The following is a 72,089-nucleotide window of genomic DNA, read 5'->3' as shown; positions in this document are numbered from 1 at the left end:
CGATTTTTCTCATCCTTTTCCAATGATGCTGAAATTATGACCGGTAGGCGACGCTCCTCGTCTAGAAATGCGTACTCGAGATGTGGCGGGAGTTCTTTCAACTCCAAAGGCGTCGGATCATCAACCGAAGGCTCTGCTTCCCCTTTTTTCACATGGTCAATTTCAAGAAATCTCTCCGAACTCTGGGAACCATCGTCACCAATCTGATAGACTGGCTGCTCGAAATCGTGGCCCTCCTGCGTAATGCCAATCAGGTCCCCACACGACAGACGTGTGTCCGAATCAATCTCGTCAATAGTACCTTGAAAATGAGAGCACACACATGCATCGACAATGTCGACGTAATAAAGCTTGTCATCGTGACATTGCGGATGCTGCATCGATCTTTTGATATCGAATGTCACGTGCTCATCATTCACTCGGAGCGTGATTTGGCCAGCTGCCACATCAACAATCGTCCTCGCTGTATTGAGGAAAGGACGTCCAAGTATCAAAGGTACCCTTGAATCTTCATCCATGTCAAGGATAACAAAGTCCACGGGGAAAACAAATTTATCGATTTTTACAAGCATGTTTTCCACAAATCCGCGCGGATACTTTATTGAGCGATCTGCCAACCGAATGCTCATCCTAGTGGGTGACGGCTCACCCAGATCCAGTTTAGTAAAAACCTTATACGGCATAAGGTTAATACTTGCTCCCAAGTCAGCCAATGCATGGCTAACAGACATGTTTCCAATCAAACACGGGAGCGTGAAACTACCAGGATCTTCCATTTTCGTGGGCAGACGGTTTTGCAGAACGGCGGAACAAGTTTCATTCATCACCACACATGATATATCCTCGAGCTTCTGTTTATTCGAGAGGATATCCTTAAGGAATTTCGCATACTTTGGCATCTGGGCCAAGGCTTCAACAAACGGTATATTGATGTGTAGTTGCTTAAACAACTCAAGGAACTTACCGTATTGTTCTTCGTTCTTCTGCTTCTTCAGCCTGCCTGGATAAGGTACTGGAGGAGTGTAATCTTTGACCGGCTCCTGGACTTGTGCTGTACTTGCTGGGCGCAGCCTGGCTTGCACCTCGTCCGGTGTGTCAGTCTGGACCGCTTTAGTGATCGGTGCTGAGTCCGATATGACGGGTCCGGTAGTTTTTCCACTCCTGGTCATCACAGCATTTACATCCCTCTGTCCGCCCGGGTTTGGTTCTGTATTACCCGGAAGACCGCCTGGGGGTCTTTTGGACATCATCTGTGACAGCTGACCAACCTGATTCTCGATATTCTGAATCGAGGCCTTCTGACTCCTCATTTCTCCCTCGTTAGCTAGAAAACGATCCTCGCTTTGTTGGTATCGTTTTTCAGAGCTAGAGAGGAGCTGAGCCATCATATCCTCCAGCTTGGAATTGGACTGAGGGGCCTGTTGCTGGGAGCTACTCCCAGTACCCTGATTCTGGTACGAATATGGACGCTGCTGGTAGGGTTGGTTGTACTGCTGGTACTGCTGACCCTGCTGAGGCGCTGGAGCACGCTGAGTGAACCCCAATGGGTTCTGATTTCCTGCATTCGCTCGCCACCCAAAATTTGGGTGATTTCTCCATCCGGGATTATAGGTGTTGCTGTACGGGTTGTTCTGCGGCCTCACTTGATTACTCACAAAATCTACCTCTTCATGGCCCTCATATACGACTCCCTGAAAACATGCCCCAGGCTCGTGTGACACTCCGCACTGGTCACATCCCGAGCCAGCATGCGCAATCATCTGGGACTTGTCGAATCTCGATGTAAGAGCCGAGAGTTGTGCAGTAATGGCCGTGTAGTCGTCTACAGCATGAACTCCTGAGCGAGATGATGTTGATGTTGCCCGACCTCTATCTCCATCCCGACGCGAGCTGGATTTCAACGCAGCTTTTTCGATAATATCATACGCTTCAGTCGGCGTCTTAGTTCCAAGATCGCCGCCCGCGTTCACGTCTAATCGCTCCTGCGTGTTATAGCTGAGCCCCTGATAGAACGTCAAAACCAGCTGTCGCTTGGAGAAGCCGTGATGTGGCACATCAATCAACAGATCCTTAAATCTCTCCCAAGCCGCATGCAACGACTCGCCCTCGTCTTGGCGGAAGGAAACAATCCGGTTCCGTAGTTTGTTCGTTTTCTCAGGTGGAAAATATTTCTGCATAAACTGCTCCGCCAACTGATTCCAGGTCCTGATGGACCCGGCAGGAAGTGACATAAGCCAAGCTCTAGCTTTGTCACGCAACGAAAATGGAAACAACCTCAACCGAATTGCATCCTCTGAAACACCAGTCATCCTAAATGTCGAACAAATAGCAAGAAAAGCAGCGATATGCCTCCCGGGATCCTCATGCTCACGTCCGTCGAACTGCACCGAATTCTGCAACATGTTAATAACACTAGATTTAATTTCAAAATTAGGTGTATCTATAGTGGGCTGAAGGATACTCGGCTCCAGGCCTGCCCTTCCGGGCTGATTTGTTTCATTCAATGGTCGGTCGTCGTCCGCCATGACGACTCTCTCCTCGTCCTCTAAGCTTTCGTCTTCAGAGATAATCACCGGCTCGTCAATTGCATTTGCAATGCGTTGTGCAACGACGAGTGACCTTTCGCGCAGCCTCCTACTTCTTCTAAGATTATGCGCTGGTTCGTCAGTCGGCTCAGCAATAGCGGGTGCGGGAGTTGAGGACATCAACCTGCAAACGAAAAACTGACACAATGAATATTTTATTAATAAAATAATGCTGTTTTTTTTTTTTTTTTTTTGTTGAATAAAAGCATAATATGTATAAATATAGGCTGTAAAATTTATAAAAATCCGAAAATGGGCCGAAATTTTTATAAAAATTAAAGCAACGGAAATAATCGAATCGGCTAGTACAAGAATGATTTTTAAGAGCCGAAAACTCAAAGAATAAATGAATAAATAAATCCGGATTTGAACAAATAAATAGAATAAAAATTTACAAGTGTACAAAACAATCACAAAAATGAATAAATTGAATTGAAAGCAAGAATTATTAACAAATAAATCAACAAATAAATAATCACGAAAAATATACACAAATATTAACAAGTATATACACCGATAACACAATGACTCGGGTCGTTCCTAAAACTCGCCATTCCCCGGCAACGGCGCCAAAAACTTGGTACGTGCGCGACTATACATATTTTTACAATGAATTTACACACGAATTGGTTTTAAATTTATAAAAGTGATTATTACTTTTACATCAAAACACACACGAAAGAGGCAAGTGTACCCCGTCATATATGTAGTAAAGTATCGGTAAGAACCAAGTATCGATCCACGGAAATGGGCGGAGAAATAATACTAGACCTTTGTCACTAAATTACCGGTAAAAACATAATTTGTTTTGGTTTTTAATTAAACTAAAGTAAGAATAAATAAATACTTATAAAACATAGTAAATTATATATAAATAGCCTTGCTTAATACACAACCACAGCATGTCAACTAAGTCAGTTTTGGCATTTAGAAGCATTCGGTCAATTTTCCATTTCGAGACAATTAGTATCCCTTTCGGGAATCCTAACATGACAATCATTCGGAAAGTTAAAACGATAAACACACTTTAACCACCTAAAATTGTTCTTTAACGTGCAATTGATAAATGTCTATGAAAATCTCCTAAAAATAAGTTAGTCATCCGTTAGGAGTTTTCTAACCTCACTTAATCAAGGAAAGCAACACCGATAAACACAATGCAACCACCGAGACAAGCATAAACTAGATTAAATCACAACCGAGTTCATTTTACAAATCTTACACATAAATTCACCAAGATAGCAATTTTGGCCGAAACTACTAACTAGGCTAACAAATCATGGCAAGAATCCGTAACAACACCATCTAACCCGTTAGAGTCCTTCCGTGAAGGCAAGCTTTCTTGATTAACAATAATTACATTTTATTAAACCACTAACCCGTTAGAGTATCATGGTGTCCACATTTTAACCAAGTTAAACTAGTTAACCAAATTAAAAGTTTACTAACACATGATTAAATAAGCTTCATTTTGCAACTATCTTACCTAACCAAGCACCAATCATCCAACACAATTACTTATAATCAAGAAATCAATATCAATAACAAGGTTGCAAACTAATCATCAAAGATAATCATAGAAAATACTTCAAAATGTCATTACAAGCATAGATTAACATACTAATCAAGCAAGGGATTGTTGTGTTTTTGCCCAAAGGCTTACATTAATACATAATAATCAGTCTAAATGCTTGAAATATAACAAAATTATGGAAAGATTTGAGAAACCAAACCATAAACAAGCATAAGAATGAGAATCTGGATAGTAAATGAGCAAAACCGGGCAATGTGGCTTGAATCCGAGTGAAAGCAGCAGCCTTCGGAGCCTCAAAATCGCCTGCAGAGCTCCCAAAATGTCCAGAGTTACGGATAAAATGGTTCTGTTCTGTTTATATGCAATTTCGGTGTCGCACGGCCGTTCTCCAGATCGCACGGTCGTGCACTTTAAGCATTATTGGTGGTGGTCCACCATACCGCATGACGTCACAGATCGTTGACTGGTCTTCGGCCACGCACGGGCGTTCTCCCGATCGCACGGGCGTTCCTTTCCGAGGTCTGGGTTGCACGCGCTGTTCCTTGGCCGTTCCGTTCCGAGGTTATATTTGATCTCGGAACCGCACGACCGTTCTTCACATGGAACGACCGTGCTGTTTCGGGTTTGCCTTCAGTGCCTTGCACGGTGAGTTGCACGCCTGGTTCACTGTCGGGTCTTCTTCGGTTGTCGGATATGCACGGGCGTGCATATGGCCGCATGACCGTGCCAAACGCCCAGGTCAGTCTTTTTCCGCAGAATCTTCGCAGCTTCGTCGTTTTGTCCGGAAAGTCCTCGTTTTTGCTATCATCTCGTCTGGTATGCTGTTTTAGGCCTGTAAACAAAAATTTAGATAATTAAGTATCCGAATGACGGTTTTACGGCCGAAAACGCATAAAATGGGGGTAAAACGGGGGACTAAAATATGTGTAAATTAGCGAATATCAAATCTCCCCACACTTGAACCTTGCTTGTCCTCAAGCAAGCAGAACTAAAAAGCAATAAAAGACGGAAAGAAACAAGTACGATAATTTACACATTATTTTATTGAAAACTACTATAAACGGTTAGCCGGTTTGTCGAAAGACATCATCAAAAGACTCAAACCCAACAAGCATATGCAATTAACAAGCGACAACCAAAAAAGCCGTGACTTCACATTTAATTGACTCACATGCTAATCTTCACACGACTCACAATGTTCACACACTCGGTTTTATTTATGAAACATACATAAAATGTGTATGTGTAAACACTCAACGCCTAGTCAATGAAACATGCAATATCATAAGCTTGTCATAAGATCTCGTCTCCACCAACTAACATGCAAATAAGTGTAAATCAAGAGGTCTTTACGGGTTGTAACGTTAGGCTTGGGCGAAGGGTATGGAAGTAGACATTTAAAGTGGCGAAAATGGTTAAAACTCGGTTTTAGCGTTTAACTAGCAAGAACATAATACAACTATACATACAAACGCCTTAAAAAGGCGACTAAAGCGCAATCGAGCTTATCAACGAAATTTTAACATTTAAGCATTCAAAATTGCTCGATTTCTATCAACTTCACCCTATTTTAGGGTGTTTTATTTTCTGGGTTGTGTTTTTTTTATATATATATAAATAACTATACAATAAACCGAAACAAATGCTAGTTAAACGATTATTTTGTCCGAGTTTCAACACTAAAAAGGGTTTAAAAACATACAAAGGCTAAATTTGGCTAAGTGGACGATAATGTGGGTAAACAAAAGTAAACGGGAAGGCTCGACATGGTTAATCCTAAAGGGTAATATAAGGTGAACGGGAAGCACAACACAAAGAACAAGGTTTACAACAAAGGAGTAATCTAAGTGCCTCTATCACTTTTACACAAATTCACAAGTTCATGGTTTTAACAAGCATACTAGTGACAAGTTCTATATTACACATAACATCCGGCTCACTCCTATATCCGAAATGAACAAATATATAACAATAGGCTCAAATATGCTCACGTAACGGATGGAATGGGTAAAAGTGTGAAAACTATCATGTAAGTCTTTCTTTGTTTGTCACGCTTTCCGGTTTCCTTTTTTCAAAAATATTTTGCTTGTCGAGTTTTTATCAAGTCCGATGCTTTCTAAAACACAATCAACCGGTTTATTTACTAAAATATATACAAAATACAGGTATTTTTGAATGATTTTTCTGATTTTCTGTTTTTTTTTAGATATATGAGGACAAACAAAGTTAACAAAGTTAACCCCCTCCCCACACTTGAACTTCGCATTGTCCCCACGCACGGGCGTTCTCCCGATCGCACGGGCGTTCCTTTCCGAGGTCTGGGTTGCACGCGCTGTTCCTTGGCCGTTCCGTTCCGAGGTTATATTTGATCTCGGAACCGCACGACCGTTCTTCACATGGAACGACCGTGCTGTTTCGGGTTTGCCTTCAGTGCCTTGCACGGTGAGTTGCACGCCTGGTTCACTGCCGGGTCTTCTTCGGTTGTCGGATATGCACGGGCGTGCATATGGCCGCATGACCGTGCCAAACGCCCAGGTCAGTCTTTTTCCGCAGAATCTTCGCAGCTTCGTCGTTTTGTCCGGAAAGTCCTCGTTTTTGCTATCATCTCGTCTGGTATGCTGTTTTAGGCCTGTAAACAAAAATGTAGATAATTAAGTATCCGAATGACGGTTTTACGGCCGAAAACGCATAAAATGGGGGTAAAACGGGGGACTAAAATATGTGTAAATTAGCGAATATCAACGAACAAGTAAGATTGAAGCAAGAGGCAAAATATATAGAAGAATGGAAGATAATAACAACCGATATCAACACGTATCCGGAAAAGACCGTCACATTTTGCGTAAACTAAAAGAAAAGATCTCCAAAAAAATGGAATTCTTAGGTTTTTAAAATTTTTTGCAATCTTGTATTTTTTTAGTTAAGGTTTTCTTTTAAGTTATGTAGTGTTTTTTAAGTTATGTAATGTTTTTATTTTATAAGTTATGTAATTTAAAAAAATGTTGAATTTTTATAAAAAAAAATCAAAAATAAATAAATAAATAAATAAAGGGTGGAGGGCCATCTTCCACACCGTTGGTTCATCCTTGAGAGATCATCCTCCTTGCGTAGTAACATGGCGGGTGATGTAGAGGACCATCCTCAAAGGATTGATCTCCTCTAAGCGTGTAACCAGTGGCGGACCCAGGAATATTTTTTTGGGGGTACGGATGAAGGGTTCAACCATGTTTTCAAGAGGTGCGATCAGGGTTTTTGTCTAAAAAATACACTAAAAACTTTTTTTCAAGGAGTGCGCCCGCCCACCCACCCGTCAAGGTAGGTCCGCCCGTGCCTGTAACCGAACCAAACGAACACGAACATAGGCATGTTCGTGTTCGTGTTCGTTCATTTAACTTTAACCGAACACGAACATGAACACGAACATATAATCGAACACATTTTCTTGTTCGTGTTCGTTCATTAAGAAATCGGGCATGTTCGTGTTCGTTTATGTTTGTTCGTTTAAAGCCTAAATGAACAGTTCACGAACATAAACGAACACAAATGAACGTAATTGAACAAATATAAACAAACACAATTTAACATTAGTGAACACAAACAAACAAATCTAATATAATAGTTTTTTATATCCGAAAACACATCTAAATTAAGGTTTATAGATACTCAAATTAAGTAGTTTTTTTATATAAATATTAAGTAACTGATCAGTTACGATCTAAGAAAAATTTTAAAATTGCATTTTTTATTATTAGAAAACTCAATTACTTATTAGTTATATTTATATAAGTAGTTAGAAAACCTAACATTTATATAAACATAACTATTTATGTATTTACTAAAATTTAAACGAACATAACCGGACGTAAATAAACGAACATACACAAACGTTATCAAACATAAATGAACAGTATAAACTAACGTTCACGAACATAAATGAACGAACACAAGGAGTGTTCATGTTCATTTATTTAATTAAACGAACACAATTTTTTGTTCATGTTCGTTTGTTTATTAAGTAAACGAACATAAATGAGCTTACCGCCGAACAAGTTTACAAACAATTCATAAACGTTTGGTTCGTTTAAAGGCCTAGTCTCCTCCACACCCTATAGTGTTATAAAGTTCCTTTGTTTAAATTCGTATAAAATAATCTTTAACATTGCGAATCAAATGCCCTCTGCAAATTTACTTTCTGGTTTGTGCTTTGAAATCGGACCAAAAGGTTGCGTCCACTCAACTAAAAAATAAAAGGTTGAGATATTTTTAGAGAAAAGTAACGCAGAAGAAAGATGAAATGAAAATAAATTATATAGCAGAAAACTCCAATATTGCACAATAGTTAAGCGTATAATTATTAATTATAAAAAGGCACTTATCACTAATTCTTATTGACATAACTATATGAGCCACATAACTTACATTTATTTACTTAATTTTAAAGAGTTAAGTTCCATTTGCGTTCCCGTGTTTTATCAAATTATGTCATTTCAGACCAAATTCAAAAGACATTCTCGAAACGTGTCATTTCAGTTCAAAAAACTAATACCAATTAAAATTTTATACTTAATGAAGGGTAAAATTGTCATTTCCCCTAGAAAAATGGGTCGACAGAGTTTACTGGGAAATGACAATTTTACCCTTCATTAAACAAAAGCTTTTAACTGGGGTTAGTTTTTTGGACTGAAATGACACGTTTTGAGAATGTCAATGATTGTTGGGGTCCTACACGTTTTAATTGTTGGGAAATATTGTGTTAGTATGATAGAATTTATAAAATTTATAGGGAATAGATATGATTTGAGTAAAAATAGTAGGATATATATAGTGTGAAATTTTTAAAAAGAAAGTTATTTTTTTATAATATTACTGTTGTCAACGGTAAAGTGAATGGGGGCCACCAAAATCGAGCTGTTGGCGCTCGTTACCAGGCTAGCGGAGGATCAATGGCGCCCCCTCCCCCTTGCGCTTGAGAAATGAGGGAGGGCCGCTAAAAGGCGTTAACAAAGGTGATGTGGCCAAGAGCGGTATACCACACCTCCTGACCTTAGTAGTGATGGTGTACACTCACATCCCTATGTTAAAACATGATTCTAGAACTAACATATACCTTTGTTTCAATTCTTATATTATCAAAATCCTCAAACTATAACACACCCTAGTTTAGTTATTAAAGTGAGGCCACAAACTATCAACGTTATAACTAAACTAAGACTTATAGACAAATCTCACCTAAGGGTGGGCAGTATGATGTGCGGGAAGTGAGTGTTTGAGTGGGTGTCACTGATCGGTGACCACACCATCATGATTGAGTTAGGGTGTTTGAGTAGGAGAGAGGGTGAGAAATCGGTGAATAGTCACCGAAGGTGGAGAAGAGTGATGGAGGAGAGAGAGAGAGGAGAGAGGAGAGAAGAACCAATCAAAAAATATATAACTCAAACACCCTAGAGTGATTAACCATACATAGTGATTGAGTGCAAAATGGGGAGTGGAATAAGGAGTTGACATGGCATAATATTATTGGGTAAAGAATTACTCAATCCCCCTATAGCGATTAATCATACCCCCACCCTAAGACTTGTGGAGAGATCTCAATTGGTCGAACTCTCCTCAATGGTTCAATTTCAAACCCTTAAAGAGACCAATGATAACCAACACGTTGAAATCATTTCTGACTATCAGATGGCAGTATCATCGACCTTGACTCAAAAACACATCACGAACATAAATGATGTCTAATAAAGAAAGACAAATGCGAAAATTCAACTATGTATTAAATGCTAGTGATCATCAAGCAAAGCCGCACATCAACAAGAACTTTCTGGATAACAAGAATATGAAGCTAAATTTTTTTCGGTATATGTTAACGCTTAACTGTAAAAAAATTCTTTTTTCTTTGTTATAATAGTTGTAATATATATTTGTAGAGATTATTTAAATATTGAAATTTACAGAAAAAAATTATATGTTAAATTTAAAAAAAAAAAAAAAAACAAAACTTAGATTTTATCTGACTATATAAAATTTTAAAATATCTAGAACAGACTTTAAAACAATAATTTGTCCTCTCCCACGAATGCCATGTTACTTCCTGCCACCTTTTGACTCTGATTTTGGAGAGGATCCTGTCATTGTCTATCGCATCTTTTGCTGCATGTTATTTCATATATACTAGACCCGCACGCGTTGTGGCGCGTGTACTTCGTAAATATCAAACGGATTATTCTAAGAAAACGCACCCGACTAACTCGAATTTATAACGTCAAGCCAAAAACTATTATACGCGACCCGACTAACTCGAATATGTGATGTGTTAACCATATGAAAACGCACGTTTTGACATATTCGATTGAAGTCAATGTATCCTATAGTTGCCTTGCGATTGGATTAAAGCGTAACGTAAACCGAATTTATATCGTACAACCATAACGTATTATACGCGACCCGACTAACTCGAATTTATAACGTCAAGCCAAAAACTCTAGAGGGGTCAAAGTGGCATTTACAAAGTTCATAAAAAGTTAAGTGGTTAAAAATTGCATTTCCTAAACTTAAGGGCTAAGAAAGGGTAAAGATAAAATTTGATAAAGTTTTGGGGTAAGAAAGAAACTATAACAAAGTTGGAGCTGAAAAGGAAACTACCACAAAGTTGGGGTGTCAAAAGCAAACTATTTGTAAAATGGAGTAGTAGTTTAGGGACTAAATTTGAAGGTACCAAAGTCAAGGGGCTAAAATTGCAACATCATGAAAGTATGGGAGATGGAGAGGCAAAGCCGGTGAGGTTTCCACCGACTTTGTCTTTTGACGGGTGGAAACATATAGAAAGACAAAACACGATTCGTAAAACACAGTGCGTAAAAGAGAATTACAAAAAAGTGTAAAACATCAAGGTAGACACAAAGTGTAAAACACAATGCCTAAGACATTTTCGTAAAACACAATGCATTGGCATTTGCAAAAGTAGGAGTTGTAGTCTAGGGGTTACAATTGCATTTTTTTTAAAGTTGGGCAGGTGTAACAATAGAGTAATAGTACATGGGGCAAAAAACAAATTCTAAAAAAGATAAAGTCTAAAAGTATATGGGTGGTGGCGAAAATGTATAAAAGATGAGGGGGTGTTGGTGGAAATGTAAAAGAAGAGGGTTGGTGTGTAGCTATGTAAGAGCTAAGGAGGTGATGGTTGAAAACCAAAGTAAAGGGTTAGTCCTGACAAAGTTTGAAAGATGAGGTTGTGGTTTTGAAAATTCAAAGTAGAAGTTTTAGGGACGAAATTTGCCATTTTATGGAACTTTAAAAATTATAAAGTCAAAGGGCTAAGATGCAATATTAAAAAGAATAGGGGGGCAAGGAGGAAAGCCGGTGGGAAACCCATCGACTTTCTCCTTTAAGATTGTATAGAACTAGTGGCATATCCAGTGGGAACTCGATTTGTGCCGGTTCAGTTCTTTACGTTATCGGCACTCGTTATAGTAACTCAAAGAAAAAAATCCCAAAATGTCTAAAAAGATATTAGCACATATTTTACAGTGATCTAAAACCATAATGACATATATCAATACCGGTTCTAGTAATACTAATATCGATACCGTTGTTGCTCGGTCGAAATCAGTTCGTTCGTCTTGGTAGCAATACTCGCATAAATTAAGATACCAAAAAAAGAGTTCTATTCTAGATACAAATTTATACCAGAATGCCTAGCAAAATATTACGCACGTCGTGTGTTTAGATTCTTTTTTTAAAGTTAACGAACACAAACTATTAAGAAAACTAAATTAAATAAAATTTAAATAGATTAAAGACGTATATTACAAACCGACACTAGTTCCGATAATATTGATACCGAGAGTGTCGACATAAAAATATTATATTTTTTTAATTATGTAATTTTTAGTTAATTTTACATTAATACTAAGCTAATGAAAATTTCAAATATGATAAATAAACTGGAAATAGATATCGTGGTAAATGTAAGATTAATTTATATAAACATAAACATGGGTTAAGTAAATAGTAAAAAAACATTAGTGTTAAAAAAGAAAGAAAAGAAAAATTATATTTTTCAAATATGAATTACTGAAGGCTTGTGTTAAAAACCTAAAACTTAAAACTCCCTTGTAGCTAATATGAAAATTTCTCACCGCACATTCAGGCGGGGAATCCACATACAAACTAAATGATAAAGATCGTTATGACGTGTAAAAAACTAAAATTGAAAATAAAATGTAACAAATGGAAGAAAAAATGGTGACATAGTACCTACGGCGTGGTGTTGCGACCTGAACAAAAGAACGGAAAAAATGGTGGTGATGGCATGGTTTTGAGCTGTTTCCAAAAGTTATATCACGTATTTAGTTTTTTTTTTTTTTTTGTAAAAATAAACTAACGAATGAAAGTTATAAAAGAAAAATAAAATTATAAAACTATTGGGTTAAAGGCGTAATTTATTATAATGTATAGGGCTAATTCGTAACTTTAAAAAAGAAGAAAAAAAAGAGTAAATTACAAGTTTTGTCCTTTATGTTTACATCAAATTTCAGGTGTTGTCCTTTAAACCAAAACTTGACAGACGGTGTCCTTTATGTTTTCAAAATGTTGCACGTCTTGTCCTTTAGGCCAAACTCAGTTAGATTTTTTGGTTAAATCTGGTCACTCAAGGGCAATTTAGTCTTTCTACCCCATTTATTTAATATTATCTAAAAATAAAACAAAAAAAAATTAAATTATTATTATTATTATTATTATTATTATTATTATTATTATTATTATTATATATAGAGTAAATTACTGACAACCATCACCCCCACCCTTCATCACCATCACCACCACCCTCCACCGCCGCTACCACCACCACCGCCACCACCACCACCACCAGTTTATCTCGTTTATAAACAAAACCCCCAAATTAAAACATCATCCAATCTTCAACCATTGTTCATTAACAAAACCCCCCAAATCACCACCATGAAAATCAAAAATCCCAATTCTAATAAATCAACAGACGAATGTCGAGATCTAATCAAACAGCTTGTTACAAGAATATCATCAAACACATAAAAGCCACTGTTATGACCGTGAACCGAAGTTCCCACCACCGTCTCAACAAAATCTCCACCTGCTGTCACCGTCTTCCCACCTCGACCACTGCCATTCTCCATCGTCATCATCCTCTCAGTCAACATTATCATCGTCACCACGTCGCCGGAATTTCATCTCCGGTGACTGGTTTTAGAGAGGGAAAGAGAGAGGAAATGATAAAGGGGCTAGGGTTCTATTACCTGAAGGTGTGACTGCCATCCATCCGTCGGATCACCACCATCACTGTCACATCGGATCACCACCATCACCGTCGTCGAACTAACCCACCACCACATCCACCCCTTCACCTTCATCCATCATCACGAGCGCACCTAACCCACCACCACAACCACCCCCACACCTTCACCCACCACCAAATCACCCACCGCCGCCCCTAACCCACCACCACCACAACCACCCTTCACGACCGTCATCCATTCAGATTATTTTAGAGAGAAAGAGAAGAGAAGAGAGAGAGGGACCTTCATTGTCCTCGCAACTTCAGATTGTGTTAGAGAGAGAGAGAGAGAGGAATCGTAAGTTTAGAGAGAGAGAGGGACTTTCAGTTTGAGAGAGGAAGATAGATTATATTTGTTTTATTTTTCATTTTATTGCAAAGTAGTCCCTAAACCACAAGTTGTTTTATATAACAGTCCCTGAAAAGGTGAAATGACAATAATACCCTCATGTGCAAGGCACATGACCAGATTTAACCAAAAAATCTAACTGGGTTTGGCCTAAAGGACATAACGTGCAAGATTTTGCAACATTAAGGACAAAACTTGTCAACTTTTGCGCTAAAGGACAGCGTTTGTAATTTGGTGTAAACATAAAGGACAAAACTTGTAATTTACTCAAAAAGAAATGTAGCCACTAAAAGTGTAAGAACCAAAACTTTGGTAGTCAAAATATGAAACAAAACAAAAAGCACTTAAGGGGTAAATGATGAAACTAAGAAAGACTTGTGGTAAAAACATAAAAGTAAAAAATGTACTGTAGTTTTCATGATGTTATTTAATATTGGTGTTGAGTCGTTTCCAAAAAAAAATGTTATATCATGTATTTAGTTTTTTTTTTTTTTTTTTTTTTTTTTTGTAAAAACAAATTAACGAATGAAAGTCATGAAAGAAAAATAAAACTATAAAACTATCGAGTTAAAGACGTAATTTATTATAATGTATTGGGCTAATTTGAAACTTTAAAAAAGAAGAAAAAAAATGTAGCCGCTAAATAAAAGTGTAAGAACCAAAACCTTAGTAGTCAAAATATAAAACAAAACAAAAACATTTTAAGGGGTAAATGATGAAACTAATAAAGAGTTGTGGTAAAAACATAAAAGTAAAAAAATGTGTTGTAGTTTTCATGATGTTATTTAATATATATAATAATAATTTAACTCAAAGTTTTATCTAAATAAAATGTTAAATTTAGAGAAAATTTTGAAATTAACCAGAACGTATTAAAATATTATACATTTATATTGTCATATATCAAAATAATTATCCGTGTTAAATATGAGACACGTAAATATTTGATTATGCATTAGTAGCCTCATGACCTTTCAATGTGAATGTCATGGATTCGAGTCTTGTCTGGAGCAAAATTACTTTAGGTTGAGCTACGGTGGTAAATTTTCTCTGAAATGGTGGCTGATCGGGCCATTAGCGCCATCTAGGTTCGCGAGTGTGGTGGCCTTTTGCCATTAGGTTTACCCGGGTGATCAAGCTTTTGTTAATCGTTCAAAAAAAAAAAAATACATACACTAATCTATACATATCTCGTATCATATTAGCTTAAGTCATTATTCATCGAAAAAAGTCTGGTAAGTTAGTAAAACTTGATACATGAATCTTACTCAAATATGTCTAAATGATTGAGTATAGATATAAGACACTAAAAGATATTGTTTGTATAATTTTCTCATATATGCATCTTTTTAACACCTATCATATAGTGTGAACAAAAATAGAAAAAAAAATCATGAATTTATGTCACGCATTCACTTTTTGTGTATGGACATTGGAATTAAGTATAGCCATCTACCATTTGTGTTTTTTATGTAAGATATTATTTATTTACTGTTACAGGCTGTCATTGGGACATTAGTACATTTATATTACTATTAAGAGTGGGCCCAGTAGGTGGACAAATGTGCCTCTGCTCCAAGATAGTAGTTAAATCTAATTCTGTGTAAATAAATGCAAAGACCCCATTTCATATGACACCCATAATGGGTGGTGGTCTGGTGTGAGTATTCAATCAATTCATCCCATCTTAAGATCTCTTCCTATCAACTTCACACCGCAAACATCTACAATCAAGATTCTCATATAATCATGCCATGTGCATGCTACTATCCCATTTATACTTTGATTGCCATAGTATGGTTAAAGGCTTTTAACAAGGGTATGTTCATGTGTTACAAGTGTATGGTGTTCAAATCAATATAATATAAAGTGCGCATTTGAGAGAAAAACAGTTCTAAGTCACATCATCGACCAATAATAGTGTTAGGAAGATATTGATGAGTGATGGAAATCACCATTACAAAATGGAAGTTGAGTTTTAGGAGGCTTGAGAGTTGAGTCTTTGTCTTGACTTGGGTCTAGGAACAAGTGAGCGCGTGTGGGTTAGGTATTTAAGCGGAATATACAAAACTTGGCGTATTCTCTCATGAATTAGATGATACATACGTTGGATGATGTATAGACAAGGGTTAAAATCCTAAGATCTATCTGACTAAGAGCATCCACAACAATAAACCAGGTCTAAAATCCAGACTGCCTAGTCAGCGTACCACATCATCTAAACCATCACCATTTCAAACCCACAAAAACAAACTATTCCAAACCTCCACAAACAACACACCCAAAGGTTTGTGAGTGGGTGGTCCCCACAATTGCCATATCACACCACCACAATGCTCGTCCGCTCAAGCAGACCAACACCCACTGGACCGCCTCCTCCAATGGTGTGGTCCGTTGCACTCTTCTTCCACTCTGCAAACCAAGTGGCATACTCACTTGTTGATGTTCTAACTACATATATTCACATCGTTAGAATTTTCTGCTCGCAAGGTTTCCATCGGCAACACCTTATAATCAAGATTAGAATAAGGGTAGAGCTTGTATGAAAATTTCCTATAAACTATTTTCAATATTTAATTTTAATTAGTTTATTATTTTTTTTTTTCACAAATAGAACAATATCATTCCACACGAAAAGGGCAATTACAAAGCAATGGCAGGTAGTCGGGCAACAAGTTGCGCCGCCACCCCCTTTTGAATAGACAAACCAATTCTACTAAATACAAAGTTTGAAATCTTTAGCGACGAAGAATTACTATTAACGACTTTTTGAACCCGATTCAAAAGTCGCACAGCGTCAGGAGCAAGACCACCAAAGGTACCAAACGCAAACGGGACAAACACATGTTGATTCTCCAGGCAGGCTTTCTCATGTTTTGCCACTTTGCTCGCCTCTGCCTTGAGCACCGCTTGCCCTACGACAAAGCCCTTGTCCTTGAGCCCGACAAGGGGGAGACTCCAGTTAGATCTACACAAGCGTGTTTCCCCCTTCCCATCCAAACACAAGGACGTCCGCCGGGCGTAAAGTGGACCTCCCCTCTAAGGGGTCAGTCAGGAAATTTACTGGAGCCTCCTTTTTGGCAGAGATCCCGGCCCGCTTAAGAACATCACATAACACATCTCTCACCCAATCATGCCGATATTTAAACCCTGGTAGCTCTTTACAGTGGATCGCGTGCTCGCCGAAAGAATCCAAACACGCTTTGCGGCATACCGAACATGGCTCGTCAACTGGGAACAAAGGAATCATCAGTCGGTATCTAAGGATAGCACGGTATTCCACAGCCGACATGTGTTGCCCCAAGCCTTCAATAGGTACGACAGACAGAAAATCCTAAGCATGTGAGGCACGTAGACATTCAAACACAGCTCTTTGCCGAGGGGATAAAACAAACTTCTCTTCAAACCTCTTGACAATTTCGCCATATAAGGCATTCGCCAGAATTTTCTGGGATTTAGGAGGGACGGTGTCTTTAATGTAGAAACCGCCAATATCAAGGTCGAGAAGAGAACTATGCAAAAGGTCCAACGCACTCCTGTAATCGGAGTCTAAAACATCCCCACCACATTCTCGGAGTATGTGGTCTTGTAAACCCCAAGATTGGGCCCTTGAAGCCACGAAAGCATATAAAGAGGCATCCTCGGCCGTACAAATCCCTAAGCCTCCGAACCGGGTCGGGAGAGAAGCCAACCTCCACTGGAGATCTCCAAAAAAGGCACCCCCACAAACAACAATATCCTCTAATGCTCCCCGGAGGCCTTCATAAAAAACAGAGACAGCTCCCCCGACCAAAGAAGGTTGACACGTTCGAAGACCAAACAGTAATTTAGCAACACCCATACAAGAACGAAGCAAGAGGAGCTCGCTCTGAGGGTCCCGTAGGCGTTTAAGGCACCTCATCAGCTCGACTGCACAGTTCGCTCTTTTAATAGCCATACTACTAATAAACTCTGCATCACGACTAACGACACCCCTCAGGAGTTTCACACCCAACACCGGCCTCCCAATCCTCCGAGGGAATAAGCCCTCCTAAACCTTTACACCATTGCAGATTGGCCAGAAAACTTCAGTTTTCTTTATATTAAGTTGAAGCCCTAAGGAAGGACCTCAGCTCTGATGACATCTAAAGCATTAGCCACTTAGGTGGCATCTCCAATAAGTGTTCCGTCATCTAGGTACCAGGCGTGAAATAAAAGTTTGCAGCGATCCCTTATTCGGTGAACAAGGGGGTGTAGAACAAGGGCAAAAAGAAGGGGCCCCAAGGGGTCCCCCTGCTGAACACCAGTAGTAGACCAAATAAACTCATCCCCTACATATAATCTAGCTGGTTGACCATATAAAAAATCGACCCACGTAGAAATAGAAGGACACCTTTTCCTTACCTCGTATAGTAGGGCTGTCCTGTCAACCAAATTAAAAGCGTTCGAAAAATCAACAGTAAGCATAGCAAGAGACCCATCTTGGCGGTACTGATTAAGGAACCTGTTCGTACTATGAAGAACGGCCTCTGCCCCACACGGAATCCCTACCCCAAACTGGAAATCGCCAAGGTATTTGGCCATCTCCTTCCCAACACCTTTCATGGCCACCTTGGAGATCACCCTCCTTCAAATCGACCCAACAGTGATAGGCCTAATTCCATTATCCTGTTTGAGAGAGCAGAAGCAACAAACTCCGCCAGACTCCTCGGGCACCTCCCCCCCAAGCACAAATTAACCATAGCCGAAGTAGCCCTAAACAGGCTATCAGCACTTGAAAGTCGAAATAGAACAAGATAAAGTGATAAACATATATTATACAAGTCCTAGTGTCCTACTATACAAAAATATGGGTATTTATTAACAATACGTTACAACCTTAATTATGTGAAAGACAGCTTGTAATCAAGTTACCAATAATATAACTTAGGACAATGATCGACCTCATTGATTGATCAGATTTGGACACATCATATGCAATTATCTAAATATATTGAATCCCCTTCATTTACTTATCAAATTGAGCCGTATATATTTTAATTTGTTATTTAGTATTTCTGTGTTTAATTTGTTATTTAGTTCATTTAACTAAAGCAAGTCAGCTGATTTGAAATCCAAACGATATGGTTAATGCCTAATGGTTTACCAGTTTAGCAGGTTCGGTTTGATATTTGAAAGTGAAACTGATCTTGTAAACAAGACTGACGTTTAACTTTTATTATATATATATTTTTTTCATTTTTGAAATATGAAGTTAGGTATAATCATAGACCATCTTTATAATTTAAGAAACAAAGTATAAAATGGATTATACCGGTAAAAAAACCGAACCATTAAACCAATAAAATCAGTCGTCCAACAACCAACTCAACTTAACCGTTTTGGTTTCTCTTACATAATAGTATTCAAAAGTTCAATCTAGTTGTAAAAACTGACCTAACCAAACCGAATTGAACCAAACCAAACCAACCCGTAAAACAATTATTTATAACCAAGTAACCGACATGCACTTTCCTATTACCATGTGTCTTGGCTCTCACTTTCCTTCTCCCTTCGCTCTACATGATTACAATCCTCAAAAACAATCTCCATCTTGGTCTTATCCTACCCACGTTGACTTGCTTACCGTTAATCACACATGGCACGTGAGGGTCAAAACCGTCATTTCACCTCTCAACCATTACCCCTATATCAACCCATTTCCCCCCCTACACTCTCTTCACCCCCACTCTATAGCCTAAACCAAATAGTTACCATTTTGAGTTTTGACACATCAAAACTAAACAAACAAAACACATATTGAAAGTGCCTAGAGCAAAAATGGGTACCTTTTTGTGGTGCATTACAACGGTTCTAGCGTTCACCGTGAGCCTGACGGTGAACGCTTGCCCGCCGTCTGATCTCGCAGCGTTACTGGCCTTCAAGGCCGCGTTACACGAACCTTATTTAGGCATATTCAATTCGTGGACGGGTAACGACTGTTGTAACAAATGGTACGGCATTACTTGCGACCCGACTACCAAACGGGTCGCCGATATAGCGCTCCGTGGAGAGTCCGAAGACCCGATTTTTCAAAAAGCTAAACGAACCGGTTACATGACCGGTTCAATCTCTCCAGCTATATGCAACTTGGATAGGCTAGCCAATATAATTATTGCCGATTGGAAGGGCATTTCCGGTATTGTACCTTCGTGTGTAACGTCTCTGACGTTCCTCCGTCATCTTGATCTCACTGGAAATCAAATTTCCGGCCAAATTCCGGCGGATATTGGGAAACTCAGTCAACTAACGGTTTTGAATCTGGCGGATAACAAAATCACCGGACCGATTCCGAGATCGATTGGGAATCTAACGTCATTGATGCATTTGGATCTTCGAAACAACATGATATCAGGTAGGGGTGGTTATGAGCTTTTATCGGAACCGAAACCGAAACCAATATGTTCGGTTAGATTTTTTTAACTATTCGGTTTCGGTTAATCGGTTTTTTGTCGGTTATAGTTAAGTAAAGTGAAAATGCATGGATCATGCAAAAATTGGTTTTCTAAAGTACAAATCTATGAGTAAATTCTTTATATTTACTGAATAATCATTAAAGTAACTTTAAACTTTTAGCTTATACTTTAAAAAAATATATTCAAGGTTAGGTTACGGTATAAATGGGTCTTAAGATACAAATTAGACTTAACACAAGTGTTGAAAAAGTGATTTTTCTTGTTTGATATTCTTTTTTTCAACTTGTCAAGCACATATTTTAGTACCAGCATTCGTGTTTTGACACTAGTATATAATTACCTTAGAGTAATTATTATTACTCTGCTAGCGTAAAAACACGATTTTTTTTTTTTACATTTTACGATTAAATATCATACTTAAGTAGATAGAAAAAAAATAAAAATAATAAATGTAAAAATATGAGTTATATAAAAATAAAAAACTTCATTGATATATCAGTATGGTTCAGTTCAATTATTTTTGGTTATAAACAAAACCATAATAACTGAAACCAAACGAAAAAAATCGGCTTTTAAAAATACAAAAAAAAATAAAAAATCTGTTAGTTCGTTCAGTTGTCGGTTATTTTAGTTGTTTCGGTTATGGTTTGGTTAATTCGGTTTTATGGTCCCAGGAATCCTACCGCAAAACATCGGCAAGCTTAAAATGCTCAGCCGCGCGTTACTAAGCGGCAACCAGATCTCCGGCCAGCTTCCAAACACAATTCAACACATCTACCGTCTCTCCGACCTCGACCTCTCATTGAATCGGATCTCCGGTCCAATCCCCGAATCCCTCGGAAAAATGGCGGTTCTCGCAACCTTAAACCTCGACGGAAACATGTTATCGGGCACCTTACCAGCCACATTAATAAATTCTGGCATAAGCATATTAAACGTTAGTAAAAATGGTATTGAAGGAATCATTCCGGATGCTTTTGGACCAAAATCTTATTTTATGGTTATGGATTTATCGTATAATAAGTTGAAAGGTCCTATTCCGAAAAGTATTGCAACGGCGTCGTATGTTGGGCATCTTGATTTGAGTTATAATCATTTGTGTGGTGCGATACCGGCTGGTTCGTGGTTTGATCACCTTGAAGCGTCGTCGTTTACGAATAATGATTGTTTGTGTGGGAAGCCTCTTCGAGCTTGTTAATGTTAATTTTGATTGATTAATAAAAGTTGGTTAATCGAACGTCGGTGAAATGGGTTTGTGGGAGTTGTTTAGTGTGTACCGTTTCTGTAACGACAGAAAATATGTAATATTTTAACTTATAAATATTATTAGAGATATCGTTTTCTGTAACGACAAAAAATAATATGTAATATTTTAACTTATAAATATTATTATAGATGTAATTATATTGAAGATTTCTTTGGATATCATAATAGTATAAAATGTTATCAAATACATATTATATATTTTTTCTTGGAAATGAAAAAGACACATCATTGATTAATGAGTAAATTGTCATTTTGGTCTCTAACTAGGGGTGTTAAACGGGTCGTGTTCGCGGGTTGACGGGTTCAACCCGACCCGAACCCGAAAATTTTACATAAACCCGAACCTGACCCGAACCCGAAAATCATATCATACATATGAACCCGAACACGACCCGAAGTTTCGTGGGTTGACCCGAACACGACCCGTTCAACCCGAATTTTTAATTTTTTTTCTGAAATTAATATATTAAAATTAAAATTTACTTAAGAAACACAAATGTATATAATAATATCATATTTAAATTATAAAATTCATGTTAATTTCTCTTATTAAGTTATAATTATAGCATAAAATACACACCCCATTTAATTTTGTGACATAAAATAAATTGTAAAAAATATAATATAGTATAAATGTATTAAATGGGTCAACCCGCCAACCCGACCAGGTTGACCCGAACCCGTCCCGTTAACCTAAACAGGTTCGCGGGTTCAACCTGAAACTGACCCGAACCCGTTTAGACTAAACCTAAACCCGCGAATTTCGTGTTAGGTTCGTGTCGGGTTTTCGGGTCGTGTCAGAAATTCACACCCCTATCTCTAACGCCATGGGGTATGGTGGGGCTTGGGTTGGAGTTTGAGTTGGGGCATTGGTTGACACGTGGAATGGGAGTCCCCCCACCACTCAAACCCACGCCCATGGGGTATGGTGGGGCTTGGGTTGGGGGGCATGAGTTTGGTTTGGCCATTGAAAGTCTGCCATGTCACCTACTAGCCCGCCCCACGTCCGGCTTCAAACCCACGCCAATGGGGGCCACGCCCAACCCAAGCCCCCGGGGTGGTGCCTTGGGCGTTTTACTCCAACCCACGCCCAAACCCCCGCCCCATACCCCACGGCCTAAAGTTTGTTATAATTTAGCATTTTAATTCAAATAGTTTTTTTCTCTTCTGTGTTCCGAATTTTTATCATTTGTTGTCATTTTAGTCCAACCCACTAACTCCGTTAAAAAAATATCAGTTAACTCCCTCTAAATAGTTTGGTACTTGCCATTTTCATCCAAAAACATTTTTATCTCTGTATACATATAAATAATACATAATATATATAATATTCTTTTAGAAAAAAAAATTAAACCGTGTTTTTTTTTCACTTTTTATATAAAGATAAAAAATCTGATTATTATAGTTCTTTTTTTATAAAAATATGATTTTACCCTTTTACACATTTATTTTAACAATTTTTTATATATAAACCATTTAATTAAAAAAAACCAAACAAAATATTAATATACTTTAAAAACTCTTTAACAAAAAAACTCTTCACATAGCCCCCATTACCCATCACCACTACCACAGCCATTCACTGCCACCATCATCGTATCTCACCACCCTCCTTCATCATCAACATCAGCCACCACCTCACAACACAACCACTAAGAGCATTCACATCCATTCCACTAAATTGTGTGAGTGGGGTTTTTATAATATGAAGAGTATAAAAAGTAATTGTGAGTGGAGGAAAGAGAAAATGTTACTGTTCATCTGTATATTTGAAAAGACACTGTTTACCCCCTATAATTTTTTAATATATTTTGAAAGTGGTTGTGAGTGAAGGAGAGAGAAAAGATAATGATAAAGGTATAAAAATATATTATTTAATTGAAAAGGAGAGAGAAAATATAGTGTATTTTAGTGTAATTTAGAGTGAAAAAATGGTGGAATGGATGTGAATGCTCTAATACCTATGGTTATAACCAAGTTTTTAAACTGAGTTAGACAATGTGATCAAAATGACAAAAAATAGGAAAAGTCAGGGACCTAAAGAAAAAAAATTAAACTATTTAGACTAAAGTGATAAATTAAGACAAACCTCAGGACTAAAATGGCAATTTACTCTTGATTCATAGTTAAAGCTTTTGTTACATGTAGGGTTTTGAAACTCTTGACATTACTCAACGATTCTTTTATTAATTTAGACGAAGTTTTTTTTTTTTTTTGATGGCCACCTAAAATTTTATTCCATTAAATCTAGCAAGCGGCTAGCATCACATATACATATATTACACAGTGGAAACCAGTGGCGGATCTAGAAAATTACTTAAGGGGCAACGTTTCAAAAAAAAAATTTTAACGTACTTCATACAATGTAAACGAAACAACGATAGTAGCGCGGTAATAAATAAATTTAAACACATACCTAAATGAGTTCTCCTCTTCGGTTTTTGATAGCTTGAAACCGGGCCATGACATCCTCTTCTTTTACTTTACAAAAACTTTCTTTTTCGACCGCACAAATTAGAGCGTTGTTCAAATACTCATCACCCATCCGATTACGTAAATCCGTCTTGATAAGCTTCATTTTAGAAAAAACATCTTTCAACGGTTGCGGTTGCAACCGGTAAAACCAGTACTAGCTTCAATGTTCGATGAACCAAAGGAAAAGTTTCATTTTTTCCGGTTTCCACCATTACACGAGCAAGGTCACTCAATCCAGTTAAATTTGCAAATTTATCATCTTCCTTTAAAGTGTGATAAAATGTCGAAAGATCACCTGTAAGAACCCCTCTTTCTTCTTTATTAAAGTCATTCGGATACATTTCAGAAAACTTCACTATCTTTGATATGTCAAATTTAGCAAACGAATTACAAGGATTTAAATCCGACATACTTTCTATCAAACTAGTTGAGACCTCACTAAATCGGCTTCCAAGTTCTTGAAGTTGCATATCCAAAACCGTATTAAAAACCTCAACTTCAAAATGATGTCGGTTGGTAATGACATACTTTCGGTTTCTTTTATTACCATAACTTTCCGCCATATCTAACATCTTAATGTTGTTTTTTTCACAAAAAGATGTTACGTTTGCCAACATCTTTTCAAACCCATTTTGTCTTAAATGATTCAAAGCTCGTTTTGTCCCGCTTATCAAATGAGATGCTTCTAACAAGTCTTGACTCTTTTTTTGAAGATGTTTTGATAGAGCATTTGTGAGGCCTAAGATATCGTTCAACAAGTGTATGTAAAACACAAATTCAAGACTCTCAAAATATGATAGAATACCTGACGCATTGGATCGTTGTTGAAAGGTCTCTCTATCTTGTTTAATAAAAGTAAGTACCTCAACAACTTCCGGAAATAATTTCAACAAACTTATGATGGTTCTATGATGAGAACCCCATCGCGTGTCTCCGGGTCGGGCAAGGGAAAACTTTGGTTTAATCCTTTTCCTGTGTTACTTGTTCATTAAACAAGTAACAATATAAACAATATGCTTTTTCTTGTTTAGTGTTATACTCCAACCAATGATATTTATCAAACCATTTAACATTAAAATGTCTTCGGCCACTAGAATAGTTTGTCCATTTAAAGTCATGACCTCGTGGTTGAGAAGCCTTTTTAACAAGATACGCTCTTCTTATGTCGTCTATTTGATTTGGATGATAACTAGTAATAGGCGGTCTATCGGAAGGATCCGAAGGAAGATCATTCAAATCGATTTTGTTTCGTGTTGAAGGACTTGAAGCCAAAGTAATAATTGGACTTGGAGTTGGTCCGATATCTTCATTTTCTTGCATATCAATATCATTCTTTGAACTTGGACCAATATCTTCATTTTCTTGCTTATCGTTAATAATATTTGAACTAGGAGTTGCACCCAAATCATCATTTTCTTGGAATTTTCGTTAAAAAAGACTATTAATGAGAGTTTGTTTTTTCATCTTTCAACTTCCAAATTCCCTAATTTTATAAGACAAATAAAATTAAACAACAAGCCCTAAATCAATTTCACATAAACCCTAAAAGCTATAACAAATTAACAATTGCACATAACAATCATAACTATAAAAAAAAACAATAAGCCCTAAATCAATTCACCGAATGTCTGAACTAGTCAATTATGATCAAAATCAATCAAAAAATTATTCAATTACACTATTACAGTCAACTCATCCACCGAGGCACCAAATCATTCTAACAAAATAGATAAACTCAAATTACCTTCAATGGAGTGGCGGAATGGAACTGGCGGCGGCAAACGGAGCAGAAGACACCGGAACGATGATGGACTGGAGTGGGCGAGTGGCTCCTGTGCGCTGCTTCTTCTTTTTTCTTCGGTCTGGTCCTGCTCATGTACGCTACTTCTTTATTTTTGGGGCTTTTCTTTGTAGATTATTAGGTATGGGGTTGGGACTTGGGCTATTATAATTGGGCTTTATAAATTTTGGGTAATTAGTTAGGTTGAATAAAAATTTTTGGGCTTACAAAAGGGGTAACATAAAATTTATTAAGGGGCAACAAAATCCGAAAAACGTAAAAAAAAAAAAATTTACACTATCGCGGCCGAGCCAAGGGGCAACGCGGGCTACCCCTTGACATAGGGTATGTCCGCCCCTGGTGGAAACTAAACTCTACAACCTAGGGGTGTGTATGGGTCGGTTTGGGTCGGTTTTGACCAAAAACCATAACCATAACCGCAATGCCGGTTATTGGATAACTATAACCATAACCGATCCGTTATGGTGGTTATGGTTATTCGATTTTGATGGTTATAGCGGGTCGGTTATGTTTGGTTAATCGTGTATTTAACTTAGCTAAAAATAGCTTAATTTTTTCACATGGAATAAATTCTTGTTGCATATTTCTATATATTAGTATATTACATAGTATTAAAAAATACAAATAATCTATAATATTAATACCAATTATTATCGAATATTCAAATAAAGTGATATGATACATTCCATAAATTGAAATAAACATTCAACCAAAACCATAAAATGATATAAAAAACCAAGAAGTACTAAAAATCTTAAGTCAAAAACATCAAATATTAAAAATATGGTGAAAATGCCTAAATCCTACAAAGATTTATTACATGCCGGTTCGGTTCGGTTATGGTGGGTATGGAGAAAATGATAACCATAACCGACCCGCTATATTCGGTTTTCAAAAAAAACCATTAACCGACCCACCGGTTTTTTATTTGGTTCGGTTTTTTCGGTTCGGTTTTGTCGGTTAATTCGGTTTTTTGCACACCCCTACTACAACCCATGCACTACTAGAACACATAAAAAATCCTCCATTTTTCCAAAGTAAGTGTGGCATCTTTTGATTGGTTTTTGACCTATAAGAAGCTCAATGACTTAATCTCTTACATTACCGAAGACACTGATAAGGTACCGTTGCCAAACATCAGTTCATTTCGCTTGCACCACACACACCAAAATGTAACCAAGGCGATGCCATGAAACACTTTCCTTTTCTTCATTGACCCGTTTACCGACTCATGCATCTGAAGGGTGTCACAGATATCAAAGGTGACCATAAGGGGTATTTTACACCATTGCCTAATTAATTGTCACACCATTTGGGAAAAACCACAAGACACAAATATGTGGTCATATGTTTCCGAGTAGTCGCCACACAAGATACATAAATCTCAAGCAACTTGAATACCTCTAGACTGCAGCGCCTTTCGAGTAGGCAGTCTCTCGACCTCCGCCCTCCACGCCCTATACCAACTTTCTTCGGAACCCAGTTATTCCACTGAAACACATACACTGGAACGACTCGATTACGGATCCGAATGCATTTTTTATACTACTAACTGTGAACTCCTCTGAAGGTTGAAGTGCCCACTGCCATCAATCTTTATTTTCAAACAACGCCACCTGTTACAGCAGACTCGAGGGCTGGTTTAGTTCACAAAGTTCAGCATGTTCGACAGTCTGGTGCTTCCAGCTCTAATTAAAACTGACCCCACTCGCGTTGTTTTGGATCCGAAAAGCCACACAACAAAGTTTATCTTTTTCAGCCATAAATAAAATTGGAAAAAGGCTACACAATGGAACCGACCCGAACCAGGTATCAATCCAGAAAGAAAGACTCTTCTAAGCCTTTCTAAGAAGGAGATAACTTGGACCGACGCCTTATAAAGTGAGAAGAAGTATGTAGGTAAGGCACTAAGAACCGATTTTATTTGAGTGATTCGTCCTCCATAAGATAGATTTTCCGCCTTCCAAAGTGATAACCACTTCTTGAAAATATCTATAATTGGTTGCCAATCACAAACCAAGTTCATATTGGCTCTCACAGTGAGACCTAGATATTTAAATGAAACTAAACCAACTTTACAATGAAGATTGTTGGCCATAGCTTGAAGCTCCACATTAGTCACCCTGACCCCGAATAGTCTACTTTTAGTAAGATTTACCTTTAGTCCAGATGTGAGGTAGAAGCACCGCAATATTCTCCGAAGGTTCAAAGCATTTGAAGCGGACCATTCACCTAGAAAGACCACATCGTCTGCATAGAGTAAGTGCGTTAACACCGGACCCGAACCTGCACATTGAATACCATGAAATAACCCAACCGATGCGACTTTTTTCATTATCCTGGATAGAGCCTCAATCAGCATGACAAACAGAAAAGGAGAACATGCAAAAGAAAATACAATCAAAACTCATGGGCGGCCCGAATGGGGTGCAGCGTGGGCGACGGCTCAGGGCCCAAACCCTCCGGGGGACCAAAAATTTATTTATTTTTAATAAAGTTACGCTGTAAAACTTAGAATATATAAGTACTGAATTGGAAAGTCACAAGATGAGGCCCATAGGCTGGTGGTTCCCATGTCACTTTTTTAGCAAGTAGGTCTTGGGTTCTAATCTTAATAGTTTCATTTTAGTTGATTTTTTTTCTTTATGTTTGCTACCTATGCATTAAATGCAAATGACATTAATTGACTAATTTTGTGTTACATTAAATCAAAATGAGAATCGTAGTTATTTCTCGGATCTAGTTTAAAAAGGCTTATTTATGTTAATTTCTTAAAATATTATTCAATCTACAATTAGTTTTGTGTGTTCAATTTTTTTTTTTATGAAAAAGGTCTTATTTGTTTTTTTCTCTTTCAACTTTGTGTATTTTTTATATAAAATTGGATAGGTTACGATGGTTTTACATGATCGTAAATAACGATTTTTAAAGTTACGACGTAACTATTCCACATTTTCTTAATTTACCCTTACAACGTGTTTTCTTTCTACATTTCGCTGTCCAAATGCGCATGTGTTGTGCTTTTTATCTACGTTTCCACGTAAAAAAGCAGCCCGCCGCAACATGTAGGTGATTCCACAAATTTTTAATTCATTTTCATATATTTAAAACTTTTTTGTATCAAATTTTTTTGTTGATAGTTTGTTGGTGCATGCATCTGTCGTCTTCGTCTTGAATCGAGTCTTATACTAGATTTGTTAGATCAGGGCACGTTGTACGAGATGTTAGATTTAAATGAGATTTCGCTTGAAAGTGCATCATGTTATTTCGAGCGGAATCAGATTCCGCTTGGAATCTTATTTCGCTTGGAATCACTTCAAGCAAAATCAGAACATTATAAATACCCTTTGAAGCGAAATCATATGCAACTGTTCATGTTTCCGGTACCGAAGTGCTGCCGAAGTGCCGTCTAATTGTAAACTGATTTTTATCAATATACAAGGCATTTTAAAGGGATTTAAGTTGTTTTCAACATCTGTATCTTTGTTTCCGCCTCTAAAACAGATTAGAACGCCTCTGATTGACTCGTTCGGGTCACAACACGATCCTACAAGTGGTATCAGAGCTCAGGAGGAGGAGTTCTTACCAAATCAGCTTAAAATTTCTGTTTTCTACACCTTCTTTTCAAAATTAACAACTTTTCACGGTTAAAATTGGCTCAATTTCTCACATATTGTGTAAAACTGCATTTTAACAAACCCTTGAGAGTTTCAGAACAAAATTCAGTTTAAAAGTGATAAAAATGGACTGAAAAGGTGATTTCGCTTGAACGGACATTTTCTTATTTCGCTTCAAATGGACTATTCCGCTTGATAGTTCAAGCGAAACCTGTGATTCCTCTTCAAATTAAAGTGATTCCGCTCCAAATCAGTGATTCCGCTCCAAAATTAAAGTGATTCCGCTCCAAATCAGTGATTCCGCTCCAAAATTGCTGTGATTCCGCTCCAAATAAGTGATTCCGTTCCAAATTGTTGAGATTCCGCTTCAAATTAGCTATTCCACTTGAAATTGATTATTTCGCTTGAAACTGATTAGTTGGTATTTCGCTTGAAGTTGGTATTCAGCTTGAGAGGGTATTTCGCTTGAACTTGATTCCGCTTGAAAAGTGCTGTTTTTGAAAAACGGGTTACCGAATCATGGAAGAAGAGTTCTATAACGCATTTGCTACATCTTCAACTACTCCGTCTGCCATTACTCAAAACATGAACTTAGAAAACGAAACCGGAACTTTGCAAAAACCCCCGAAACTTATGGGAATTGAGGAGTACCATGGATGGAAGAATCGATTTGAGAATTGGGTTCAGGCAAACCATCTAAGAGCTTGGGAAAGTATTGAAACAAAGTATGTTAGACCACAGACTGCTTTGAGAGTTGATAAAATCATTTCAGAATTCACAGACCAAGAGAGAGACAGTTATAAAGGAGAGAAAATGATGATCAATCTTTTACAACAAGCTGTTAAAGAATACATCTTTATTTTGCTTCAGCATGATAGAAGTGCGTTTTCGATCTGGGAAGCACTTGAGAATAAATTTAAAGGAAGCACAGAAATGCTCAAAAGTAAAGCATCTTTGCTGAAAAAGGAGTTTGAGTTGTTTACCAGTGTCACACCCCAACCGATGGCGGAATCATCTGGGCGCGGCACCGAGCGAAACAGATTGTCCAGAAGTTTTCATAACAATTATTATCACTATTCAGTTGTAAATAACACGTCCCATACCGTGTCCCAAATAACAAACAAATTATTACAGATAACAACTAGTCAAGTATTCTGTTCCGACAACTCAGATTTAAATAAGACAAATAAATATTGTTCAAATGCTCCTAAAGACCCAGCCTGACAAGATCTACAGACAACTATACTCTAGTTGCTCCTTCTTGACAGACAACTATTTGTTGAGGGCCTATAGAGCTTTATTCTAGCTTCACTTCCCTAGCAAGCAAATATCTTAAACACCTGTCACATACGTTAAAATAAAGTCAATACATAAAATGTAAAGGTGAGCATACAAGTTTAATAATAGCATATAGAGTTCGAATAGTTTACGCATAACCAGCACGTACATAGAGGGAAATGATGCATGTTAATTATCGACATGGACCTAACGATACCAACGACTGCGGGTTGACTGTCCGAGACAGTTCGCAATACATGATTACCACCCGTAATCCATGCAAGTAATTGTCCTTAACAACCCCCGTGTGAACGGGTGCTGAGTCCAAACTATAGTACTATGTTTCTAATGCAGGTAGACAGCATTCCACGTGTAAACATAAAAACAAGCATACATTTAGTCACGTAATACATGCAATCGGTTAGCGTTCAAATAGTTTGAATAGTGTGTTCGATTGTGATTTTGATAAGTAACGTAGGTAACACCCAAAAGTGCTAAAGCAAAAAGGGATTCGAGTATACTCACAGTGATTGGTTATGGATTGAAGGGAGCGCTGAGAGTAGGGTTAGCCTGAATAGTTCGATAGTACAACAATGAGTAATGCGGAAATGCAAACGAGTGTAAATGGATCGGGTAGCCTGGCCGATCGAACAGCAGGTTCGATCGAACGGGCTGTTCGTTCGGCTTGAAAGTCCATTTGAACAGTTCTGTTCGATCGGCTGGTAGGCTCGATCGGCTGGACCATCCGAGTGGATTGTTTCTTCCTCTGATGTGTTTGTGTATGATGGTTTGAACTTTTGAAGTTTTCGTTGTAGTATTTGAGAACACTGAAGTGTTCTTTCCTTTCAGGTCGATCGATCGAACGACCTGTTCGATCGGCCGGCTTAACCGATCGGTTAGGAACTTCAGAAGTAATTCTCAGCAGGATGTCACTCGATCGAACAGCCTGTTCGATCGGCTGGCATTCCATACTAAAAACGGGTTGTAAAATCGATTAAGTGTTGAAGCATAGTATCTCATGATCCGAAGAGTAATGTTTACCAATCGAGTAGCATATTCGATCGAACATCACTTCGTCAATAGCATACTTCATGAAGTTTTGAAGAGTTTAGGACCATGTGCTAGCCGATCGGCTGGCTCGATCGATCGGCTGGTATGTCCAATCGGCTGGGCTGTTCGTTCGAACAGCCTAGCCGTTCGGCCAACAATTCTGACCTGGTCGGCCTTTCGTCTAACACTTGGCTGTTTTGGTTGTTTTGATATGATTTTGAGGTATTTTGACAACGAGTTGAACCATAGAACGTGGGTCCTTACTTGCTTCACCGGTTCGGACAGGAATCACCCAAGTCCGGCCGGTGAACTGTTCGGAACGGTAGTTTGATGTTTAACCCGAAATCGGTGAACCTCATAGATAGAATCCGAATCTTGAACCTCTTGACTGTTAGAATGATTAGTTAGTTGGTTCGAGCTTCGTTTCTATCGGTTTTAAGGTTTTGAGTGTAAAAGAGTTTGAAGAAAGTTGGAAATCCTTCCATGAAAATGCTAAGATTCTTACAAATCTTAGTTTGTTTATGTGGAAATCGGTCAGATCTAAGCTATTCATGGTTGAATGAGGCCAAAGTATGATATTCTTCAAGAACACCATGATGACATCACCCAAGAACACTTAGATCTTGGTGATTTCACGGTTAGAAATCAAGTTTTGAAAGATAGAAAGATGTAGAATCGTGTAATGATAAAAAACGTACAAGAATTGGAGCGAAAACTTACCGGAGTTGAGAGGAATCTGAGAAAAGGTGAAGAACAAGGGCTGGTTCGGTCAGAGCTTTCCAAAAATAGAAAGAGTGACAATGACAGGGCTATTTATAGGCTCCAAAAGAGGAAAGTGTCAACCGATCGGCCAGGATCTCCGATCGAATGGCATGCTCGATCGGCCAGGAAAGTGCTAGCCGATCGGCTGGCCTGTTCGATCAGGATGCTTCCTGTTCGATCAGGAACCCCTTTTGAATGTTTCGCGACGGTTTTCGATATTTCGATTTCGATGGACGATGATACGAGTACGGTAGAGTTCCTAGTCAAATTACTTTCAGTCCCAACTACTATATACAATCATCTATAATTCACGTTTCGATGTCGGTTTCGATTGAGTTTGATTGCATTTCGAGTTTCGATTCGAGTTTCGATTGATTCGATTGAATACCACACAAAACATAAAGTAAACACGCACAGGTAACACATAAGGCACACACACAAGTAAGTATTACCACACCAGTTTCGCATAATTCGAGTCTCGAGTTCGATTGATGAGTCGATTAACTTGATTATTGATTGGTTAACTTTATCGCATTGTTACTTCCTACTATTCACAGTCGTAAATCGGTCGCATTGATTAGACATTCGATCATTCCATTTAGACAACACTTACTCCACATAATACAAAAATAAGAAAAGACCATTAACAGTCAAAGAAGTCAAAGTTGACTTGGACTTGGACTTTGACTTTGACTTTGACATTCGAGAACACGGGGTGTTACAAAAGTATGCCAGGGGAGACTACAAAGACTCTCATTGAGAGATACTGTCATCTTGTGCGTACCATGTCTCAGTTGAAAATTACTAAAACTCCGGCAGAATGGGTTGAAAAGCTAGCTGACGCATTACCACAGAAAGAATGGGGTACTTATCTCATGATTTTGAAGAATTCTGGAGAGTTTAGTAGATTATCGATTGGACAGTTTATTGAAAAGCTTGAGGCACAGGATCTTGAACAGCAGAAGATTGCTAGAATGAATAACTCAAGCAATCAACAAGACGTCAAACTGTACTATAAAGGAAATGTTCAAACAGTTGAAGCAAGTCCAAAGATCCAAACCGCGTTTAGTGCAGGAAATTCATCTGGATCAGTCAGTCAAAGTTATGTTAACATTAGTGGATTTTCAAATGTTAATCCTCCTAGTGTTCAAAATGCTACTGTTGGTAATGGGCATATGATTCAGTGCAATGTGGCATTACATCTTCAAAATGGACAAAAATTTTCTGAGGAAGTCGTTAAAAATCATATGGCATTACTGATTACTGCTTTGGAATCTTATGAAGGATTGATTGCCGGAAAAATTGGTAATCCAATGCTAACGAAGGAAGATTATGATCAAATAGATGCAGAGGAATTGGAGCTTATGGACATCAAATGGTGTCTAGCTAGTGTTCTAAGAAGAGCTAAAAAGTTCAAAATGATTACAGGAAGAAATGATTTTTTGGATGCTCATCTTTCAGCTTTAGGTTTTGATAAATCTAAAGTTACTTGTTTTAAATGCAGGGAGAAAGGTCACTTCAAAAGAGAGTGCAAAAATCAGGAGACTAGTGGAGCAAAGAATCCTTTTGGAAAAGATGATTACTATAGAAAGGCTATATATCAACAAATCACTAATCAACCGCATCAACAAAAGGATTCACAAACTGCACATGGAAAAATGATCGAAGATGCAAATAAGAAAGCTTATTATGGCATTATCATGGTTGCAAAAGTCGTTAGGCGCTCCCTAGTCGGTAGACTGGGGAGTTGAGAGTACTTGGTCTAGGCGGAGAGTACTCGGGGAGTACTCGGACATGTAAAATTACAATTAAATTACTTTTTGGAGATTAAATATATGTCAAATAGCATAAATTTACTAATATTTATAACAAAATACGTGAAAATGATATTCATTCTTTAATATAATAGGCATAGAAATTATGTTTTATTATTATTTAAGTCAAACTAGGCCCGAGTTGACCTACTAGATCTAATTCTGGCCAAGTTTGACCGCGTTTGACCGACTCCGAGTAATTAGGCGGAGTCGAAGAAAGTCGCCTCGGCAGCCTACCTTGTAGCGACTACTTGGGGAGTACTCGGCCTTGGAAACCTTGTTTTACAACCATGGGCATTATTGATCAAGATGATGAGAAAGTGGCTGAAGGTTTTAGCTGGGACAAGTACATTCCAGCTGATTCCAATATTAAAGCTTTCATTGCTCAGATTGTTCAAAAGCCAGAGTTGATGAAGGAATGGATAGCTGTGTTATTTGATGAAGAGAAAAATCAAGATGAAGAATTTGTTTCTTCAGAAAACAGTTCAACAGAAGGCAGTGATGATGAAGAAATTGAACAAATAAGTGTTGGAAAAACTCATTTATCTTCTGACAGTTTTGAATTTTATTTTGCAGATAAACTGAAGAAACTCAAAGAGAGAAAAGCTGCAAAAGAAATGAAAGAAATCAAGATTGTTGAGAAGATAGTTGAAGTGGAAAAGATAGTGGAAGTAGAGAAGATTGTGGAGGTCGAAAAGATTGTTGAGGTCACAAAACCATGTCTTACATGTTCAGTATTTTGCAAACAATGTGAAGAAAAAGACGAGAGGTTTAGTGAATCAGAAAAGTTGAAAGAAAAGTTGCTGTTTGATGTTAAGAATGTGAAGGAGTCATATGATGTTTTGAACAAAACAGTGAACAATTTGCAAAAGACAAATTCAGAAAGAGAAGATGCTTTGAAAATGATGAATGCAACAATGATGTTGAAGCAGAAAGAGATAAATTTTTATATTGAAGAATGTGCGAAATGGAAGCAAGAGTTGGAAAGTGAAAAAGCTGAAAATGAAAGAATCAGACGTTTATTAAGAAGTTATACAAGTTCTGATTACTCAATTGACAGAATATATACAACTGTTGCAGGTCTTGAAGTGTTTGAAGACAAAAAGCCAAAGAAAAAGGATGCTGGTAAGAAACAGAGTATTTATTATAATAAGTGTCCGCCTCCAATTTGGGAAGGGTACTCGCCTAGAAAACCGAATGAGGAACAAGTAAAAAAGACAGTCAATATAAAGTTAGAGTCCGAGTTAATCGATGTATTACCAGACAACATTGACATCACATTCACAGCGTCCGACACAGATCATGAGTCCGAATTAATAAAAAGAATGGTCGATCAGGTGTTGGATAAGGATGAGGAGTCAGAGTCAAAGTCCGAGTCCGAAAGTTCATGTTTGTCAGTCAGGAGTTCGAGTTCGTCTGTCAGGAGTTCAAAAATGTCGAGAAAATGGGTTTATAGTAAAGAATTTTTGTTGTCAAAATCTATTTTGAAGGACGAAACATTTGAAGTTGCATATACTTTGAATGATTCTGACAAATTATATTTTGATAAAGAGTTTCTAATAAGAGGTGTTAAAACAAAATTGATCAAAAAGGTTTTCAAATTAACAGAAATCAATATTTCTGAAATAAAAGATTTAAATCTTTCTGAAAAACCTAAAAAATACAACTCAAGAGTTCAACAAAGGATAAACAAGAAAATGGGTTACAATTATGGTCTAGAGTTTCGAAAGAAACCCAACCATAATGCTAATTTCAAAAAGAAAGGATTGGGTTTTATTCCACCTGAAAATTATAAAAATGAGAAAATTTCTAAAAATACAAAATTTGTTTCAGGTTCGTCTGCTGAAGAGGAAAAGAAGAGCTCATTATGGAGATAATCAAATCAAGAATTTCTTGCTGAGAAGAAGAAAAATGAAGTTCAGGGAAAAGAAACCAGAACCTGTTTTAGATGCAATGAAGTTGGTCACATTGCATGGAATTGTCCATTAGCAACAAAAACAAAACAGGGAGTTTCTGGAAAACTGAAAGAAGTAGTTGTTGATAAAACCGAACCACCAATTGAAAGGTTTAAAGTGTTTAAAAATTCAATTTATGAAGTTGGTGAGTGTTCAAAGAGTTTTTACAGGAGAAGTGTGAAGCTTGAAAACCAAAAGTGGGTTGTTAAGAAATCTGAAGCAAAATCTAGCGATGAATCTGATTCACAAAATTAGAGGAGCCACATGTTGTTGAAAAGAGTGAAAACTCAGTTCCTTCGATGAATGATGAGAACTTTCCACCATTGAGGACTGAGAATTTTAAACAAAAGATTAGGAAAGTTGAGATCTCGTATCAATTTTATTCTGAGAAGAATGAATTTGATGTTGAGAAAGCTTTTAATGGAAATGTAAAGAAAATTTTTGGGAAGATGATCGATAGAAAGGTTAAAGGGGTAAAAGATTTTTATGCTACGAAAAAAGCAACCTACACCCCAACAAAAGAGGAGTTGGTATCGCCCAAGGCTGGTCAGGCTTGGGTGGACATTTTCTTTGCTTAAAAAGTGTGACTTGCCGGAGATCCCAAGTTGGTAATCGTGGATCAGGAATCGGCATCTTTCTTGATAATTGATTTTGTGAATGAATCTTAATATGGTTAAATGTTTACAGGTTAAGTGTGACTATGCCGTAGCTTCCAGGTTGGTAAGTGTGAAGCAGGAATCGGCATCTTTGTTGGTAAAATGTTTTTGTGTAGATGTTTTATTCCTACAATTTTGTTCTTACAATTGGTACAGAGATTTCATTGTGCATACTTGCAAGTGGTAAATCAGGGACATTAAGTTATACTTGATTTCCTACATGTGGTTAAAATTTGAGCAAGATGATGAACCCGACCTTACAAGTGGTAAAATCAACTAAACTTATTTTCCAGAAAAATAATTTTGATTAAAACAAACTTAAGTGTTTTGAAATCTTAATGAGAAAATAGTTTGTTGATAGGGGGAGTTCTGATTGTTTATGCCAAAAGGATGGCGAATTGAAGCGATTTGATATCAGTTGTCAACTTTCTGTATAGTTTGTTTTCAATTTTTTTTAAATGTGTTTGCATTTTAGGGGGAGTAAAAATTTCAGAAAATCCAAAAACATTTGAAAATTTGAAAAAGACAAAAACATGATAAAATAAAAAATGAGTCTTGTTGTGAAAAAGAAGAAATGATAGTATATCAGTGGACTGTCACAACATGCTAAAGAAATGGAAAGTAAAAAATGTGATAAACAATCTCACTGCGGATATGCCAGTAGGTTTTTGCACATTTAGTAGATTGTGACGAGATATAAACCTAAATTTCAAACTTGCTTATATCGTGGGTAACATTTCTTGGATATATGGGTAACCCCCGAAATCTTGTTTGAAAGGTCCCTCTTTCTGAGATACTAGGTCTTTATGCTTAGTGATATCTGGGGTATTATCCCGAGACTTCTGCTGAAGAGAAATTCTGACCTAGTCCCCGTATAATACTTTCTGCAAATGCTTGAAATTTAGCGCCGCCCTCAGCATTAAAAATGATGAAACATTGAAAAATGCTAATCATGTGCTGTTGAAGAAAAGATCCTCTAAAGGGGACACACCAAAAGTCGAACCGTCATCTCTCTGCTGAACGGAAGTTCTGACCTGAGCTCTCACGGTTTCGCACCTAACCCCTTACAGATATCATCTAGGTATACTCACCTGTAAGACTGAATATTGGGATCTGGATACGAGAGTATATTCAAGTGGTGGGACATGCGGATAAGTTTAAGTGCTTAAGATATTAATATCGTATCTCGAAACAGTTGAACTTTGTGTGAAAATTTAAAATGGACCAATATACTGACAATCTAAGTGAATTGTTTAGAACTTAAAATGAAATGAAGCTTAACGGTGTTAGTGATTTGTCTCATAAACTGATATGATCCTCTTACACAAACTCACAAAAATAGTGTCTGTAAATATTTCTTTACTGCATTTCTTTTCGTACAAAAATCCAAAAAGATTTTCAGTGTGTTTTAGCATAATTTTTTTTTTTGAAAAATTCAAAAAGATTTTTGATGTACTGAAAAGTACATATGTTTATAGTGTATATTTTGGTCAGTTTTCAGTCGTTTAGAGTCTAGTTTAGGTTAGAACTTCGATACTGCTAACGTTAAGCTTTGATTTCAGGTCCCGTAGCTTAAAGTGATGAAAAACGAGTAAAACCGAGCAGTTTGGAAGAAAACCGGGATTCGTACGCGCGTCGGAGAAGCTGGAACTCGAAGTTGAATAAAAAATAAAAAAATCAGGCAAGGAGGCGCCGCGTGACGCGACACCCCCTTGGCGTCACGCGAGGGCCTTGATTTTCCGGGAAAATGTGTTCCAAGCTAGGGTTTTGAAGGGATGATTTCCAAGAAACTTAACAGAACTCTAATTACGAATCAAGAAACCCTAGGGCGAATTTTGAAGGTGATTTTGAGTATTTTGGAGTGCTTTAGCTTGCGGGAATCATTCGGTTGAAGCTTGGAGCGTGAAAGTGAAGATTGTTCGGGTTTTATCTCCCGTTGTTCTTTAATTTCATGTTTTCGATACTTTCCGATGAATTCTTGTTTTGAACTTAGTTTGTTTATTTTAGACATCATGTTTCTTGGCTAAACCCTAAATACTACCTAGACAAGATGATAGTTTGATTTATGTTTGGATCTTTTAACGGTTTTTATTGATTGATTATGGATTGACTTCTGAAAGTAAAGTGTTCTAGATTTTCTGATTTGGTGCGTGTGCGTATTTACTTTTGATTGTGGATTGTTTACTGTTTCACATAGATTTTGGTGGATGTCTTTCACATAATAGATCTGTGTTGATTATTTGCATCCTTGCGGGTTCGGGTAATCTTTGGGTAAATCGGCCGATAGCCTTAGGAACAGTAATTAAAATATAATTAGAAGTAAATATTCTGCTTAACTTGTCGCTGAGAGGCTCGAGTTAGTTATTAGGTCTCGATGCAGTATATAGCTAAATTAGATTTTGAGAGAAGTCGACTTTAGTTCCCTAATTGCATTTATGTCTAGTAAACCAAGTCAGAACCTAGAATTGCCTTAGATTGTCGCGCTGAGAGGTAGATAGTCGTATTAGGGCACTTTTAGAGTCGTTAGCGGACTGAGAGGAAGTCTAACAGTCAGTATACACAACAGCCTTGTAGGGTTTCCTAGGTTTCTTCCTGAGAAGGGTCGGGAAGTCTTAGCATTGAAATACCTTAAGGTTTAGTATTTCACGATCCCGGCTCCATACAACAATAAAACCGTTAGAAGTCCATTCATAGTTAAACTGGATTCAAGTCTAGGTATCCTTAATCTCATCTGAATTAAAACCCTAGTCTTCGTTCGTGTCTTAGTTTAATTTCATTTTAATTGCAATTTTAGGATTTTAGTAAACCCCCCCCCCTTAAAACACAACAATTGTTTAGTCGTGTCAGTGTCTAGTCTAAATAGAGTCGTTAACGTAATTCATTAGAGTCCTTGTGGGTTCGACATCCGGACTTACTTTTCTGTGCTAGAGTCGACCGGTACACTTGCCGGTGAGTAGTTTAGTCAGGTTAAAGAGTCTAGATTTTTATTACTTGAGTCTTAATTTAGGGTAATTTTAGTTTATTTAGTTGAACTACTTTTTCCACATCAAGTTTTTGGCGCCGTTGCCGGGGACTCTTGGCAATTGCGTTAACTGCTTTGTTTGGATTTCAACTGATATCGTTACGTGCTTTTTGTGTGTTTGTGAGTCGTAGGAGTCCAAGTAATTTTAGTGTCTTTTTCGTATTTCTTTGAGTCTTTTGTTGGAGTTGACTTACTTGTTTTATTCTTGGTTTTGCAGTTCATGCCCCACACGCGTTCGCAGGGACCAGTGAAGCCGCCAACTGACAAGTCTTCCTTCTCCACACCAAACCCTCAGGTTCGAAAACCCCCAACTTCATCTTCAGCCCTTTCTGACTCTACCCTTCCATCTAAACCACTGAACTACGACTTCACCCCGAAGTCATCACCCCATAATTCCCCACCACCCTCCCGTCACCCTAGTCCACCACCAGTTCACCAAATGGCCGAAAACCAAACTGTCCACCAGCGTTCCACCACGGGTTTTACCGCAAACTCACCCATCACCCTTCCTGAAATCACCAATGATAAGTCTTGGCAAATTCCTTCATACATCATGACTGCCATTAACAACTCTTGTCAGTTTCATGGTCGTGATGATGAGGACGTGCCAGCACATATCAACCGTCTCACCCGTCTGTGTAGCACCTTCGGCATCGAAGGTGTGAATCTTGATGCCCGCTATCTCCAAGTCTTCCCCTTTCGCTTGCTGGCCGCGCAGCCACATGGCTCGACTCGCAACCAGCAGGTACTTACACTACTTGGGCTGGACTTAGAGATGCATTCCTTGCTAAGTATTTTCCACCTGCGAAGGCCTCTCGCCTTCGAGATCAGATCCATTCTTTCAGAATGGAGCCTGACGAACCTTATCACTTAGCATGGGAGAGGTTTCAAACTTTACTCTCGCGTTGCTCCCAACATGGACTGCCGGATTGGGCCTTAGTAGAAAAATTTTATAATGGTCTTACCCCTGAGTGCAAGGCCCGATTCGACACATCCGCAGGAGGCCACCTAATGGGAAAGAAAACTGTGGCTGACTGCAATGACCTCTTTGAGAGCTTCGCTCATGCTGATATAGATCATAGTGCTACCGGCAGGAATTCCAATCCTGTGATTACTTCCTCATCTTCTCGAGGAGTGAACCAAGTCGTTTCAGAGGTAATATCTCAGCTTGACTATATCACCAAAGAGTTACTAGATATTAAGAAGAAGGTAGATAGATGCGAGGTTTGTAGAGGTGGACATGACACCATAGATTGCCCAACCCTTACCCTAGAGCAGGTCGAGTATATAGCAGGTCAAAATAGGGGTCCAACTAACCCGTTCAACAATAGTAACTCTAATTGGCATGCTAACAATTATCGCTCATCAGGAAACCCCCCTGGTTTTTCATCAGGTCAATATCAAAGAAGGGGGCCAGGTTTTTATTCTAGTGGGGGGTCGGGTCAAACAGGTCCATTTGCTAGTTCAGGTTCAGGTGGGCAGTTCAGAGGTGAGGGGTCAAACCAAGAGGTTCAACCTAAGAGTGAGGGGTCAGGTGGTAGTTTGTCTAGGATAGAGGACCTTCTTTCCCAATTATTGGTTAAGGATCAGGCTACCCAACGTACCTTAGAGGACCATGCTACGCTCCTAAAGAATAATCATTCAAGTTTCTTAGACCTTCAGAGGCAAGTTGGGGATATTGCACGCCAGTTGCAAGAACGACCTCCCGGTCAATTTTCGGGCAACACAAGGCCCAACCCATCTGGTTCTTTGAAGGCAATTTCGACCTGTAGTGGTAGGACCTTAGGAGAGATAGTGAGACCCGAGAGTGTTGAGATAGAAGATGAGGACCCCGTAGATGAGGAGATTGAAATGGAGGCGCCCGGTAAAGTGCAACCTAGGTTAATCCCAGAAAGTACCGCACACACCGGGGGTACTTCGAGTGAGAAGAGTGTAGGAAAGAGACCCGTTCAAGTTGTCCCATTACCCAATGTTGATATTTCCCGTGCTCCGTTTCCTTCCCGCCTTAAAAATCAAACTTATTCCAAAGAGTACAGGAAATTTTTAGAGATCTTTAAGCAGCTTAGGATCAACCTTCCTTTTATAGAAGCTCTCCAATCGATGCCCAAATATGCAAAATTTCTAAAAGACCTTCTAAAACGCAAGGATAGGTTAGGAGAGGTTTCTAACATCCCCCTTAGTGGAGGATGTTCCGCTGTAGTGTTGAACAAGGTCCCGGAAAAATTGATAGATCCGGGCCTTTTTACCATCCCGTGCTTGTTTGGGAGTGATACCGAGTGTAGGGCCCTAGCCGATCTAGGAGCGAGTATAAACTTAATGCCATATTCCATGTACGAGAGGTTAGGTCTAGGAGAGTTGTCCCCTACACGCATGTCTTTGTCTCTAGCCGATAGATCCGTTAAGTATCCACGTGACATTATCGAAAACCTTTTAGTCAAAGTGGATAAGTTCGTCTTCCCCGTAGACTTTGTCGTTCTTGATATGGAAGCCGACGAAAAGGTTCCTATCATTCTAGGACGCCCATTCTTGTGTACCGCCAAGGCCATCATTGATGTCTTTGATGGAAAAATCACACTTCAAGTCGGTGAGGAGAGGGTCACTTTCGAGATAGCACGCTCCATGGAACACCCTAGGGGTTCCGATGATCTTAGTAGTCCTTGTCATTCGGTCTATTTCATAGAGTCTTTCTTATCTTGTGTCGACCATTGCTTTGACTATATTAGTGGAGCCGACCTAGTTGAGAGTAGGATAGACGAGGTAGTTGAGAAGGTAGAGGAGGTTGTTAGTGAGAGTGAAGAGGTAGAAGAGAACGAGTGGGTCCCCGAAGTGCTAGAATTGAGTGAGATCAAAAGTGAGAGTGAGAGTACACCTATAGAGAAACCCGCCCCATTAGAACTCAAAGTCCTCCCGTCCCACTTAGAGTACGCTTTCTTAGGTGAGGGTTCCGAGTTTCCCGTCATTATTTCGTCTAAGTTAGAGGAGGGAGAGAAGGGTAGGTTATTAGAGGTGTTGAGAGTGAATAGGGAGGCCATTGCATGGCGTCTTTCGGATATCAAGGGCATAAGCCCCGCCTATTGTACCCACCGGATACTCATGGAAGATGACTATAAGCCGGTGGTGCAACCTCAACGGCGGCTCAATCCGAACATGCAAGGGGTCGTTAAGAAAGAAGTGCTTAAGCTATTAGATGCCGGGGTGATATACCCCATTTCCGATTCACCATGGGTTAGCCCGACCCAAGTCATCCCAAAGAAGGGTGGGATGACGGTGATCATGAACGAAAAGAACGAGTTAATCCCTTCCCGTACCGTTACCGGTTAGTGTGTGTGCATAGACTATCGAAAGTTAAACGACGCCACCCGGAAAGACCACTTCCCCTTACCATTCATTGACCAAATGTTGGAGCGTCTAGCGGGTCAACAATTCTATTGTTTTCTCGATGGATTTTCGGGTTATTTTCAGATCCCCATCGCCCCGGAGGATCAAGATAAAACGACGTTCATATGCCCTTACGGCACTTATGCGTATCTCCGCATGCCTTTCGGGTTATGCAACGCTCTGGCAACTTTCCAAAGATGCATGGTCGCTATATTCCAAGACATGTTTGAGACTTCCATGGAGGTTTTCATGGATGACTTCTCGGTTTATGGCACCACTTTCGAACAATGTCTGTTAAATCTTGATAGGATGCTTAAGAGGTGCATAGAGACAAATCTTATGTTGAATTGGGAGAAGTGTCACTTTATGGTGACAGAGGGGATAGTTTTAGGACACAAGGTGTCGAGAGAGGGTATAGAGGTGGATAGGGCCAAGATAGATACCATAAGTAGATTGCCTCCACCTACCAGTGTCAAGTCCGTTAGGAGCTTCCTAGGTCATGCGGGCTTTTATAGGCGTTTCATAAAGGATTTTTCCAAAATCACACGCCCCATGACCCGACTTTTAGAGAAGGATGTACCTTTCGTCTTCGATGAGGAGTGCATCAAGGCTTTCGACTTCTTGAAAGAAAAACTCGTGAGTGCCCTGATACTTGTTTCGCCCAATTGGAGCTTACCTTTTGAGCTCATGTGTGACGCAAGCGATTATGCCGTAGGTGCGGTCCTAGGTCAAAGAGTCGATAAACACTTTCATCCAATCTACTACGCGAGCAAAACTCTAAATGATACTCAAGAGAACTATACCACAACGGAAAAGGAACTCTTAGCCGTAGTGTTTGCGTTTGATAAGTTTCGCTCATATCTCGTGCTTTCCAAAACCACCGTGTTCACCGACCACTCCGCTTTGCGTTTTCTGTTCCAAAAGAAAGACGCGAAGCCGCATCTCATTAGATGGATTCTTTTGCTATCCGAGTTCGATATAGAAATTAAGGATAAAAAGGGAGCGGAAAACGTGGTCGCCGACCACTTGTCACGTTTAGAGGATCCAAAGAAAGAAGAGGTTCGTGAGGATTCCATAGGAGACACTTTTCCCCACGAAACCATAGATTTTGTTAGTGCCGAGGTAGAGGGTTTGCCATGGTTCTCAGATTTGGCAAACTATTTAGCGACCAGAGATCTTGTGAGGGGTATGTCCTACCAACAAAAGAAAAAGCTTCTTAGGGAGGCTAGGAAGTATATTTGGGACGACCCGTACCTCTTTAGGATAGGTGGAGATAGAGTGCTTAGGAGATGCGTTTCAAAGGAGGATGGTTTAGACATTCTTAGACATGTGCACGAGGGTTTAACGGGAGGCCATCATGGAGCAAATGTGACGGCACAAAAGGTATTTGATAGTGGGTTTTATTGGCCAACGGTAGTTAAGGATGCCGTAGAGTTTGTTAGGACATGTGATCGTTGCCAATGTACCGGCAACATCTCATCCAAGGATGAAATGCCTCAAAATCCCATCCAAGTCTTGGAAATCTTTGATGTATGGGGCATTGACTTCATGGGACCTTTTCCATCTTCAAGTGGAAATAGGTACATCCTCGTGGCCATTGATTACGTTTCAAAGTGGGTCGAAGCTCAAGCTTTGCCCACCAATGATGCCCGAGTGGTGGTGAGATTCCTCAAAAAGTTATTCACGCGTTTCGGAGTCCCTAAAGCTATCATAAGTGACCGTGGTACGCATTTTTGCAATTCCGCCATGGAAAAGGCACTTGCACGCTACGGTGTCACTCATCGTCTTTCCACCGCATACCACCCGCAAACTAGTGGCTTAGTAGAGAATGCAAACCGAGGGGTGAAGAGAATCTTAGAGAAAACGGTAGGAAAAAGTAGAAAGGATTGGTCGGAAAAGCTTGACGACGCTTTGTGGGCTTTCCGCACCGCCTATAAGACACCGTTAGGAACAACACCCTTTATGATTGTGTATGGCAAAGCGTGCCATCTTCCGGTAGAGTTAGAGCATAGAGCTTTATGGGCTTTGAAAACTGTTAATCTTGACCTTACCGAGGCCGCTAGAAGGAGGTTCTTCCAAATTCACGAGTTGGAAGCATTGAGGGATGCCGCCTATGAACGATCTTGGAGTATCAAGGAAAAAACTAAGGCGTTGCATGATAGGAGGTTGCGAGGCGTGAAAGAGTTTAAGGTAGGTGATAAAGTGCTTTTGTTCAATTCGAGGTTGAAATTGATAGCAGGGAAGCTAAAATCAAGATGGAGTGGACCGTATGTGGTGAAAGAAGTGTTTCCATAAGGCATGGTTGAATTATACGACGAAGTCGACAAAGGGGTATGGAAGGTAAACGGTCATAGATTGAAACATTACTTGGGAGGTCCCATTGATACCACTGAGGAGGAAGAAATTCCTCTAGAGGACCCACCCACCTTCACCGACCAGTGAGTGCGAAAAGCGTCGTCTGTAGAGTATGTACCGTTTGTAAATTTCTTAATTTATCGTATTTTTCGTAGTTTTTCGGTCTTTGTTTTGTGTCGTTGAGAATTTTGCAGGTTTCATCACCGTTACGGAACGGGAAAGAGCATGAGAAAAGAGGTCCCAGGTATGTGTCTTGGACACTTAGAAAAAAATTTGAGGGTTTTGGATGGTTTGGGAAAAGTTAAAATTTTTTTCTAAGGCATGAAACAAGTTTTTCCACGAAACCTTCTGCCAAAATCGACCCTTGGCGTGACGCCAAGGGCCTTCGCGTCGCGCTAGGGGTAAAGGGCCAAAAACAATTAAAATCAAGCCCGCCGCGTAACGCGAGGCCTCCCCCTTGACCCACCGCGTCATGCGACGCCTTAATGAACCGGATAAAATAGTTTTTCTTGAACCTGTTGGCTGCAATGCTTTGCTTTCCCCTTTTCCAAAACCCTAATCGCGAAATTCACTAAAATCACCATAAATCATTCGTTTTTCCACCAAATCACTCCGTTCTTTTTCCTAAATCACCACAATCACATTCCCCACAATCTTAACCATCAATTTCACCCGAATTCGCGCTCCATTCTCGCGTTTTTGGACAAATTCGTGCACCACAAGTTCAAGACTTCATTTTTCTTGCTAAATCCGAATCCAAGGTATGATTTCTGTGATTTCTCGCTAGTAGGTAGCTTTATTGCTTAATTGTAGTGTTGGGTCAGTCATGTCTTAGATCTAGGGTTTGTGTAGGTTGATAAAGTTAGGTTTTTTTGAGCTTTTTGTCATGTTAGTGGTATGCGGGTGGTCATGTTTGGGATGTTTACATACAATGGGGTTTGCGGATGGTTCGGGTTGATTTGCTTGAGGTTGTTTGACACTTGTGGGGTATGTTTGGACAACTAGACAACATGTTTGAGCGTTACGGGTTTGTTTGGCTATAACTACGAATTTTTGCTAAAAAAATAGGTTTTTGAACTGATTTTTGCAAATGTGATTAGTTTTCTAAACGGATTTTGTTGCCACAAACGTTGCGTTAAGGTTTAAAAAGTCAAACTCTCACGTGTTTCGCCTCAAGTGTGGGGATATTTTGGCACTTATGCTTAATTGAGGACAATTAAAGTGCCGGGAGGAGATAGTGTACATTGAGTCGTAGGTCGTTCGAGTCATTGAGTCTAGTAGTGTCTTTAGAGTAGTAGTTTGAGTCTAGTGTCGGGTTTACTTATATGCACGTACAAGTTCGCAACATTTTGCCCGTACTCAATCTCCATTCGGGTAGAATGATGTGTAACTTAAGCTTTTGTAAACGGTAATCCATGTTTTTGAAATTAGCCGTGAATGAAATGCTATACGGCTATTTTCATTTAATTAAAAAAAATTAAAAAATTTAAAAATACCAAAAATAGCTTGTGATTACTAACAGTCTGCATTGTTTTTCTTGTCAAATCTTTATTGTTTTGCAGAACATGTCGGGTGAAGGTTCGTCGTCAAACCCAAGAAAAAGGAAGATCAAGTATCGCGGGAACGATAGGAGAGTGTATTCCCGAATTGAGAGGTTGGTCGATCACCCGGTATTGGATTTTGAAGATGATACTGAAGAGAGGGTAAAGCTCAAAAAGTATGTGGTAACTCAGACATTGGAGCATCGTGTAATTGATTGGGAGTGGTTACAAGGCATGGAACACTATACAAGATTGAATCGAATTATTAATGGAACATGTGTGAAATTTAAACATAATATCTCAAAACATTGTGAAATTTTATTTTATTTAGCTGATTTGAAACTTAATTCCAATTATTAATGGAACACTATACAAGATTGAATCGAATTGAATTATTGGAAATGTTATTGGAAGCGTATATAAGGTGGTAAAGTGGTTGAGATGACTGAAGACGGCTATAGTGGCGAAGTTTCATAGAGGCCAGTGGGTGTCTCGATTCCTGTTGTTTTTTCGTTTCATAGTGTTACTTTTACTGAAAATTTTCTTTCTAGTGTAAAATATTTGATTTTGAGAGTTCCCTCCCCCTGATTTCCCTTTCAAGTTTCGCCACTGATGATAATCATGAGACCTAACCAAGCTATAATTGTAGTTGAAATGATATTCTCTAGAAAATCTGTCGCGTTTTCAACAAAAATTAGTCACAACATAATTTTATGCTAAATGATTAAGTCGTTATATGTTTAAACCGACTTTCACTTGACCACTGTCCCAAACATAAGTAGGCAAAACATATATAAGACCTTTTATCAAAAGAAATGTAACATCCAAGTGTGATTAGGTTAATTTATTTTGAGCAGCTTAATTAATTTACCCACACAGGCAACAGCTAGAAGCCTAGAAACCTTGCCAAAAAAAAAAATAGCTAGAAGCCTAGAACAAAATGATTGATGAAACTCGTAAGCCCATTTACACTACTTGTTGGTTGTGGCCCACGTGCCCGGAGTTAAGCATTAAAAAATGCAAGAAAATATTAACCAATATATGATACTAATAACAACATAATATCAACAAATCAGAGTGGCGCAGCGGAAGCGTGGTGGGCCCATAACCCACAGGTCCCAGGATCGAAACCTGGCTCTGATATAGAGCGGCTTCCAATTGCAACTTCTTTTTTGTTATTTATCAAGCTGCCGTTTATTTTTTAGTTGTTTATATCACACTGAAATGTTTAATATTGCACCTTAATATCAATAAAAGACTAACACGGAAAATAACTCAATATAATTTTGACGTATTTAACTCTCAAAACATGCAAAAAAAAAAAAAAAACAAAAACAAAAACAACCCTTCTGCACCAACATATTAACCAATTTAACCTCCAATCTATTTCTCTAAAGGGTCATTTCTGTAATTTCACACTCTTACAAATCAAGAGTGAATCTTAAAATAAACTGTATAATTTTCATCTCTCAAACTATACAACGGCTGCAGAAGATAATTCACATTCAACCCTTTAGCGACGAAACTAATCGGATGGTAATTACAGATTCCATCATTCACTGTTGGAGCGAAATCAGCCTTAATACAATTAACCTCGATTTCCGTGCACTGTATAAACAGCCCTAAACTAAGACTCGAACAAAGATGTAGTCGACAGACAACTGCACCAACAGTTTTCAATATTTTCGCTCTTAAACTTTTAATAAATATAGGCAGTTTGAAAAATAAGAAGAAAAATAAATCATACATGTCACACCCCAACCGATGGCGGAATCATCGGGGCGCGGCACTGAGCGAAACAGATTGTTCAGAAGTTTCCACAACAACTATCATACAATTCAGTTATATAACACGTCCCATACCGTGTCCCAAATAATAACAAGTTATCATAGAAATCAACCAAACAATATGGGAACTGTTCCGACAACTCAAATTCTTAATTATTACAGACCGAATGTAAATATTGTTTTAAGACTTCTAGACGGCTAACTATAGATCTTACTGACTACAGGTGCCAGTACAAGATCTACAGATAATTATGGCCCTGGGTCAGGTACGTGGACACTGCCCTAAGGTCACAAACTCCTAGAAGCTTATTATTGCCTCGCTTCCCTAGCACGCTAGTAGCTTAAACACCTGTCACATACGTTAAAATAAAAGTCAATACATAGAATGTAAAGGTGAGTACACAAGTTTGATATAGCATATAGAGTTCGAATAGTTTACGCATAACCAAGCACGTACACAAGGGAAAACGATGCATGTAAATTATCGACATGGGACCATCGATACCAATGACTTCGAGTTGACTGTCCGAGACAGTTCGCAATACATGATTACCACCGTAATCCATGCAAGTAATTGTCCTTAGCAACCCCCGTGTGAACGGGTGCTGAGTCCAAACTATAGTACTACGTTGCTAAAGCAGGCAGATAGCACTCCACGTGTAAACATAATAAACAGCAATCATTTAGACAAGTAATACATGCAAGTAGGTTAGCGTTCAAATAGTTTGTGTTGTTTGTGGATTTGATAGATTTCGTATGTAACACCCAAAAGTGCTGAAAGCAAAAAGGGATCGAGTATACTCACAGTGGTTGATTGTGGATTGAAGGGAGCACTGAGAATAGGTTAGCCTGAATAGTTCGATAACACAACGATGAGTAACGCGGAAAAATAAACAATGTACTTGGATCGAGTAGGCCATTCGATCGGACAGCAGTTCGATCGAGTGGACTGTTCGATTGGTTTGAAAGTCCGTTCGAACATCCATTCGATCGGCCGGCTGGCTCGATCGGCTGGTTCCTTCAAGTGGATTGTTTCTTCCTTTGATGTGAAGGATGTGTTTGTGTATGATGGTTTGTACTACCTTTCAAGTTGGTCGATCGAACAGCCGTTCGATCGGTTAGCCCAACCGATCGGTTAGCATGGCATTGTTTTCTAATATGTCACTCGATCGGTTGGCATGCTCGATCGGGTGACATTCCAATGTTTCAAAAGTCTAAGTGTTTGAAGTATAGTATCTCATGATTCGAGCAGTAATGATTACAATCGAGTGGCGTAGTCGATCGAACAGTACCTCGTCAATACTACACTTCATGAGTTTGTGGGACTAAGTGCTAGTCGATCGGTTAGCCTAACCGATCGGCTGGCATAGTCGTTCGGTTGGGCTGTTCGATCGAACAGCCTGTTCGATCGGCTAGCCTGTTCGATCAGGTTGCCCTGTTCGATCGGCTTGCCTGGTTTTGAGTGTTTCGCGACGATTTTTGATATTTCGACTTAGAACGATGATTTGAGAATGATAGAATCCCTAATCAAATTACTTTTAGTCCCAACTACTATACCTAACATACAAGCATCCTTACACCACGATTTGGATTCGATTTCGATTGAGTTTGATTCACATCTGAGTCTTGATTGATTTGATTGATTCACCACACATTTTAACATAAAAGTAAACATGCACAAGTAACACATAAGGCACACACACACGTATAAAAGCGTTAAAATCCCCACACTTGAGTTCAATGATTGATTTGATTTGCTTGATTATTGATTGACTAGCTTTATTGCGTTGTTACTTCCTATTATTCACAGTCGGTCGTTGATTCACAGTTCGATTATCGGTCGATTAGTTTAATTATACAACACTTACTCCAAATAATACGAAAATCAAAATGAAACTAGAATGAAATTAATCTTTAATTCCAATAACAGTCAACACTTGACTTTGACTTTGACTTTTGGAAAACACGGGGTGTTACAATACATTTTCATAGTTCTTAAATTTAAGCAAAATATTTAAGAGTGAAAATAAATATTTATTAAAAGTTTAAGAGCGAAAATATTGAAAAGTATATACCAGTTTTTTCTCTTAATAAAACCGATTTATATAAAGAAATTGGAAATTAATTTCTGTATTGATTTATAAAATTTAAAACATTTTTCGCCTTAATAGAAAAAATTAACTTAGTTAGTGGTTGGATGAAAACTTATAAAAAAATATGTGACAAAACTATTCTTTTTTTTTGATATAAAAATTGCATGTATATTATTTTTTTATTATATATGTGACAAAATTAATTAAATAAAACAAATTAAAAAGAGTTTAAGTAAATTGCCAAAATCGTCCCTGTGGTTTATATTTGCCATTTTCATCCAAATATCATTCAACTTAATAGAAAAAATAAACTAAGTTAGTGGGTTGGATGAAAATGGCAAAAAGTTACAAACGTCAGGGGCAAAATGGTACAAAAGTTTCATTTTGAACGAAAATGACAAATGTGCCCAAACCTCAGGGACGATTTTGGCAATTAACTCAAAAAAAATTAGTGTATATTTTAGGGAAAAACCCCGACCGCACAGCTTGAAAATATGGTTGAATACCTCATCCACACCCCCAGAAAATAATTTCTGAGTCCGTCACTGAATCATAGTTCTATTTTGACGATTTTAAGAGATGATGGGTCATTGTTTTAGATATTTTTTCCACAATTATATCCATTCTAAACTATCTTTTTATTGAAAGGCTAAATCAATTGACAAAATTGCACCAATAGTCTTAAGAATAAACATTCACTTGATTAATATTCTAAACGATTATCAAATGCAAATTAGTTCAAAACTCTTAAAACAACCAAAATAAAAATCATAACATTTATCTTTTAAGCATAAACCACTATTCAATAATGATCCATAATAGAAATAGTCACAGTGGACACCAATAAATGCATATATACTGCACCAACATATTAACCAATTTAACCTTCAATCCATTTCTCTAAAGGGTCATTTCTGTAATTTCACACTCTTACAAATCAAGAGTGAATCTTAAAATAAACTGTATAGTGTTCATCTCTCAAACTATACAACGGCTGCAGCAGATAATTCATATTCAACCCTTTAGCGACGAAACTAATCGGATGGTAATTACAGATTCCATCATTCACCTTAAAACTCGTCGCTAACATAAACCCGGAATCCGATTCCGATTCCGAACCACCACAGCTCAGCTTCACTGTTTCATTCAAACTATGCACAAAACAACCCTTCTGACTTTCAGACTCCAATCTAACCATCCCTTCGTTTCCCTCCACAAACCGGAATACCGCACTCCGGTTATCACGGTAATCGCCAATTCCGAGACTCTGTTCTTTTCCTTGGTTTACAATTACCATTCCAGGGAGAATATACGGTTCTAACATGACAGTTTTGTTAATGACATCGTTGCGGGAGGACATGCGAGTTGTGGGATCGGTTGGGATGATTCTGAAGGTTGCGAAGACGGAATTGTTGGTTCCGGGGTCCGGAAATTGGATTGCTGTGATGGAATTGGATGAGTGGGCAAGAGCAAAGGTGTTGTTACCGGATTGTTGAGAAAGGGAGATTAATTGGGAATTGTATTCCGATGGAATCGGAGTGATCCAGTCGGAAAGGGAATTGGAATCCGGTTTTAGGTCGGATTCACCTGTTGTTAAGGCGACGAGAAGATAGGGTCCAAATAGAATTGCATGAAGAGATGCATATTCGGATCTTTCATCTGAAAAATATAAAAAAAAATGGAAAAATTCAGTCGTTAAAGTGTAACCAATCAGTCGCCAAAGCGTAAGTATGTTTTTTTGTTTCGGTCACAAAAGTGTACCTTGAATAGCTTCGGTTCTTAGTGTAATTGGCAGTTCAAGGGTAATAACGTCCGACGAGCTCCATTTTTTTGTGACGGTTAAGAATGTACCTGCAGCGTTGAAAATAAGGGGATATATGTAATATTCCGTATTAAAAAAAAATCATTTTTTTAAAGATTTGTTTTTATTTTTTTATAAATCAAGTATTAAAATGTTACACTAAGACTCGACTTCAGAACAAGATTTATAAATGCTATAAAATCTTGTTCTGAAATCGGGTCATTTTAAGTATAACATTTTCAATACTTGGGTTACGTTACATATATGGTACATTATTTGTGATTAAAAGATTTATACCTGTAGATGTTATAGGGATATTTTGACCATTAAGCGTCGCTTTCGCACTTGACGTTGTCCAAAAGGGTATTCTAAAATTCAAACTAGACGACGATCCTTCCTGCATAAAACACAACAGTCGCTTTTAGAAACGAATAACCAAAACGACATGTAACTTTTTCACGATATTCACAACTTGTTACCTTCTTTGAAGAGACGGTAGTCGTTACACGAAGGCGAGGGTCCCACGACACAACGGGCATAACTTTCTGATCAACAACAACCTGCCCAAGCTTCCAGTTAACCGAGCTTGATACATACTGGATAATGTACAGCCCGGGATCCTTTCCCGCTTCTTCAAAGTAAATCGAATCACCCAATTTCGAGAACGATTCAATCCCTAAAGAAATGTTTCAAAAACATAAAGTTGTAGTTAGAATGTTAGATATCTATTTTTTTTTTTTTTTTTTGCATTATTTATACAAGTGAATGTAAGTAAACAAATATATAAACCTGTCCCATAACAGCACCAGAAAGAATCAAACTTTGTTCCCCATTGATGATATCCTGTAGCTTTCGACATGCCCGGGCCTAACGGCAACATGTATATCATAATCCCGGGTTCTTTCCCTCTTTGGATACTCAAGACGCCGTTAGTCAAAGCGCGTTCGTAGTAATCCGCATACGCGATCTCTTTGGTCCATCTAAACAAGTTCCTAGAAACCTAAAACATAAATGTAAGATCTATCATTATATTTGACATGATGAAAACATTAGATGACTAACTGGTGTTTGAACAGTTAAGGCGTACCTTTAACATGTTATAGGTGGTACATGATTCTTCGTTTTCGGTCTGCAAGGTAGTCGCTAGTTGTTTTGGTTCCGACCTAAGAAAAGCAACTACCAATTTGTTACACAAAAGTCAAACTTTCGCCCTTAACGAGGGGTGCAAACGAGCCGAGCGGCTCGCGAGCTACTCGACATCGGCTCGAGAAAAAGCTCGAAACAAGCCGAGCCTTATCGAGCCCGAGTTAAGTCTGGCATGTGAAACTCGTCAGACTCGCTGAGCCTATTGAACCTTATTGTAATATTAGTTTTTATTGATATTAAATAACATTTACCCCTTATTTAAAGTTGTCTAGTAAACGAGCCGAAAGACAAGGGGGTACATGCACTAATTTTAGCGTTATTTTACTAATTTCGTGAAAATAACGTTAAAAGCGGGGGACGGTTAATCATGCATCATGTGGTGGCGTTGATAGCCGAAAGACAAGGGGGTACATGCACTAATCGGCCTTTTGTTGAGTGTCATGTGCCTTATGTCCGAGGCTTGATGCAAAACTACTATCGAGCTGAGGGTCTCACTGGAAGTAGCCTCTCTATTCCTACGGGGTAGAGATAAGGTTGTCTACATTTTACCCTCCTCAGACCCTACCTTAGCTTTGCTATTGGTGAGATTTACTGAGTATGATGATACTAGTAAAGGAGCCGAGCCGAGCTTATTTAACCTTGTTTATGAGCCGAGCCTGAACCTAAAAATAAGTTTTTGTAAACGAGCCCAAACCCGAGCTTCACTTATCGAGCTCACGACCCTAAACGAGTTTATTATTTATATTAATTTTATTTATTATATTAATTAATAGATAATAAACGAGCCGAGCTCGAGCTCTCATAAGTGTTAATCGAGCTTGGGGTCGGCTCGGCTCGGCTCGTTTGCACCCCTAACGTCAATATTGAATAAAATTGCTGATTGTTTATCCTACATACCAGAACTCACTAACTGATGTCCCTCCTGTAGCATACATGTGAGAAGAGTTCACAGTATCCATGAAGAACATACTGATTTCCTGCAAAATAAATAAACGGAAAAGTACGTTTTTATATTATCCTAAACTTAAATCAAGCGGCATTTGTTAAAAAAAATACGCATATGTAACAATACCTTGTAGAGAGGATCACCGGTAATTTCATACCGCATTTGTGATCCAACAACAATTGGAATATGCGTGTTGGAATGAAAACCGGCTAGCTCATCCGCCTGCAAGTATATATATATATTTTTTTTTGCACAAGTTACTTATGGTATGATATTATGTTATAAAAACTCACAATTATATATAAGTTACCTTTATAGCCAACAGCCCGAGAAAACACGGTTTGTCAAACAGATGAGCCAACAACAAATGCTTACTATCTCCCTAGTAACAAAAAAAAAGCCCGTTAACAAATGATCGATAGCGATATGGCATATTATGCACTGTTATTATCACGTTGACCTATTTCAACCCGTTTTATAATCGAGTTGGCCCAAATGGGCCCAACTACAATTCTTTACACAATTTTAACCCATTTTTAAAAAAATGGGTCATGCTTGTCACCCCTATTATCAGAATATTAGACAAAAAGGAGAACCGATCAACAACATACTGTTATGGTGTAGAGCCGATACAAGACATCATTCATTCCACCCGTTTCTTCATTTAACGATCGCCAGTGTCGTTCAATAGTGTACTGTTTGATCACGTTTTGCACGCGTTCGAAGAAATAATCCGCCATTTGAGTCACCATTTTAAGAGCTTGATTGTTTCCAGCCAAAACATACTGGTCAACTAACCCTGCCATTATCTGCCCATTACGAGAGAACTATGAATTAGTTTTCTTATAAAAATAGTCAGAAAAAAAAAATATTCTTTAAACATATCATTTTAACCTTGTGGATGGTGTAATATGGAGCCCAAACGGGTTGAATAGCTTCAAAACGGTCAAAAAACTCAGACGGGAAAGCCGAGAGGTAGCCATTGCTCAGACGTTCTTGACAGTCCCCGAGTATAGATACTACCTCGGTCATCTTTTGTTTTAGTGTGTCGTTCCCCGTGCTTGCCCACATTTGAGCTGTAGCACTCAAGTAATGCCCTGACAATATTCAATGGTGCACAACTTCAGTGTTAATGTGTTACAAAACCACAAATATTACGAGAACTGATAGAACCAATCTAAATCATTCATTTATTCTTCAGGCGCTGTCCTTTAACTAACAAAATTAGAACGGATGTTTTTAATTTCTTTACAGCAGATGTCATTTATGTTTTAATTTATTTACAACGGATGCCCTTTATTTTTGTAATCTTTTTAGGGAAAAAGGACACCGTCTGTAAAGAAATTAGAACATAAAGGACTATGCTGTAATTTCGTTAGTTAAAGGACAACGCCTGAAATTTTGTTGAAACTTAAAGGAGGTAAAATGCAATTTACCTACCCTATTAAATATAGGTGTAGGTAAATTATAATAGCACATGGGAGGATTATAGTCAATCAACACAAGTGTAGATATATAATATAGTATACGAATACTCATAAATTTATCTGTACATATGCATCAGTTCAAGTACCTTCATAGAACCATATATAATCATGTTACATTTTAATAGTCATGTCAGAATCTTCTATATAGGTGTGTATATATGTACCTATAAAAAATCAACTAGCACACACTGCACAAAAGAGAATTACAGCCAATCTACACGCGTCTAAATGTTTATAATACATAAATACATCATCATACTACTCAGTCAATCCCACCAATAGCAAAGCTAAGGTAGGGTCAGAGGAGGGTAAGATGTAGACAGCCTTACGTAGGAATAGAGAGGCTGCTTCCAATGAGACCCTCGGCTCGGCTTGATAGTAGTTTTGCATCAAGCCTTGGACATAAGGCACATAACACTCAGCAAAATCCGATTAGTGCATGTAACCCCTTGTCTTTCGGCTATCAACCCCAGCAGCACATGATGCATTATGCAAGCAAGGCGTTATAAGTTATAACACACATAAATCAATCCAAGTACATACATCTAAACAACCATGATGTATTGTACTAGCCATGTTAAAATCTTAAATGAAATGAAGGACACAAACCTACGAAATGACCACGAAGCTCTTGATCCGAGGACTCCCACCCGCCATACGCGGTACCAACCGTCGGCAGCCCAGCCGTGTTCCTAAAGCTCCAAACCAAACTATCAACATCCAACATCAACAAGTAATCCAAATTGGTCTGTTGAGCTTGACCATGAGTTGACTCAGGGTCCAATCTCACATCACCCAAAGAAACCTCACTCAAAAAACTCCCACTAACCTTACCCCTCCCCACTTGATTCTTCATCTGCCTATACATCATCATCCACCCAACTTCATCCTCCTTCAACACCTTTCTGGGCAACAAACTGGCCCAAGCAGCATCATCAGTAGGAGTCAAATGATTGTCATGAGAATGGTTTTTGTTGTGTGAATTAAGGTAATCGTAACGAAACGTATGCGACGAAAGCTCTGTTGGAATGTTGGTGCATTCTTTACCAACAACACCACCACAGATCAAACCCAGAATCACAAATGCTTGAAATGTCATCAACATGATCAAACTCATAAATAATAATTGTTAAACTTAATTATTGTTATTCAGAGTTGACCCTAGGGATGAAGGAATAATGGCTTTTAAGTTAACAAAAAAAGGGATTGTGGAAGAAGATTATATGAGTAAAAACAGGGGATGGGGTGTACGTCGTTATCTAAAGATTTTGATATGGGTGTGTGAAAAAAACAGATATGAAGACAAAGGAAATGAAATATAATATTGGGATATTATAGATTGGGAATATTTTGATCGGATACAAGACTACGAAAGATGTAGGTGATTTTGATGAAGAAGTTGTGATGAATTTGTATGTCGTGTTTGTTGGTCAGAAAAGAGATGCTTTATATAGGCCAGTGGTTTCTTTAAACAGTGAAATAAACTTGCTTTATATAGACTGGTGGATTTAGAATAAAATTTTAGGGGTAACGCTCAAAAAAAAGTTACCATACATTTATACCATGTAAATGAAATAAAAGAAAACATAAAAATAAATAAAATAAACATTTATTTAATAGATTTCTCCAGCTCTGAGTGACGGATATAGAAGAGAAATTTCATGGATATCCCAATTTTTTTACCGTAAATTAGAGGAATTTTTTTACAATACGTTCATGCCCTGGTTTTAAAAACCTTGAGGCACTCCGAGGCTATTTGGTCCTAAAAGCCGAAGCTCAAAGCACTACAAGCGAGACGAGAGCTTCACGTATGTAAGGCACCATGTATTCATATAATGTTGATATTATAATTCTTTAGAAAAAAAGTTATACTTGTTAATCTTAAGCATCCGAAACTAAGATGATTATACGACGGACACACAATTTACTAATATAAAACCGTATGTCAATATTATTATTCTATAGAAAAAAAACAAAAGAAAATACAAAAGAGACAAGTAAAAATACATTTAGGTATTATTTATATTTTAATTATCATAATACAAAAAATAAGGACTAAAAATATGCAAATACTAAACTTTAACCCAAAATCCGTTTCTCAGTTTGACTCGCTCTAACAAATAGGAAAAAAATAATTCGATTTTTAATACTAAAATGTTGATTTAAAAGGGAAACAATAACAAGCAAGGAAAAATAATAATTTGATTTTTAATACTAATGTTAACTTAAAATGGAAAATAACAACTAAGAGCTATTTATCTGATTGAAAATTTTCAATCAGAAACAATTACCAAATTCTAATTTTCAGTTAGTAAATTTAGCAAATTACTTAATTAAAAATCTTTAATTTAGGCATGAATTATGTAAAGCTATCTATTTTTTTCTTTATATATCTTACTAGGTTAGAACCCCGTGTATTACACGGGTTGAATAAATGCAACTTTATATACCAAATAATAAAAAAATATATCTTTAAAAATCTCATTTATTACACGGGTTGAATAAATGCAATTTTATATACCAAATAATAAAACAATATATATTTAAAAATATCGTTTATTACATTGGTTGAATAATTGTAATTTTATATATTAAATAATTAAAAAAGTTATATCTTTAAGAACCCCGTGTATTGTACGGGTTGAGTAAATTTAATTTTATATATTAAATAATAAAAAAAGTTACATTTTTAAGAACCTCGTCGAGCTGAGGAGCGAGACTAAGTTCGAGCGTTAGGGAGACTAAAGCGGGAGGTTGTGTTATACGGGTTGAACACATGTAATTTTATATACCAAACAATAAAAAGTTATATCTTTATAAATCCTATGTATTATATTTTTTTTTTGAAAATATAATACATAATAAAAAATTATATCTGAAAAAAACTAACGGATATACTCGATATACGATGGATGGGGTGATTGTGGTGATTGTTCTTATAAATGTCACGTAAACATGGTGATTACCGTATTTGAGTTGAGAATTAAACACGAAAATATAAGTATAGAACCAATGAACACCTTTTAAACATTTTTTAAATAGGTTCTACACTTAACTATTTTAGTTTAATAAAATAAATAAATCATTTAAATTAACTGAGTTAGGGATAAAGGACATAACTTGCAAGAGTTTGCAAACATCGAGTACGTTTTCTCTAATTATTGAAGACAAGGAACACAGTTTGTAATAAGTGACATACATAAAGGACGATTTTTTTAATTTACTCTATTTTAAAATATTATATATATTATCTACTATATGAATTGTTTATATTTATATTAAATTTAATTGTATAATTATCGTTTAATTGATATTAATTATCTATAAAAATAGATGGCTTCAATGAATGACACGTGTTTAAAACTTGGTTTCTTTTATTATACTAGCAGGGACCCGCGCGATGCGGCGGCGATGACAATTTACAACCCGGTTGTTGTTCATAGCTGGTTTATCAATCGGTTCGTAATTTTCTGTATAGTATGCCTATATCGTTTTGGTTCATTACAGTAGTGGTATGACACCAACATTCGGTATAGCAATACAAAAAGATATGCTAATTGGGATATTCACAACTCGATTTTAATGAAAAGCGTAAACATAATACTCAAAACAAAACAGAAATAACAGCAAGTAGCAGCCTCATCTTCAATCTGCATATCCATTCCTATAGTTGCAGCCATAACACGCCAAGCCCAATTAATGGGCTTCAAGGCAACAGTCTTAAACCTAATCTTTTTGGCAGCAATGACACCATTCTTAACCAGAACCCATTTAACACCAACTTTCAATCTAACATCACCTCAACTTTAAATCCAAACAGAATTATAAACTTCAAAGCAACCTTGACTTCCTGAATTATAGTCTTTAAATTCTTTAGACCAGCACCCTTGACCACTTCATATCATTCATCATATTCTCTCAATTTCTTGCATAAAATCCCAAAAAAGAAGTGTGCCCCTTTACCACATTTATTAGAGATTATGTCGTATTTGTAACAGGTAAAATTCATATAAAATAGCTTTAAAAGAAATGGATCAAATGATCAAACGGGTCAACAACCGTCCAACTTGCACTTTTAATGCTAAAATCTCTTTTATTTGTTTCATTCGAAAATTTGTCTTGGATCAACGTAACCAGGCCTGTTTCGGCCCGCACAAAATCCATCGGCCCAACCAGCCCATTTTCCCACTTCTAACATGTATGAAAGAACAATTATTAAAGATGTAATACTCTGCCTTTTTCAGATACTTTTTATGAATTTTTAGTGCTCCTGTCAAAGCCTTTTTTGCATCCAAGCTTTCAGTTATATCACCCATGCTCTGAAACAATAAACGATTATAAATTCCAAAAAAAAAACAAAAAGAAATAAGAGTAAAGTGAGGTTGAAACCATTTATTATGAACCTTTTTTGCATCCAAGCTTCCGGTTATATCACCCAACAACCCACCCACATAACCGACTCGACATACTTCAAAACTCCCTACAAGTAACACAATTTTTCCAATAATAATGCAAGTCTAATCAAGTCTATATAAAAAAGCATAAGCCAGTGGACATTCTTCATATGCATTGGGGCTTTATTTAAACTTTTTTCTATAGTGAAATTATGCTACAAGGTATGTAACAGCACAAATTTTATGGCATACCTCTTCTGCAGATCACTGCCCCTTTGTTAAAGGGCTTGTAGGCCGACTTGTCCTCTTATAAACAATAGCATAGTTGTTCAATCCAGTACACATATAAGTAAATCATTATTTCAGAAGTGGCATACCCATTTAGAGATCACATTTTCTCAAATCCTTGATGAGGCCATTAGAAGAGCAGCCCACATCTCCATAGCTGATCTCATCATTTCACAATCACTCATCTAGTGGCATTCTCATTGCTTATTTCCTAGGAGTTGGTAACAAAAATACCTGCAAACCAAACTCTAGTAGACTTAATTAGCTTTTAAGAAACATAAGTTCCACAAAGTTGAACAAAACCAAACACTAAATAAAATAGATTAACCTGAACAAATCAATAGCCACTCAAAGAGTAAAACATTTTAAAATGCTTAAAACCTCCTAAATTGCTAACAAATTTATGAAATTAATAAATGAATTAAGTAGTGAAACATCAAAACAAAACAAAATGAAATGTAACACATAAATGAAAAGCAAGATTAATTCAGAAAACAAATGAACCAAACCCCAACTAAAAAACAGAGATTTGTACCGGCGAGTTCCCCGCATCGATTTGCGTTACGACATGAAACCAGAACGGCTTCCCGCGGTCCTTCCGACTTCCGTTGCAAATAATACACTACAAATTGGTGTGAGGTCGGCGGCGGCGGTGCTGCTAGTGTGTCTTCAATTCTCTCCCTCTTTGTAGTTCTCTCTCCCATCGCTCTTTACAACATCAGTAAGGGGTGATACAACCTACATAAAACCACCAACAATCACAATCATCACACAAGTTGCAACAATATTCCAACTTAACAGCAAACCGTTGATCTAATGAGTCATACCTCAAATTCGTAACCACAATCCGAATAGAAACATAACAACAACAAAATCACAAAATAAGTAAACAAAAAAAAACTTACACGAATGAGCCCTAAACTTGTAAGATCTTGAAACGAAAGAGATGAAATCTACAAAAATTTAATCCATAAAAGCAATCCTCATATATGCTAGGAAAGAGGAAACCTTTGTTTCGTATGATGAGACGAATCGGTTGCAGCCTTCAACTAAGACTCTGGTATCCAAACCCTAGATCGATTGTCTTTCTGGCATGATGTCTTGCTTGCTTGAGGGGATGCTCTTCTTTCTTTATCTCATGTATTATAGGATTTAAGGGTAGGTTTCGACTTAATTAAATCTTTAATTCATCATCAATTTACGAAACGTATTCCATCGCACTCATCCAGATCCATTCGATTTTGCCACAAAGAATGAAATTGAAGAGGCGGCATTCAATCCCACTACAAAATCCCAATTTTAACCCTCAGCGTCTTAAAAATAAAGTCAGATCCCTGTTATGTTATGTTGGCTTGCACTCTCTTGTAAATATTGCTTAATAACTTGTACTTGTAGTAAAATTACAATTTGGTACATCACTTCTCTTTTTTAATCTATATATATATATAAATGAGATGGATTTGGGCTATGTGTCCTTTGTCTTTGGCCATCTAGGCTGATGTGGCAATTTGGTTTAGGAGGGAAATCTCAATTTGCTTTGTACAATCACGATTCCAAGGAAAAAAGGCGGGATCCAAATTGAGTTGGGTCGGGTTTTTCGAATTCGGGTCATAGTATATATTTCCTTTTTTTTCTCATTCTTCTTGCACACACTTTACAAACCCTAAAAAACTAAGTTGCATCCTCTCTCCTATCACCACCACCAATATCCTCAATTCTAAACCATAGCCAAATCTCTGCAACATCATCTTCTTCACACAAATCAATCCTATTAACCAATCAAAGGTATGTTTCTATGTTTTTGATTTTATTGTTTCTGATTTCTTTGTTTTACGATTGTAATCTACACAATCGATCCTAAATCTACTTTATTTATGTTATTCAATTCTATAGAAACTTGATTTTATAAAGATTGTGTCGAATGCTATTAACTTCTTCTTTGTCCTAAACTTTGTAGATCTGATCATAAAAATTGAAGGTATGTTGTTTTAATTTGTTGTTTTAATTTGTTGTTTATCTATTGTTTATCTTTAATCTAGCGATTGAACATTTATCTTTCTGTTTTTTTTTTTTTTTTTGCAAACAAAATCAAGATCAGAGGTTTTATTATCATCATCTACATATATCAAAGTTACTGATTTTTGTTGATTTTGTTTTTCATGTGGAACCCTAAATCTTGAATAATATCGGACTCCGATCATTCGTGAAACAACAGAGGTTAGTTAAATGTTATAGCTGTTTTCTTTTTTTTAAGTTTGTGTAGGTTTGATTTTATCCTTTCTGTTCGGTATTTCTTTTTTTTTTTTTTCGTTGTTTGTTGGTTGTTTGTGGATGATGATTTTGCATTATCCGATTCCAATCATATGAAATGATATTTTGTTGATGTTTTGATTTTGTTCTCATGTTACTCATATTTTTATTTACAGTCTTTTAGTTTGTTGTTGATGATGATATGTTTTGATTGTGTCCGATGTTTTTTGATTGTGTTGATGAAGATTTACAGTGGTCTGATATTTTTTCATCCGGTATAATGTTTTTGTCTTTGGAATATTGATTTTGGTTCTAAAAAATAAATATTTTTTTTATCTTTTTAAACTGTTTCTTTTTATTTTTGAATTTGGAAGTTTCTCAATTGATTAAATTATCTTTTAAAGCTTATTGATTGTTGATTTAGGAATATTGATTGTTTTTCTATAAATACTTTACCGTTTTATTTTTTTTTAAAAACCTTCATATATATTTTTCAGATATGTATCCCTTGCACAACAGTCCTTCATTTTTAAAGCTTATTGACGAAGATGACCCGATATTTTTGGTACGTTTATGTGTATTCTAATTACTAATCATATTTTAAGTAAACTGATATTTATCTTTTTTTATTTTGTTTTAAACTTATAGCAAATAAATGGTGATTTATATTTAGTATGATAATTTATGGCATTGGATGTTAGTGATATAATTTTTAGAATTCAAATTTTAAATTTTAAATTTTGAGGTTTCTAATTTAAATTTTAAATTTAAAATTTTAAGCAATTTTAAATTTCGTTAGTGATTTATTTTTAGTATGATAATTTTGCGGAACTAAGGTTTCTGTTTCTATAAATAAATGGTGTTACGTTTTTTGAAACCTCAAATTTAAAATTTTAAGGTTTCTATTTATATTTCCGGAATTTAAATTTTAAATTTAAAATTTTGATCAATTTTAAATTTCGTTAGTGAATTATTTTTAGTATGATTATTTTCCGAAATTAGGGTTTCTATTTCCGGAATTCAAATTTTAAATTTATATTTTTGAGCAATTTTAAATTTTGTTAATGATTTTTTTTTGAAACCTCAAATTTAAATTTTAGTGATTTATTTTTAGTATGATAATTTTTCCGGAATTAAGGTTTCTATTTAAATTTTAAATTTAAAAGTTTTCCATTAATGTGTTTCATTTTAAATTTCAAATCTGTAAATTGAATTTAAATTTGAAAGTTTAGATTTTCCTAATAAGTTTGCTTGATTTACGGGATTGGATATTAGTGATTTGATTTTCAGATTTTAAATTTTAAATTTTGAAGTCAATCATTATTTTAAATTTAAATTTTGAAGTAAACCATTGTTGTGTTTGATTTTAAATTTTGTATGCTTTGAAATCTTGATGTTTTTTTATGAGATGCTTTGACTATATTATTTGTAATTTTAGGGATGCTTCGAGTCTTTGACTATTGTTTTTGTACTCGAGTTGCATATCTCACAAACTTTTTGTGTTTTGTAATTTTAGGTGAATAGCTTCTTTCAGACTCCTTCCCCTACAAGGAACTATTGAATGGGTTCCTATGAGAAGTTGAAGAAAAGGTATATCTTGCACTGTTTTGTGAGTTATAATTTTTTTGTATTTTAGTTATAATTTTTGTATTTAATTAGTTTTTAATTCTTTAAAGATGTCTTTAATTTCTTTTTAAATATGTTTTTGTTTCTATAAATAGATTAGTGTTGTTAAAGATGATTTTTGTATTCGAAATTATGATTCGGTTTCTGTAAATAGACTTTGTTTCTATAAATAGATTACCGTTATATTTTTTTAAACAATGGTTACTTCCTTTGCAGTTATAGATAATGAAAACAATGCTCCTTCGTTATTAAAGTCGATTGAGGACTACGATCCTATATTCTATTTACTAATCATATTTTAAGTAAACTGATATTTATCTTTTTTTTATTTTGTTTTAAACTTATAGCAAATAAATGGTGATTTATATTTAGTATGATAATTTATGGCATTGGATGTTAGTGATATAATTTTTAGAATTCCAATTTTAAATTTTAAATTTTGATGTTTCTAATTTAAATTTAAAATTTAAAATTTTGAGCAATTTTAAATTTCGTTAGTGATTTATTTTTAGTATGATAATTTTGCGGAATTAAGGTTTCTGTTTCTATAAATAAATGGTGTTACGTTTTTTGAAACCTCAAATTTAAAATTTTAAGGTTTCTATTTATATTTCCGGAATTTAATTTTTAAATTTAAAATTTTGATCAATTTTAAATTTCGTTAGTGAATTATTTTTAGTATGATTATTTTCCGAAATTAGGGTTTCTATTTCCGGAATTCAAATTTTAAATTTATATTTTTGAGCAATTTTAAATTTTGTTAATGATTTTTTTTTGAAACCTCAAATTTAAATTTTAGTGATTTATTTTTAGTATGATAATTTTTCCAGAATTAAGGTTTCTATTTAAATTTTAAATTTAAAAGTTTTCCATTAATGTGTTTCATTTTAAATTTCGAATCTGTAAATTGAATTTAAATTTGAAAGGTTAGATTTTCCTAATAAGTTTGCTTGATTTACGGGATTGGATATTAGTGATTTGATTTTCAGATTTTAAATTTTAAATTTTGAAGTCAATCATTATTTTAAATTTAAATTTTGAAGTAAACCATTATTGTGTTTGATTTTAAAATTTGTATGCTTTGAAATCTTGATGTTTTTTATGCGATGCTTTGACTATATTATTTGTAATTTTAGGGATGCTTCGAGTCTTTGACTATTGTTTTTGTACTCGAGTTGCATATCTCACAACTTTTTGTGTTTTGTAATTTTAGGTGAAGAGCTTCTTTCAGACTCCTTCCCCTACAAGGAACTATTGAATGGGTTCCTATGAGAAGTTGAAGAAAAGGTATATCTTGCACTGTTTTGTGAGTTATAATTTTTTGTATTTTAGTTATATTTTTTGTATTTAATAATTCTTTAAAGATGTCTTTAATTTATTTTTAAATCTGTTTTTGTTTCTATAAATAGATTAGTGTTGTTAAAGATGATTTTTGTATTCGAAATTATGATTCGGTTTCTGTAAATAGACTTTGTTTCTATAAATAGATTACCCTTATATTTTTTTAAACAATGGTTACTTCCTTTGCAGTTATGGATAATGAAAACAATGCTCCTTCGTTATTAAAGTCGATTGAGGACTATGATCCTATATTTTTCGAATTGTTCGTCAACCAAAAACAGGTTAGTTCAGTTTTGTTGGTGTTGTTTGTTTTTTTATATGTATAGTCTTTCTTTTTTATTTTTGTCTTTAGGTGTTAATTTGAAATTTTATGTGATTATCTTTTGAAGTTCTTATGGTTTGTTTTGTGAGTTATAATTTTTTGTATTTAGTTATGATTTTTGTACTTAGTTAATTGTTAATTCTTTAAAGATGTCTTTAATTTCTTTTTAAAGTTGTTTTTGTTTCTATAAATAGATTAGTGTTGTTTAAGATGATTTTTGTATTCGAAATTATGATTCGGTTTATGTAAATAGACTTTGTTTCTAGAAATAGATTACCGTTATATTTTTTTTAAACAGTGGTTACTTCCATTGCAGTTATGGATCATGAAAACAACGCTCCTTCGTTGTTAAAGTTGATTGAGAACTATGATCCTATATTTTTGGTATGTTTCTTAAGTTTTCAGTTTTGTGCACACAATAAGTTATTGCAACTTATATGTTTTTTTTTTGTTTCGATTGATAGGAAATACCATATGATTTTGCAACCTTATTGTGGGGAAAACAACTTCCATATGTCAATGGTCTTAAAATTAGTGATGATGATTTATCGTGAGTCATTGAGTTATAATTTTTGTATTTAGTTAGTTGTTAATTCTTTAAAGATGCATTTGATTTCAATTTTAAAGTTGTTTTTGTTTCTATAAACAGATTACTGTTGTTAAAGATTATTTTTGTATTTGGAATTATGATTCGGTTTCTGTAAATAGACTTTGTTTCTATAAATATATTACCATTATATATTTTCTAAAACAATGGTTATTTCGTTTGCAATTATGGATCCTAAAAACAACTCTCATTCGTTGTTAAAGTTGATTGAGGAATATGATCCTATATTTTTTGTATGTTTCCTTAGTGATTTGATTTTTAAATTTTAAATTTTGAAATCAATCATTATTTTAAATTTAAATTTAAATTTGAAAGTTTTCCGTTAATGTGTTTGATTTTAAGTTTCGAATCTGTAAATTGAATTTAAATTTGAAAGGTTATACTTTCCTAATAAGTTTGCTTGATTTACGGGATTGGATATTAGTGGTTTGATTTTCATATTTTAAATTTTAAATTTTGAAGTCAATCATTATTTTAAATTTAAATTTTGAAGTAAACCATTATTATGTTTGATTTTAAATTTTGAATGCTTTGAAATCCTGATGTTTTTTTATGAGATGATTTAACTATATTATTTGTAATTTTAGGGATGTGCTTTTATTTTGATTCATTAGGTGTTTATTTTGGATGGTCCGGAGTTTTTGGCTTCAACTATGTTGGACAGAGATATGCTTGCTATTGCTGTAAATTGGTACCATGTCGGTTGGTTTTGCTTGGTAAGGTTAGACTTTCCTAATAAGTTTGCTTGATTTACGGGATTAGATATTAGTGATTTGATTTTCAGATTTTAAATTTTAAATTTTGAAGTTAATCATTATTCTAAATTTAAATTTTTGAATAAACCATTATTGTGTTTGATTTTAAATTTTCAATTTCGAAGTCAATTATTATGTTAAATTTAAATTTTAAAGTTTGCCATTAATATGTTTGATTTTAAATTTCGAATCTGTAAATTGAATTTAAATTTGAAAAGTTAGTCTTTCCTAATAAGTTTGCTTGATTTACAGGATTGGATATTAGTATACTTTGTTTATTGGGTTTTAACTAATAATTTGATTGACTCGGTTGTTAGATTTGTGACGATGCGTCGGACAAACAACATTGGGAAAATATACAGCCTTGAGCCTTGGTAAGTTAACACATTAGTTAAGGTTATGATGTTTTTTCATGGCACCGACACATTATTGAGTAGTAGCGCATTAGGTTAGTGATATTAAAATTTGTGCCTTGAGAAATTTTGTATATTGATTGATGTTTGAAATTGATTGTGAGGTCTTTCAATGTGCATTGTATTGCTGATTAATGTATGAGATTTTGTTGATTGGCATAAGGTATTAGATAAGATGTGTTTGAAGTTGTGAAGATGAATAAGTGAGACATGTGTAGCAGATATTAGTGAGTGCACAACACATTAGTTAGGGTTTTGAATTATTGCTACAGGTTAGTGATGTTAGAGATTTTGTTATGAGAAATGTGTAGATTGAATTATGTCTGTGTTTGATTGTGACACCTTTGATTGTGCATGAAATTGCTGGTTATATGAGATTTTGTTGATTGTAGACAAATAAGTTTGAACAGAACTTATTAGATTTGAAAGTTTGCCATTAATGTGTTTGATTTTAAATTTCGAATCTGTATATTGAATTTAAATTTGAAAGGTTAGACTTTTCTAATAAGTTTGCTTGATTTACGGGATTGGATATTAGTGATTTGATTTTCAGATTTTAAATTTTAAATTTTGAATTCAATCATTATTTTAAATTTAAATTTTGAAGTAATGGCAATCTGAGTCTGATTTTTTTCGTGATTAATATCCGCTTGAGTAACCCAATCTGAGTCTGATTTTTTTCGTTAACGATTCTGGTAAACTTTCCCGATTTGGGTTTTCTGCAAGGCTAATCATCTAAATTAATTTGTTATTTTTATGGTTTACCATTGCATAAGTTAGTATAATTTGTTGACAAAGTTTTGTTTTGTGGGATAATAGTCATAAATTGAGTAATATTCAAGGTTTATGTGTTTTTATTTTGATTCGTTAAATAAGATGTGTTTGAGTAATATTCAAGGTTTATGTATATATGAGATTTTGTTGATTGGCATAAGGTGTTAGATAAGATGTGTTTGAAGTTGTGAAGATGAATAAGTGAGACATGTGTAGCAGATATTAGTGAGTGCACAACACATTAGTTAGGGTTTTGAATAATTGCTACAGGTTAGTAATGTTAGAGATTGTGTTTTGAGAAATGTGTAGATTGAATTATGTTTGTGTTTGATTGTGACACCTTTGATTGTGCATTAAATTGCTGGTTATATGAGATTTTGTTGATTGTAGACAAATAAGTTTGAACAATTAGATTCACATTTAAGTATAAAAAATGAGAGGTTGTTATAATCTGAATTATATTCTGAACGAAAAACTGAAAGGAAAAGGAAAAAAGAATAATTTAATACAGAGAAAAGAGGATAGAGAGAGAGTTGCCACATTTTTAAAACCAAAAATATAAGGTAACCATGCTTCTAAAATCTACTATACTTTTTAATAATATTTTGTGGAAAATGGACTATATTGGGTAGGTAGTCAAACATGGTTTTTAGGGTCAAAACGGTTGTGTTGGGTTGACTCGGGACACTTTTATGAAAAACTTGATGTTTCTGACCTTAGTAAACCATTTTTGTAGATGACCAATGTATATCTCTATTTGAGGAATTCTCCAAAGATCCAGAGCCGATTGTTTCATAGAGCTGTGAAGTTGCGTTAAACATACTGGATTTTGAATGATCCGACAAACCATTCGAGGTACTTGGAAGATTAAGTCTCTTATCTGGGTGGTTGTTACAGGTTTAGGATGTTAAATGATTTTGGATGTACTCTGCGATGTCGATGATGCAGAGTTGTTGGTGAAGCTCAGGTTAACAACTTCATGTGTATATTTTAATGAATAAAGTTTTTGTTGTTTATATTTTCTAATTTAAACTTTTAATTAACTTCTAAATTTAATTAAATGAGTTTGTTTTGCAGGTTCCAACAACTTCATGTGTATATTTTATTATAAAAAAGAAAAGTTTTTTATTTGTTTCATGGGTCGTTCAGAGAGGCAAGTTTCTGCCTCCGGTTCTTGCCCGAAGTTTCTGACCTTACTCGCAACCCATTGACTACAACTTTCAATTCAAAACAATTATAAAAAAATTACGTTTGAAAACATGTATTTTTATTTTCTTTAATGACATAACTCGATTAATATAAAGTAAATTTTTCTACCCGCGAAGTTCGCGGGTGATAACCTAGTATATTATAGACTAGTCTAAGATCCCGCGAATTTCGCGGGTGGACTAACACACAAATATATAACTTAAAAATGTTAAAATAATCCTTTAAATGAAATAATCGTTGAAGTAACGAAATCTATCCCTCTACCCACGGGTACGTAATGTATCAAACGCAGTTAACAATGATTGAAATATACAACAGAAATCGAGATTGTTCACCTGAGATCGAATTGAAATTCAACAAACAATGTGCTAAATCAACAATGAATCATCAACGAATTTAAAGTGTCGAACTTGATAAAGCGACAAATAAGCCGAGAGACCTGCAAAATTGTGACTTGTAAGCACTTTGTTTGTCCTCGCACCCAAGTTAAAAAGGTCAAAATTTTAGAAAATTTAGATCTAGTCTAAGCATTGTATGCACCCGTTTTATTCAATGTTGAGTCTTGATCAATTTGAAAAACATCATTACTTTTAGTGACTTGTTAACTCCTATCCAGCCTAAGTATACATATTGGAACCATTTTAAAGGCTGTAACTTAACTCAAAATGTAACAGGATAAAGTATGAAAAAGCCATCCAATACACACCAAAACGCATAAAACCTTCCAAACGGTTTTAATATGAAAAAAGTTCAAATTATTATTTTAATCATCTAGCTTTCATAATAACAATGAATTGTAATCATTTATACATTTTATAATTTTTTTTAACAATATAGTGTTTATGAATTAATATGCTCGACTTGTTTTGACTTGTTACCCAACCCACCTGCAACACCTTGTAGGCTTGTACAGTCATTCACACTCAAAAGAAAGAGAAAATATTACCAGCACCTCACTTGTTGCAGCAGAATAGACGTCCTAATCAGCCCTGATTGACCCGAAAACTAATAAATATAAGAGCATTATTGCATGGTGAAGATGTAATATTATATAATATGGCAATGGTTGACTTGAATAAGTGTATCAAAATGTGAGTAGGCCTTTGAATCCGCAACAGCTTCAATTACACTTCTCTGAAAAAAAGATCAAGCATGACATGTACTGTTAGTGAAGTGTGTTAAGATGTAATGGAAAACAATATAGTCAACCAAAGTATGGTGGTAAGGTTTCTATAACTGCTTTGGATGTTATCTTATGTGTAATCTTTCACAACTTTATATGTGTTACAAAAGAAAGATGGCAAAAGGGCATGCATGCAATAATTTTGAATGTGTCAAGTAAAGAAGGAAAACACTACCCCTTTAGATTACCAACTAAACCTTATTTGAAATCAATATTTGTTGGTCATATAGAGTATTGGTCACTCTACTGATATAAGGTGCTTGCACACAATAATGGTGACAACACTTAGTTAAGTTTGAGCTTCATCCATACTTTTTTGATAGCTTAGTTATCAATCCTATTTAGAAGTTCTTAGAAAAAAAAAATCAAAGAATATTAAATTCAGAAAACACTTGCATCCGTTTTAAGACACCTTTTTTGTTTACCTTTAACTTCAAGCCAATTTCTTGACATTTTGTCAAATAGAAGCCACATCCATCTTTGGG

At 36.4% G+C, this 72,089-nt stretch overlaps 3 protein-coding genes, 1 long non-coding RNA gene and 1 other non-coding gene across 5 annotated transcripts; 3 read left to right on the top strand and 2 right to left on the bottom strand.

Moving 5' to 3' along the window:
* The first annotated feature begins 19,277 nt into the window (after positions 1–19,277).
* On the top strand, positions 19,278–21,616 carry LOC110898794 (DNA damage-repair/toleration protein DRT100). Its single transcript, XM_022145635.2, has 2 exons — positions 19,278–20,151; positions 20,887–21,616. Exons 1-2 carry the CDS (start codon positions 19,578–19,580, stop codon positions 21,408–21,410), a joined length of 1,098 nt encoding a protein of 365 aa, XP_022001327.1. The 5' UTR covers positions 19,278–19,577; the 3' UTR covers positions 21,411–21,616.
* Positions 21,617–24,057: 2,441 nt separating this feature from the next.
* Positions 24,058–24,516, bottom strand: LOC118491351. The gene has a single exon (XM_035989024.1). It carries the CDS (start codon positions 24,514–24,516, stop codon positions 24,058–24,060), a length of 459 nt encoding a protein of 152 aa, XP_035844917.1.
* Positions 24,517–48,253: 23,737 nt separating this feature from the next.
* On the top strand, positions 48,254–48,325 carry TRNAM-CAU. Its single transcript has one exon. It is a non-coding gene; the product is annotated as a tRNA-Met (tRNA).
* A 3,499-nt stretch (positions 48,326–51,824) lies between these two features.
* Positions 51,825–57,866, bottom strand: LOC110898790. Its single transcript, XM_022145633.2, has 12 exons — positions 57,052–57,866; positions 55,850–56,052; positions 55,567–55,764; positions 55,266–55,337; positions 55,082–55,177; positions 54,907–54,986; positions 53,951–54,026; positions 53,653–53,863; positions 53,343–53,539; positions 53,161–53,260; positions 52,824–52,913; positions 51,825–52,721 (listed from the first exon to the last, which is right to left on the bottom strand). The coding sequence occupies exons 1-12, from the start codon at positions 57,557–57,559 to the stop codon at positions 52,000–52,002; spliced, it is 2,553 nt and encodes an 850-aa protein (XP_022001325.1). The 5' UTR covers positions 57,560–57,866; the 3' UTR covers positions 51,825–51,999.
* A 10,035-nt stretch (positions 57,867–67,901) lies between these two features.
* On the top strand, positions 67,902–70,156 carry LOC110898792. Its single transcript, XR_002569629.2, has 3 exons — positions 67,902–67,991; positions 68,343–68,399; positions 69,949–70,156. It is a non-coding gene; the product is annotated as an uncharacterized LOC110898792 (long non-coding RNA).
* The last annotated feature ends 1,933 nt before the right edge of the window (positions 70,157–72,089 follow it).

The sequence above is a fragment of the Helianthus annuus genome, chromosome 1 (genome assembly GCF_002127325.2).
Source record: "Helianthus annuus cultivar XRQ/B chromosome 1, HanXRQr2.0-SUNRISE, whole genome shotgun sequence".
Taxonomy (NCBI): Eukaryota; Viridiplantae; Streptophyta; class Magnoliopsida; order Asterales; family Asteraceae; genus Helianthus; species Helianthus annuus.
The sequence above is the reverse complement of the archived record's forward strand: the minus strand, read 5'-3'. Positions and strand labels throughout refer to the sequence as shown.

What these genes read in the sequence shown, in the direction of transcription:
- LOC118491351 (XM_035989024.1), bottom strand. Translation starts at nt 24,516, where the DNA reads ATGGCGGAAAGTTATGGTAATAAAAGAAACCGAAAGTATGTCATTACC.
- LOC110898790 (XM_022145633.2), bottom strand. Translation starts at nt 57,559, where the DNA reads ATGAGTTTGATCATGTTGATGACATTTCAAGCATTTGTGATTCTGGGT. An exon ending in GCTTCGTGGTCATTTCGTAG is followed by an intron (nt 56,053 to 57,051) that starts GTTTGTGTCCTT and finishes GAATATTGTCAG; the next exon opens with GGCATTACTTGAGTGCTACA. An exon ending in ACATCAGTTAGTGAGTTCTG is followed by an intron (nt 54,027 to 54,906) that starts GTATGTAGGATA and finishes TGCTTTTCTTAG; the next exon opens with GTCGGAACCAAAACAACTAG.
- LOC110898794 (XM_022145635.2), top strand. Translation starts at nt 19,578, where the DNA reads ATGGGTACCTTTTTGTGGTGCATTACAACGGTTCTAGCGTTCACCGTG. An exon ending in TCGAAACAACATGATATCAG is followed by an intron (nt 20,152 to 20,886) that starts GTAGGGGTGGTT and finishes TTATGGTCCCAG; the next exon opens with GAATCCTACCGCAAAACATC.